This window comes from Dipodomys ordii, unplaced genomic scaffold (assembly GCF_000151885.1).
Source record: "Dipodomys ordii isolate 6190 unplaced genomic scaffold, Dord_2.0 Scaffold94, whole genome shotgun sequence".
NCBI lineage: Eukaryota > Metazoa > Chordata > Mammalia > Rodentia > Heteromyidae > Dipodomys > Dipodomys ordii.
The window spans coordinates 9,188,509-9,252,762 of NW_012267310.1; the positions used below are offsets into that span (position 1 = coordinate 9,188,509).

Here is a 64,254-nt window from a genome sequence, read left to right on the forward strand (position 1 = left end):
CATGATTTCTGATAGCCATTACCCATCTAGACACTTTTAGAATTGCCCCCAAATCCAAGCCATGATTACTCCTTGTTTTCCAGTTCCCAGAATGGTTCAGTATAAAGACATGCCCTCTCAAGATGGTGTCTTGCTACAGCTATCCAAGACAAGGGCAGGGACAAAGTCTTAATAAAAATTGATGCTAGCCTTCTACACTGGAGCAGTCTAACTAAGCCATTCACTGGATTTTTAAGGCATGCTGGGAGTGATCAAGTTCCTAGAGGCATCTGGAAAAACCTTGTATTTGCATTTTGTCTCTTCCACTCTGTCCCCAGGAGCTGTGAATGGAACTTGAGACTGCGTTGCTTTTTCTCTTTCACTTTTCTGACTTGGTTTTCAGCTGTCCTGCTATCTCTCTGGTGATTCCCAATTCACTCTTTGGTTACCTGACTCTTCCTATTGACCCAATTAAAAGGCGTATGTGTGGGCAGGTGTCTTTAATCTGCCATCATAGTTTTCCCCTTTCATAAATTTCTTCTATTAAATTGTTTCTGGGATATGTTCTTACTATGTAGCCTAGGCTGGCTTCATACTTTTCCTGTCTCAGCTCCTGTGTTGGGGTTACATGTCTGCATCACATGAACAGCCTGTTTACTCTTCCTTCGTTCACTCTAAAATGGGGAGGAGGGTAACAATGGTTGATTATTTCCTTGTGAAGACATTTCAGAGAGGGGGAGTATTGTACATGTCTATATAAAATTTTAAGACAATAAATCTCAGATATTCTACTTACATCCTAATTTGGAAAGCTTTATTTTTAAAAAGCCTGAGACTTATTGGGGAAATGATACTGGATTTTCAATATATAAAGTTTTAAATATTCAGTATTTCAATTATTTTAAAAGTTTTATACAGTGTGATGTGTATATGATAGGCATAAATGTTAAATTTTATTTATAAGTGAATTGATATAGCTGGGGCTTATTTCAAATAATTATGGAATGGGAATAAGAATGCTTATGTATATTGATTTTGGAAGTTGGATAGTAACTAGGTATCAATATGCAACTATCCTGTACATCTCTATGTCTGAAATTATTAGTATCAAAAATGTAGCTGAAGGGGCTGTGAAGGTGGCTCAGTGGTAGAGTGCTTGCCTCGCATGCATGAGGCCCTGGGTTCGATTCCTCAGCACCACATAAACAGAACAAGTTGGAAGAGGAACTGCGGTTCAAGTGGTACAGTGCTAGCCTTGAGCTGAATAGCTGAGGGACAGCGTCCAGGCCCAGAGTTCAAGCCACATGACTGACCAAAAAAAAATGTAGCTGAAATAATATAAATGCAAGTAAGTATCTAAGAAGGTAATCTAATAGTGATTTCTGTTGGGAAGATTCACTAGACCCTAGGAAAGGTGAGGATCAGCGTCACTGAGTATTTGCCTTTGAAATGTTAACTATAAATAGATGAAACTTTTTATGTGCCTGTCCTGGGGCTTGAACTTAAGGCCTCGATACCGTCCCTGTGCATTCTGCTCAAGGCTAGCACTGTACCACTTGAGCCACAGTGCCACTTCCCAGCTTTTTGGTGGTTAAAAAGGCTCATGGACAGCCAGGTGCCAGTGGCTCAAACCTGTCATCCTAGCTACTCAGGAGGCTGAGATCAGAGGGTCAGAGGATCATGGTTTGAAGCTAGCCTGGGAAGGAAAGTCCCCTTGAGACTCTTTATCTCTAATAAACTATTCAGAAAAACCAAATTGGTGCTATAGTGCAAATGGTAGAGCACAAAGAGAATCAGGGACAGAGCTAGTGTCCTGTGTTCAAGCCCCAGGATCAGCAAAAACAAAATCTCACAGACTTTCCTGGCCCAGCAGGTTTCAAACTGTTATTCTTAGAGCTCAGCCTCTTGAGTAGCTAGGATTATAGGCATGAACCATTGGTGCCCTGATGACATTTTTAAAGAGCAAACTGTTCATCCTTTTGTAAATAATGTTAAATGGAATAAGAAAGTTCCTAACATTTTTCCACTTATATAAAATCTGCTTATACACATTTTCACGAAATCGTCCAGAGTAATATGCACTTAATACTTCTCCCAAATCTATCATTACTGCATGTTCTAATAAAGCAAAATGTGCTTAATCCAGAAATACAAATGTCTGAACAAGAACTAGTTTGATTCTATAAATTATATCTACACAGAAAAGATACAGAATGTAGTGCTTTAGTTTATTAATTTATTTTGCAGAAATCTTTGACTTTCTGAATATGTACTGTTTGGAGGTACGATGCATGCATAGCCTTTAAAAATGCCTTTGTACAATTTCATTTCAAAATAACTTCATTCACAGCATACACAGAAATCTAAAAGACACATGGTATTTACAAGATTTAATAAGTTTTTGCTGCTTTAATGAAGAAACTGATCAATTCCTTTACAGTAGGGAAAGAAACATGGACAGTGGGTGTTGTTATTTATAAATAAGAATTCAGAATTGTTCAGTCTCAAAGCAACTTTTCATGGCTTTAGAAATTAAAATTGAGTCATCATTCTAAATCTCTGAATGCCCAAGCCATGCAGAATCTATGTGTATTAAATATTTGGGGATGCAAATAATACAGAAAAACAGTCTAGTGAATGTGAAAACATCAGAATTAACTTTCACAATAGGAAAATACTGTTAATTCTTTCAAAAAGATACAGTAGTGGTGCAACACAGGCAGTGGTGCCCAATTCAGATTTTTAAAAGTAACATTTTAATAGTCATTTTCTTCTTTCTACAGATACACACACACACTGTAACATGGGCTCACTCAAGATCTAACAGTGGTACAATATTAAAATAATTCAATTTATAACTATAAAGGGTCAGCTTCACATTCCAGGATACATCATTGATATTTTTAAAGGACAATTCTTCTATGCCTTATATTCTTGCTTTCTGTTTATACTGTCAGAAAGACATTACAATTACCTTTTAAAAGACTACATAATATGGAGTTGGGACAAAAGTTGGATATGAACCCTAGGTAACTGTGATAAAGCAACTGACAAAATTTAAAGAAACATCGATTTCATTCATAATTCAAAAGTACTAAAGTTGAGACCAGCTCCTTAAAAATTAAACTGCTTATACTTCCCATTTGTTCTGGGAAATAAGCAAATTAGCAACACTTTTCCCCCACCATCATTAATCTGCTCTAAAACTACATTTTTACAATGCATTTCTTTAAAATCCCTTGCCTCTACTTTCTCCCAAACTAGGTCAATATCAAAACAATATACAATGCTTATAAGTTTCTGCTCCTCTATTACCACTTTACACTTTTTAAGAAGTCCCAAATTTAAGGGGCAATGTTCTTTTAACACGATGACAAATGTGTTTTCTAAAAACCCAGTTTATAAAACAGTGAAATGATGTAAAATGTATATAATACCAGATACTCCAAACTAGTGTTTTTAAGAAAGCAAGCCTCTTACAAGAACAGGAGTATACTAACTGATCCAAGAGCAGAGGCAACTCTGTAGCCAGGAATCACCCGATTTTATATCCACCACTTATATGCCAAGTGCTTATGCATACCAATCTGACAAGAGATCCTTCTGAAAAAGCACCTTGAAAATGGGGTGAATTCTTAATCAAACTGGTCTTATGCAAAAAGCATATGGGACACAGTTAAATATATCAAATTTATCAGTGTCAAATTATTTTACTCATTTTTACAAACTGAATGCAGCCAATAGTGGCATATGAAACCTGTGCACAATTAAAAAGTAATGTGTACAAAACTTCCTTAAAGTCAATCTCTGATTTCTCATACCCCACCCTCCACACCTAGCAGATCCACTATTTCCTCATTTTTCCTGGCAGGTGAAAGCAATGGTAGACTATATATGTCATCAAAGGGCTTGAAACCATGCATCTACTGTATGATAACAGTTTATTTACCTTGATGTATTGTCATGCAATAGTTTTAAGTCATCTACATGGTTTTAATAAAGCATCAGACTGTTTTCAGACATGCTACTTTCATTTTCAATTCACAACTGCCAAGATAACTGCTGCCACTTCAGCATATCACTATGAATACTGGTAAACCTTTTCACAAGAATACGGAGCAGTGTACATGTATGTATGAGTGAGTGTGTGTGTGTGTGTGTGTGTGTATAAAATCTCCCCCAAGTTGTCTCATGACACCAAATAGGGCTGACCATCACTAACACAATATGAAACAATACAAACGCATCTTACAGGATAGTAGGACCGCTAGACTGTTATTGGTGATGGACAGAAACCAGTGTTATAAAAGCCTCTGAAGAATACCATTTCCAGGCTGATGCTCTTAAATCTGTCTTTCTCACCATAATTTTCACAGTTTTTCCACAGTTGTTGTATGAAAGATGTTTTATCAGTGTAATTATCTAACCAGGTTTACTTGGGGAAACAAGTGTATATATTTTGGGGAGTTTTCCACACATGAAAAAAATGCTTTCAAAGCTATACTCAGTGTAAAAAGTTATGATTTTGATGGAAAGCTATGATGATGAGTTATACCTTTGGTTTCATTATGCTTATATTAAGTGCAGCTTTTGTTTTTCCAGGTCTGTCAAGGTTTACTGCTAAATTAGAATACAATGACTGCACAAAGAGTGCATGTTTATATATGTGTGTGTACACAGCCAGAAAAGGGGGCAAACCTGGTATTCCTAAGTTTAGAATATTACATAAAATTATACAGAATGGGAAAACCTATCAAATTTATTGCTCTTTATTTATACTCAACAAAATGGAGGGGACTCCATAATCCCATTTTGAGCCAAGAAGGAAATTCAACAATGGCAGAGAACTTAAATGTGCTAGTAGCAATTTTTTCCATTGATCCATCCCGATGAGTCACATAATTCATTTGTTCAGTCCAAAAATTCTTTAAGAAATAATCCTTTACCATTAAGCAAATCCAGTGATTTCTTAAAGTAGTAATGTTAAGGTTAAAAGGTTGCTTGTTTCAAAGTATTCTGTACTCATTATTTTCTTGATATATATTGCAGTGCTTAGGATCAACCTTAGAGCCTTGTACACACTAGGCTATAATCCCAGCCCCATAGGATTTCTTAATTTCATAGCATTCTCTTGCTCAAATAATGCAGTGTGCTACATGATACAGGCCAACTCTAATTTCCCTCACGTTGGCTTATTAACATGTGCAAATAAATCTTTACTGAACAGCTCATGTTGACTTTTTTCAGCTAAATTAGGATTATGGCACAAAGTATTATCTGTGCTGTAAACATCATGAATTCATCATAAAATTGAAAGGAGGGACAAAAGGGCCCTATGGACTGCAAACATTTCTTAAGAACCACATCTGAGCTCAAGATTTCCAAACTAATTTTGGAATGGACTGGTATTTGGCATACATTCACTGTGCTATTGGTCGAGCACAGTTTTATGAAAATGTCACTTATCAAATCATAGTTTGTAAGGGTTTATTTTTAAAACTAAGGGCCTAATAAAAGCATACAGTAACTTAAAAATCTGCCTTTTATGCGGCATAAGTAGGTCTTAGTTACCAGTGTTGATGTAGCTCAGTGAACCATTGTACAAGCCAAGGGAACTTACCCCCTCTGATTGTACTTTCCCCCTATGTGCCTGATAAGCCCAATTCCTGACTGCTACAAATCACATTTTAAAACATCTTATTTATGTATGTACGTGTGTTTGAAATTACCCCTGAAAAAAGCAGCAATTACAAAAAAACCCTCATTATTTTGCCAAAAAAATAAGATAAAATACCCACATTCTAGGTGCTTTTTCCTGTACTTCTCTTTATAGGAAGCAGCTGGGAAGAAGCACAGGGAGCCTTGGTTTCCAAAGAGCGGTGACCATGTTAAGTCTGCTCTGGAATTCACAGTTTGTCTGCATAAACTGTAACATTTCATCCCACAATACAAAGTTCCACTTTAAAAAGTACGGGCCACTCAGCAATAACTTTAACAACTGGGATTCAACAGAAGAGCTCTTGACTCCCCTGTGTACATTCTTTCAGGAGTGAATCCTTTCCCAGTTTCAAGTATCCCCTTCTTTCTCTCACTCTGTAATGAGTTAAGAAAGCCAAAAACAAGAACAGAAAACAAAAAAAACCCTCCCTCTTTTTCCTTTTGTGAGCACATTGACTCCCAGTGCCATTCCTCCTCCTCCTCCCCCCGCATGCAATCGGAAATGAAAAGGCTGGGCAGGTGAACAGACTCCCAAGGTTTCCTTTTCTTCTGGTGGGTGCTCAAAGTATCACTCTCAACCTGGTGCAGACTCTTCTGAATTCAAGTGTACCGTGGCATCTCGCACTGCTCACAGCGATTCAGTGCAGGGTGGTTGAGAAAGGTGCAGCTGTCACAATTCCATGGAGCCCCTTCATAGTCTTCATCTCGGGGTTGTGTCCGAGGACTTTGTTTGGCGCCACTTAGAAGCTCTGAGGGGAATAAGGATTGAAGGAGAAGGGAATATCGATTAAATTTATTCTCAAGTATGATCTAAACTGAAATGAAAAAATGACCACCAGCAAGGGAGAATACTCCTACCTTATTTAAATGGGTAAACCAATTGGCAAAGGCATTGACTGGAATAGCACAAATGAACAGAAACTTTACAATATACAAGATCTACCTTGTTCTAAGCAGTTTGATTTTCTTGGTGTAAGAAGAGGATAGATACAAGTTCAGAAGAAATTGCCTTCCTAATTCAATATTCATAAATACTGAACAGTTATGCTTTATCCTAGACAGCTGTAAGAATGAAAGCTATTTTATAGCATGTTAAATTAATCTCCTCCATAGGATTTCCTTGACAATCTTCAGCCTACCTTGATTTCTCCTTCCTATAGTATTACCCACTCTATAGTTTATCTTTTGCAATGTGTCCTCTACTATGAGACCTTAAAGCTCCAAAATCCAATGATGGCCATTTATACGAATGGTTCATAAATAGCATAGCTTCTAACAGATAAAGACTCTATAGTTATTCATAAAGCTAAAATTCATTCAATATAAGACTTTAATCCTAGACTGTGTATATAACCTTGATGGCACTAAAAATACCCTTCACAGAGTAGTTTTTGAAAAATTGTCTCTAACTGGCAATATCAAATACTGGCAACCTTATATTGATCTCTAGGATTAAAAAAAACACCTTCAAACTTGTGTTCCTATGAAGTCTTCATTCTTTTTGCGGCTCTGCTAGTTAATTTGTAAATCCCGTTCCCTTTTGGGAACAATCCCTACTGAGAAGAGGGCCAGTGACTACAAGGCTAAAGCTCTCCAGATGGAATTCATCCTAGAAAAGTGGGGCAAGGCCAGGAGATTGACAGAATCCCCTGGAAACCCTCACTATGAACTTAAAATGTGATTAAGATCTAAGGTAAGCAAGTTTTCCAAATAGGTAACAAAAGAAACTGAGATCTGAGGAACCTTTGTCAGTTAACTGTTTAGGGCTGAGCATACCTTCCACTGAAAATTAACTAGGTGACTTCTGGCTTATCAATTTGTCTTTTGTGACAAATGGCTAGTGTGAACATTTCCCAAGAGGTAAAGAGAACTGAGGTTTAGACCCTGAACTTTACCCCATGATAAGACTTGGTTCCAATCAGGTAGGTGACCCTAGTTTTACCATATGACAGAAAATTACTGGATTCTCTGGCTTATTCCTATAACTACAAATGAGAGAGATGCTTGTTTCTCTTGCTTTAAATGCCAATTTCAATTGCCATCACCACCTATCTTTTGCTTTATGACTTGAAAACATGTAGATTTAATAGTTTTTTTCTTGTATGGAACAAAGTCTTCTGCTTTAAGGAAAGAATGTTTATAGAAAAGATCTTATATAGTAGTCTGTCTTTTCAAAGCAAAATATACCTTAAAATATATACAAGTCCTAATAACTCAATTTATCCTTTCCTAGATGACATATTTCATGAATATTACAGAGTAAGAAAAATTAAGGCATTAAACTCCTAGCTGTTATACTGTCTTTCTATGTCAATTCTAAATGTAGCCTTCAACATGAAAAGGTTTTTCAAACTGATTTTTTTGTCAGTCATGGGGCTTGAACTCTGAGCCTGGGCACTGTCCCTCAGCTCTTCAGCTCAAGGCTAGTGTTCTACCACGTGAGCCACAGCACCACTTCTGGTTTTCTGGTGGTTTGTTGGAGGTAAGAGTCTCCCGGACTTTCCTGCCTGGGCTGGCTTTGAACTGTGTTCCTCAGATCTCAGCCTCCTTAGTAGCTAGGATTATAGGCATGAGCCACTAGCACCTGGCTCAAACTGAATTATTTTTTAAATTGCATAAATAACTGAAAAAAATCCAAAACCTCTTTTAACCTAACTAATCCAAGACATCTGGGGATTCTTGACTGTTTAGTGCTATGATAATTTAATATGGAATAATAAATTATCCTGGAGTTACTTAGTGAAAGTATACTTTTTTTGGGGGGGGTCCGGTTGTGGGGCCTGAACTCTGGGCTGGGCGCTGTCCCTCAGCTCTTCAGCTCAAGGCTAGTGCTCTACAACATGAGCCACAGCGCCACTTCTGGCTTTTTTCTTTTTGCTGAGGAATCGAACCCAGGGCCTCAGGCATGCAAGGCAAGCACTCTACCACTGAGCCAACTTCCCAGCCCTGAAAGTATACTTTTTTAAGGTACTTTAATTACAATTATTTTTGGACCTAAAACAGACATGATTCATTTTATCATACAGAATTCCTATTTTAAGATGTCTACTCTCATTGCATTTTCAGGTAGTCCATCTTTTCTTTTTTGTGGCGTATCTTAAAACTTAAGCCATTCTTTTTCTTTTCTACAGGGCTCAAAATATGCATATTTATATATAAATGAAGTATGTTTCTCCTTTCATGTTTTGGAATAGATTATAGACTAAGTTTCCATAAAAAGCCCCACAAATAGAAATTAGAATACAGAAGTCAAATTGCTCAAAGTATGTAACTAAAATTTTGAAAAATTCTTAGAAAATTTAATTTAAAAATGACAACTGTGACAATGATAAAGAGAAAGGATTTTGTGCCTTGTTTGTTCTTAGGATGGGCTCTTTGCATATTAGGGGGAATTCAAGAAAGTACAAGTAAAATACTTGCACAAACTCAAGTATATACCTTATTTTTAGAAACATCATTTCAACTGAAGGCCAGGACAAAGCTAAAGAAGATTTATCAATGAGAAGTTTCTCTCTACTCTTACCATAGAGCTAAAAGTTTTCAATATGGCTGCATAGGTCACTTGAAATATGTCCTTATTGATATGTGCTTTAAAATGTATAAATGTAGGGCTGGGAATGTGGCTTTGTAATAGAGTGCTTGCCTAGCCTGCATGAAGCCCTGGGTTTGATTCCTCAGTACCACATAAACAGAAAAAGCCAGAAATGGCATTGTGGATCAAGTGGTACAGTGCAAGCCTTGAGCAAAAGAAACTCAGGGACAGTACCCAGGCCCTGAGTTCAAGCCCTAAGACTGGCAAAAAAAAGTACCAAATGTAGTATTAAGCAGGGCTCCGGTGGCTCATGCTTATTATCCTAGCTACCCTGAGGCTGCGATTTGTAGATCATGGTTCAAAGATAGCTCAGGCAGGAAAGTCCATGAGATTCTTATCTCCAATTAACCACTAAAAAGCCAGAAGTGGAGCTGTGGCCCAAATGGCAGAGTGCTAGCCTTGAGCAAAAAAGCTTAAGCACCCCAGGCCCTGAATTCAAGCCCCAGAACTGGGACCAAAAAAAAGCCAAAAACCAAAACAAAAGAAAATACCAGGTAACACCAGTTTTGAAAACTTATGAAAAATTTTATATATTTTTTCATATTGAAATATTTTATATATATTAGATAAGATACATTATAATGAATTTTATATTTCTTATATTTTTTACTTTAGCTACTAGAATACTGTGAATTATACATGTGGCTCATAATTTTGCAAGCAAAAAGTAAAGATGGGATTTTCATTATGGTAACTCTTCACAGGTTAACACAAACTCTGGACACAGAAGTACAAACCATCTGCAACTGCTGCCTGGGTGTCATGGACATCTGCCTGTACTTTGGAAGTCACACTAATTCTTCGGGCTTTTCTCTCAATGGTACAGGGGTCTGAGGAGTCTGCATAAGAAGAAGCAAAGCCAATTAGGTGCAATCAAGTCATTCTTCGGCTAGACTGTAGATGCTCACAAGGATCGCTGATGTAACCCACAGATGAGTGTGGTTACCTTTTCTTTTGTTCATGTTACCTTAGTTCTCTGAACTGCAAGTACTACATTTCATGTTGCTCTGCAACCTACATAGAGTAATGGCTTTTACAACCTTTTTAATCCTTCCTGATTACTTGGGAAAATGCCCTACTTCACTAGATTTCCACTTTTTAGTGGTTATGGGGAACTAATCCAACAATAGCAATTAAATGTCAATGTAAAAAATCAGTATTTAGGAGGTTACACTTCAATAACTATGAATAACAGTAAATAGAAAATAATGGGCTGAAAATACACTACACAGCCAGGTATCACAGGCTCAAACCTGTAAACATAGCTACCGAGGCAGCCGAGATCTGAGGATTGTAGTTCTAAGCCAGCCCAGGAAGGAAAGTCCATGAGACTCTTAACTACAATTAACCACCAAAAACCTGGAAGTGGATCTGTGGCTCAAGTGGTGGAATGCTTGGCTTGAGCAAAAAAGTTCAAGGACAGTGGCCAGACCCTGAGTTCAAACTCCAGGACCAGCACCAAAAAAAATAAACTCACAAAAAAGATACAGTGCACATACAAATCTAACCAAATTAAGAGCAGAAACAACTCAAAATACAATTACCAACAAACATATATTCTAAATCATTTCATGAATTCCAATTACCTGAATTTGCAGCCGACCAGTAGATACTTTGCAATATAGATAAAAACTGCAGGTATCCCAAAGTCTTGATAGAATATTATTTCTATGACCTAATAGGTTATTGGTAAGCAAATCTTTGTATTAGATAAAATATTTCAGTTTAGATATTATTTGCCTTTATGAAGTAAAGAAAGAAGATTTTCTTTCTTTCTTGCATTTTCTAATCAGTTCTTAGACCATATGTAATTCCCTAATTTAACCCACCTTGGGAAATCACGGTTCCAGAATTCGAAGCATGGTGCTTACAGACTTAAATTTAACTCCTTTATCAGAGTAAGTGACTCTTTAGGTTCAAAAGAATAAGGCAAAGCTCTATTTGTGAAGAACTTGTATAGCATCACGTGCTGACTCTGACAAAAACTTTGTAAGATACACAGGCAAGTGTTTGAACAGATCACCTCTGGGTAGTGCACAGATTAGATATGAGCAGAACTCAGGTCTTGCAACATCAGGTGAGTGCTCTTACTCCTATATAAGTTTCAAGTGAGGGCCTAGAGAGACCTGCTGAGTCACACAGGTACACGGTATTGCTTAACAGCAAAGTCCAATCCAAAGACATTTCTGTGTCCCTATCTAACACCCTTATTACTCTGCTACACTTCCATATTCCATGTGGATTCTAGAGTATATCTATAACTCCAAGATATTTACTCAACAATAAACCAGTCTTAGTAGCAATTTACTGATGTTCAAAGTGAATGATACTGTAAATAAATCTGCATTAAATCAGATATATTTATTTGTTGTTGTTGGTCATGAGGCTTGCGCTCAGGGCCTGGGCGCTGTACCCCAGCTCTTCAGCTCAAGACTAGTGCTCTACCACTTGAGCCACAGTGCCACTTCCTGTTTTCTGAGTGGTTAATTGGAGATAAGAGTCTCACGGACTTTCCTGCCCAGACTGGCTTTGAAGTATGATCCTCAGATCTCAGGCTCCTAAGTAGCTACGATGACAGGCGTGAGCCACAGGCGCCTGGCATTACATGTATTTTTTAAAGGTGATTTAATTTAAGAAACAAAATAAATCTAAACGTAGTGGTTGACTTGCAATCCCAGCACACCAGAGCCTGAGGAAGTAGATTTTCTAGTTTGAGGTCAATCTGGGATATACAGAAAACCTTGCCTCCAAAAATAATATGCTTAGCATAAAACAAGTCTGACTTCATACAATTGAATTAGCTTGACAAAAACTAAGTTTTATTATTTATGAAATAGATGTGATTTTACAAGGCATCCAGTCTTAATGAAAAATTGTGAGCTTCACACCAGTGACTCACATCTGTAATCCTACTACTCAGGAAGTTGAGATCTGAGGATCAAAGATTTGAATCCAGCTTGGAAAGGAAAGTCCATGAGACTTTCATCTCCAATAAGCCAGAAGTTTATCTCCAATAAACTACCAAAAAGCCAGAAGTGGAGCTGTGGATCAAGTGGTAGAGCACTAGCCTTGAGAAAAATAAAATAAAAAGGAAAAACAAAACTCAGGGACAACATATAGGCCAAGTTCAAGCCCCAAGATTGGCACACACAACAAACATTGTGTACATGCATAGTATAAACTCCTTGGGGATAGGAGTCAAGTATTCCCTTTATATGGGAGCTAGCACTATTTATATAGTCTACATATTGAACATCTGATTCATATTTAAGAAATTGGGAGCCATATATTGTGGCTTCCATCTGTAATTCCAACTACTCAGAAGGACCTTGGTTTGAAGTCAGCCTGGGCAAAAAATTGTCCTGAAATCCCATTCAATCCCACTCCAATATGGTGGGCTGTTCTTTGTTTGCTTCTTATAGTGGAATTTTAGATCTTCCCATCCTTTTTTTTTTCCAGTTGTGGGGCTTGAACTCTGGGCCTGGGCGCTGTCCTTCAGCTCTTCAGCTCAAGGCAGCACCCTACCATTTGAGCCACAGTGCTACTTCCGGTTTTCTGGTGGTTAGTTGGAGATAAGAATCTCATGGATTTTCCTGCCCAGGATGGCTTTGAACTGCGCTTCTCAGATCTCAGCCTCCTAAAGTAGCTAGGGTTACAGGCGTGAGCCACTGGCTCCAGGCTAGATCTTCCCATCTTAAATAAGCATTTAAAGCATTCAAAGTCCTACTTATATCTCCTACTACTATGAGATAACTTCTGTAACTTTGCAATTTCCTGAGTAATAACAATGTCTTTTTTTTTTTTTTGTATTGGGCCTGTGACAGATAAATTGTCTACCATTTCTGATTAACTTGGTCCTCCGCTCTCAGTTTCTCAACACAATTCCATAAAAGGACAATTCCTCCATGACTGGTGGTCACCAGTACATCCCACTTACTCAAGTTTAAAAGCTCACATTTTATGAACCCAAAACACTAAAGTGATCAATATGTATACAACCCAGTGGCTTTGAGCATGAAACTCCATAATGTTGCCAAATTTAGCAGTCATCACTAAGACTTTTTTGTAACATTTTTAGAAAACTGATTCTGTGTTAAATTCCATAAACAAAATGTAAAGCACTCTGAAGCAGATCAAGTTACATTATTTAAATACATTTTAAATATTCTGAAATTAAAATCATCATATAGTCGAGTGATTACCTGTGCTTTCTATGCAGATGCTCTATACTTGAGCCATGCTTCTAGACCTTCTCTTGCTTTAGTAATTTTTTGGATAGTGTCTTGTGTATTTGGCTAGACTGGGCCTCAATTCTACCGTATCCTTGTAGCTGGGATTCCAGATGAGCAATACCACATCCAGCTCTCAAGTACTACTTTAAATCTAAGGCATTTTCCACTACTCAATGTCTTCATGATTAAACTATCTTTAAAACACAAAATACGTAACTTTAATTCAGTCTTTAGAATTATGACTATAAAACAATATAGGCTATTAATAAGAAGGGGGCAAAATCTACATTCAATGACTCAACATGTAAATTTAATTGAAATTAAGTTTAAAGATACTGAGATTCTAATTAACCATTTGATGCCTTTATTATAGAATCACTTCTTGATACTGAGTATCTGAAAATAATTCATTCAAACCTTTGTTATGAAGGATTTATTTTACCCTTAATGAAGAAATAGGGAGTTCTATATAATTGTTAAGACTCATCTTTTGAAATGTACCAGGATTCTATTGCCTGAAAATCTGTAGATCTAACTTTTTATTTTGGTATAGCATCTTTACAATTCGGACTGTTTTTGCAAGAATTATCTTTTAGAATTATAGTTCGTACAATGCTGAATAAAACATAATGTAAACTATATGACATACTGCTTTAATTTCTTTTAAAAATATATCCCATCTAAATTGTCATTGTTAATGAGTTATTTTAATGTTTTTAAAAATAAAAATTTGGAAACCATCAGTATGGCCATATTAATATCATCAATATTCTTCAGATAGTTATATGAAATCCCCAAAATTTTGGTTATTTATTTTCTCCAATGTTTGTGCTAGATCCATACTCACCTTTTTTAGATGGTTTTGGTGGTACAACTGGGCCAGGTTCTATGTTATCATAAAAATTATTCATGGCTTTTGGGTCAAAGTTTCCTATAAAGTAAATATAGAGAGTAAGATTCTTTGTCTTATTACTTGAATTTTAAAAAAGAGGATAAATGTAAGAAGAGAAAATATTTTCATTATTACTATCCTCCTTTTCCCACTGAAATTGTTTTATCACTGTAAGAAAAGGTTTTTAAAAATCAAATCTAACCACACTAATATCTGTCTACAATGTCTTACCTGAAGGAGAAATAATCCTAACAGTAAAATTAGTCTCCTTCAGCAGAATTAGGCACATGGGGTATTTGAAGGGAAATGAAAGAATTGCTGACTTATAGTTCTGCTTGTTTTAATTTAATGAACAAGCCATAAGAAAATAGTGACAGCTTACTTTCATAAATTTATTATCATAAATTCATCTTAGAAGCCAAAGATATACATTAGTTATCAAATTATATTTTGAGATATCAAATAGTCTAGATAAATGTGAAATATCAGCAGCTCATAAATTTCAATTTTCAAGAAAAATAAATCTTAAATTTCATGTTAAATGTTATCTACAGGCTTTGACAATGTGCCTATTTTTGAATACATAATACAATCACTGAGAATTGCAACAAAGTTTAACCTCTTAAACTGATCACTCCTTAACCCTACTGTGACTCTTCCAAGGTTAATTTGGATACAGTGCAAATTCTGGGTCCATTTTCACTTCTGTACTAGGCTTATTCTACATAAATCCAAATAGGCTTTACAGTTGTACCCATGCTTTATGCCATATAGTACTCACAGTTTAACTATATCAAATCTCTCGTTTTCTAAACTTGATTGTTTTCCCCAACAAAACTTTTCCTTATTAAAGAAAACACTTCAGCTGTTTTTCAATCCATGCACTGACTTACATGTAATCTACAAGCTGAACCCCAACAAAAATTAGGTAAAAACTCAATATAAGGTTTTCTAAGGTGTGGAATTTAGTAAGTATCTTTGCACTCCTTACGAGATTAAGAAATGCTTACAAAGAGCTCATTGCCAAGTACATTCTAAAAGCCTTGCTTATGAAACATTAATAATGGTTTCCTCTGTAGGTCCTATTACAAATGCTTTATCCTAGTTGGATATGTTCTATTATTTTAAGAGAATTTTCTAAAAAACTATTATAGTTCATGGAAGTCACAATGCTATTTGGTGAATTAATTTGATTTTTTATCTTTAAAATGCTGCTTATCTATTTCAATTATGAAGGTACAAGTGATGTTCTAATTTCTGGATTCTGTAAGACATGCTATACATATCTTAACCAAATGTTTCAGCTAGTGTCTTTTGTTTTGCTTACAGACCACACAAGTAAAAAACCTGATGCAAAAGCTTGTATAAGCTTTACATCCTGCATCCTGATTCCTTTTACTGTTTAAAACTAGTAGGCTATACAGTGACTAGGCATCTAAAAATAACTTCCAAGGGACCTGGACTGCATAGCTCAACTGTTGCATTCAAATTTGCCTGTTTATATTGTTCAGATAATTCCCTATCTTTGGAGTTTACCTACCTCTTTTATCTTGCCTAAAAATGGCAATGCAGAAGCTCTCTTAGGCCATAATTAAGAACAGTAAGTATAGGGATTTGGGGGGAAAGTCGTTTTAAAAAACGGAATGTTTTAAACTACACATCAACTTTAATGTAACAGAATATGAATATAATAGTATTTTTATCCTTATCATGCTGGAGATTGAGCTCAGGGCCTTGTATACTTTAGGCAATCCAATCACACTGCCATTGAGCTACATATTCAACTAATATATCAATATTTTAATATTTGACTATAATTGAAGGTCCACATTATCTTACATAAACTGTATTCATCCATAATTAGCTAAGCAGAGGTCATCAAACTTTATTTCACAGGCCATATAATAAATATTTTAGACTTTGTGGCCTGTAATATAATCCCTGGTCCAAGTACTCAACTGTGTCCTTGAAACACAAAAGTAGCCATGGACAATATGTAAACAAATGGGTGTGTCTACTACTTCACTAAAACTTTTCAAAAACAGAGGTGGGTATGTTTGCAGAACATTGATCAGTAATTTTGTGTCTCATTTCTTTAGAATCTAAAAGCCATTGTTTTTCCCACTTAATCTTATCCATATCTAATTCAAAGTCCTTATACTTTTATAGTGATTTGCCTTGGAATCTTTTTGAGTTTTTTTTTTTTGTTGTTGTTGTTTTGTCGGCAGTGTGGCTTGAATTCTGGGCCTGGGCGCTCTCCTTCAGCTCTTTCAAGGTTAGCATGCTCTGCCACTTGAGTCACAGCGTCCACTTCTGGCTTTTTCTGTTTATGTGGTGCTGAGGAATTGAACCCAGGGCCTCATGCATGCAAGGCAAGCACTCTACCACTAAGCCACCTTCCCAGCCCCTGCCTTGGAAACTTAAAAATAAGTTTCTTATGGAAATGTCATCTACTAGTCAACAGTGTGCAGCAACTTAGGAAACAGTCTATTTTCCAAAAGAAATGAAGGCCGTTGCTAATATGGCATTCTGTGTGAATGAATGAAAATCAGTTAAAACAGCTGCTGCCGTAGCATACTTCTGTAAGAAATCCAAGGAACTACACTATAATTATATTCTTATATTGTTATGCAACAGATAACCCAAAAGTAGCACACTGAATTCTAATTTGGGATCCCTATTATTTTAGATGACTATCACATAATATAAACTCTACTGTCTTGGAATTTAAAACCTATCACTTTATAAAATGTATCCACTAAATGACTAAAACATAAATTTAAAGTAACAACATAGAACAGTCTAAATGCTAAGAACTAAATGATGAAACTGCCAAAGTAAAATTAACTTTTCAAACTCCCTAAATATGATGGATGACCATGGGATTTGGGAATCTCTTAATCTTATAATGGATAAAAACTGTCTTTTAAATCTATAAAAACCAAAATTATTGCTAGTTAAGCAGCTTTAAAAACCACACTATTACTTTATGGTTTACCAAATAATCAAGTCTATACCTCTAGATTGAAGGAGATCAACTTCTTTCAATGTACAGTCAACATTTATCTGGAGTTGTCTGTTCATGCTTCTCAATCTTGTCATTTCCTCAGGCTAGTAAGAAAGGACCCAAAATAGCAATTGTGGGAAAGTTGTTATCAAGCCCAACACTTAAAAACTGTGTTTCATGTTATTTGTTCTGATTGGGTATTACCAAGAATATGGCCTTAGTCCATAAGAGGACATATTTAAGAATTCTTATATGTTATGCTTTTAAAGGAATAATCAAGTCAAATGGGGACCACAACAACAGAGCTTCTAATAAACAAAAGCTGCATATAGTGGCTTGCTATACTTCTGGACTATGTTCTATCAGAAAAGACCATTTAAAACACTGACTATAGAGAATATCTTATGTTTTCATGTAAGGTAAACCATGAGAACCAACATTTCAAACAAGAAATGTCTACGGTTTAAGATTTGTCTAGCCTGGTAAAAATGACAACTCATTTTAGTGATAGTTTCAAGCACATTTTACCAGGATTCTCTTCTTTCTTTAAACAATTCATTGAGGTAGGTAGTAATGTCATACACCACACCGATTTGTTGATGATAAAACTGAGACAAGTTAATTTTCACAGTTATAAATCCAATGACTGGAATAGGCCAAGACTTATATACAAGTCTCACATATTAATTCATTTAGAAATATTTTTCTCTTTTTTCCTAGATTGAAGGCAGTGCTTAATATTGTACATAAACATTTCAGGCACAAATAGAGTTTGTTTTTTTCTCCAGCTTTGCTTATTGCAAGCTTTCAAGCCCACCAAACTTCTTAGCCCTTTCAGGAACACATATGAGTCAGCCAAATGGAGCAAGGAAGTTTTTTGGAAGCCTTTCCTTCTTTATTCCTTACTGTGCATATACATAAATAGTAAAGCCAGTGCATGGATTCTAGAGGAATGGGTACTGAAATTTTAGCACATCCCAGGGATTAACTCCATTAACTAGATTGGTTTCAATTATATGGAGTAAAATGTTAAATACTTTATTATTACATGAAAATATCCTATTCTGTTAATGCTTTTGGGGGCAAAAGTTAAATATGTTAACAGTGAGGAAAATGAACAGGAAGGTTATATTAAGTTATAAAAATACAAGATCTTTAGGAGGTATTGTAAGAGTGAGTTGGAATGCCCATTACATTAGCAGGGGAAGTGGCGTTATGGCTCAAAGTGGTAAAGCGCTAGCCTTGAGCAGTGCCCAGGCCCTGAGTTTAAGCCCCACAACCAGAAAAAAATTAGCAGGAAGTTAGCAGAAGTTCCAAAAATGACAATAAAATGTTTGAGCTAAAATCCCTTGGACTGCCAAGAGAACAACAAAAATCACTTTAAAATATTTTCTCATTCCTATCAGTAAACTAATTATGTGACAATAATGTATAATGTGCTTCCCTTAATTATTAAGCAATACTAAAGTAGTTTAAAACATATACTTGAGAATTTTCAAAGATAAAGCACTCAGGCTGGGAAGGTGTCTCAGTGGTACAGTGCTTGCCTTGCATGCATGAGGCCCTGGGTTTGATTCCTCAGTACCACATAAACAGAAAAAAAAACGGAAGTGGCGCTGTGCCTCAAGTGGTAGAGCACTAGCCTTGAGCGGAAGAGCTGAGGGACAGTGCCCAAGCCCAGAGTTCAGGCCCCACAACCGACAAAAAAGAAAAGATAAAGCACTCAGTTAAAGGTCTGAAGAACGATGTTATACTAATACAAACATGTAAAAAGAACCTATTTTTTGTGATAGTCCAGAAGCAGAAGAGGCTGAGCTTTCCTAGATATTTTGAGCCATTTAAAAAGAGATGCTTCAGCCATGATGGCCCTGAGTAGGGAAGCTCTATAACTCAGTATGAAAATATGCATTACAGTAAACAGGCTACTACATATGTGCTGGCAACAAAAACCACTGGAACACACTGAACGCAGAGTTGATAAGATTTCTTGTTCTTTGTCATTGCTTCTCAGTTAGCTGGGGGCTGGTGCCTCACATCTGTATTCTTAGCTAATCAAAAGGCTGAGATACAAAAGATTATAACTGAAAGCCAGCCAGGGAGAAAAATCCCTGTGTCTCTATCTCCAATTAGCCAGCAAAAAGTGAAGCGAATGGTATAATGCCAGCCACAAGCAAGCAAGCACGCCAAGTATGGAACTCTATGAGTTCAGGCCCTGGTAGCAGCAAAACAAACAAGCAAACATACACACACACACACACACACACACACACACACACACACCACACACACACACACCACACACACACACCACACACACACACACACACACACACACACACACACACACAATTTTAGAAATCTAGGATTTCAAGAGTTACCAAATTTAGGTTTTTAAGGTAACAGATGTTTATATCTAACATTGCAAAATGAAAAATTATTAGTTCTTTTTACAAGGTGGGGAAATACCATAAGTCAACTGTTTTGGCACTCTGAAGACCATTGATATTCTTTGTTGGCCCCCAAATTACATATCTGGGACTCAAAAGCTGGGAGTCGGTGGCTCATACCTGTAATCTTAGCTACTCATGAGGCTGAGGATGGTGGTTTAAAGCCAGCCCTAGCAGGGAAAGTCCGTGAGACTCTTATCTCCAATAACCACTCAGAAAACCGGAAATGGTGGAATGGCTCAAGTAGTAGAGCACTAGCCTTGAGCTGAAGAGCTGAGGCACAGTGCCCAGGCCCAGAGTTCAAGCCCCATGACCACAAAAAAAAAATCCACTAAGAATAAGATGAGAGGGTGGAAGTAACTTCTGGATAGGGACAATGGCAGCTTTCTTATTAAAATCTTACCCTTCAAGGTAAGATTAAAAATATTCCCCTCCTCCATGAAATTATATTGTCTTTGTATCTTATTAGCAAAAGGCTAACATTTTTATCTCCAAACTCTGAAAATACTTGTATCATTACCATTTAGCTGGTCAACACTTTCACATTTTCTCTAGATTTGTGTATGTATGTGTGTGTGTGTACACACACACACACACACACACACACACACATATATGTCTAAGAGCCATATCTCTTTAATGATGGTATGTTTTATAGTAGTTAATACAATGCTTTGTAAATAGCAAATTGGGGGGGGTGGCACCTATCATATATCTCACACTTGTGCTTATCTTTAAAAGGTTATTTCACTGCTGTGATCACAGATGTGTATTCCACTCTCATTAAGCAATTCCTTTTTTTTTTAGTTTTTTTGTTTGTTTGTTTTTGGGGGGTCCAGTCGTGGGGCCTGAACTCTGGGCCTGAGCGCTGTCCCTCAGCTCTTCAGCTCAAGGCTAGCACTCTACCACTTGAGCCACAGCGCCACTTCTGGCTTTTTTCTTTTTGCTTATGTGGTGCTGAGGAATCGAACCCAGGGCCTCAGGCATGCAAGGCAAGCGCTCTACCACTGAGCCACCTTCCCAGCCCTTTCATTAAGCAATTCTAATAAACATTCTTTTTCTTTTGCTGATACTGGGGCTTGAACTCAGGGCCTCACACTTACTGGGCTTTTTTGCTCACAGCTGGTACTCTCTACCACTTGAACTGTATACACCTCCAGCCTAGCTTTTTGCTGGTTAATCAGAGACATAGTCTTATGGGCTTTACTGCCTAGTCTGGCTTCAAAATGAGATCCTTCAGAGCTTAGCCACCTTAGTAGCTAAGATTACGGGCATGAGCCACTGGTACCCAGCTCACACATACTTTATACATAAAACATAAGCATGAAAAGAATGTTACTTATCCAAGGATCTACCAGTGACACAGCATTGGAAAACTGAGATTCACCACTCATTCAAAAGCCTACTCCAACACTTTGTCTTGATTATCAGCCACATGAACTGTAAATTTTTGAAGCTGGAGGATTGTCTACACCTGGGCTCATTATACTTTTCTATCTACTTTATGTATACCTTTATGTAATCCATGACAGCAGGATTATCAACATTGTTTTCCTAAAAAGGACTCAATAAAAAGTCCAACTTAAGATCTAGATTTTTTTGAGGCAACAACCCACTACTACCTTAAACAGTGTTCTACTTTGAATTTGAGAAAGATCAATAGGATTTTACTTAAGCAGTAATTATCACACAGCAAGTAGTTGCTAAACAAGGTTTACATTAAATAATATGACTTCTAAGGTATAGATTCATTTAATGCTCTATAGTTACCCAAGGGTTCCCTTATGAGTCACAGGCTTCAGCATCTTTCCCCAAATACCATTCAATGAACATCACTTTTCAGTTTGGTTTGTATTTTTCTAAGTGACTATATAATTTAAACTCTCCCTTCTAATGATGACTAAACTAAGGGACAGTCACTAATAAAAAAAAAGCTGACTCACTGAATATGCCTGTTTATCGGGAATCTTTTTCTCAAAAACTTCCACTGGTTCCCAGTTATTAGCAGAGTACTTTTTTTCAAGAGTAGCACACTGAAAAACTGTTCAAAGTCTAAGCCTCTATTCTTCTTCTATGTACATTAACCTCTGTAAACTCATCAGAAATTTCATGCTTAAACCAGGGAACTCTACTCACTGCCTCCTAAATGTAAGACTCTATCTTACCTTCAAGCCTTCATTACTTCATGTTCTTTTTCCTTCAAAAAGGCCTTCCCCTTTGCACTCTGCCTGTAGCAGTACTATCTGTCCTGTAGGGCAGTTGTTTCTCACTCCTTTCAATCTAGTAACCTTAGGAAAACCGAATGAAAGCTACACATTCACATCCTATATAATCTCACAAATGAAACTGCATATAATTTCAAGAAATTCACAGATTCCCCCTTTAAAGTCAGAAAGCTCAGATGAAAACGACTCTGTGAGAAAAGTTAAAGTCATGCTGACTGCAGGGAAACTGATGCATTTGCCTACTTCCTTAAATCAGTAAACTCTCAGTGAGAGATTACCTTGAATTTAAACAAGGGAGGAGAAGCTACATGGAAAAAGTAGAGGGCAAGTAAGCTTGAAGAACGACAGGATGTATAAACACAGGTCTTTAGGAGGGGCATTCCAGGAGGACTGTTAAGAGTATATTCAGAAACAGTTAGTGTATGGATTCTCTCATTGTCCGTGTACATATACAGCACTTAACACACTACAGGATAATATAGTTACCTGCTGGTGTGTCTAATTTTATACTGGCAGGTAGTACTAATTACCTAGCCTAGTATAATACTCATTAACTGTATACAAAAAAAATCTGGAAAAATCAGTGTTGAAACTTGCAATGAGAGGATGGATAATAAAAAGGCTGAAAAAGCCACTAGATTTTAGGAGACATTTTAGAATTTTCAGAGGTGTGTCAGATTATCAGAATTCATAACCATTAAATAATACATCAAAAATAAATTAACCAAATCTCTGTATAGGAGCAATTCCCTGAATGACTATCAGTCAATATTATCATCTTGTTTCTACAATCACATTTAACAAAACTGCCTCAAGATATTGTACAACTTCTTCAAAATTCTTTCATTTTACCTGAAGTACTTAGAAAAATGCATGTGTGAAAAATTATGTATTGTGTGTTTAGAAGAAAGAGTACATGGAGAATAATTTATAAAACTATTGGTAAAAATTCACTTTTCTGTGATAGAAAGCAACTTATAATAAACGAGATACCACTCTCCTGTCAGTCTTTCAAAATATTGATGAGGTTTACTGAAAGTAAGTCTTGTACCCATTGTTGGACAAAAAAAAAATGGCCAGGAACAACCTAACAGAGAAACAAACGGCCTATACAATGTACCCATGTCCTTATCAATACATCCCAGTGGATCACTTACCGTGGGGATGGCAGTAGTACAACTGACCCTTCTGAGTCGTCTCTGCATCAGGTCATGCTCCATACCATTAACTTCAGCCTTCAGTCGCTCTAGTTCCTCTTTTTCAAGTTTCAGTTGCTTTGCTAACCTCTCCATCCTTGCTCGCTGATGTAACAGCAAGGCTAAAGCATTACAGATACAGTCATTGCAAAGAATAACACTGAAAAAACTGACTGGAAATTTTCTACATGCACGGCTATGTATAAAAGATGCCAACTTGGGGGCTGACATTTACTTTAAGGTCTTCCTACGGCTGTTTGGTTTGTTGTTTTATGGTCGGTCATGGGGCTTGAACTCTGGGCCTGAGTGCTGTCCCTCAGCAATTCAGCTCAAGGCTAGTGCTTTACCACTTGAGTCACAGTGCCACTTCAGGTTTTCTTTTTTTTTTTTTTGGTTGCGGGGCTTGAACTCTGGGACTGGGCACTGTCCCTTAGCTCTTCAGCTCAAGGCTAGCACTCTACCACTTGAGCCAAAGTGCCACATCCAGTTTTCTGGTGGTTAATTGGAGATAAGAGTCTTAAGAACTTTTCTGCCTGGGCTGGCTTTGAACCGCGATCCTCAGATCTCAGCCTCCGGAGTAGCTAAGATTATAGGCATGAGCCACCAGCACCTGGCTCCATATCTGTTTTAATTTAGCTTGTAACTACTACCAAAATGACATCACCCATTTGTTTTGTCATCATAGTTTTTTAAGGATATTCTTTGCCTTTCCTAAGACTCTTTTTAACATAATTATCTGTGCTTTAAAGGGCTGATATATGTATAAATTATATATATAATTACAATTTAATCACATTTCTTTTTTTGGGAAAAATCATACTAAGTGAAGTAAGCCACACCCAAAGAAACAGGTCCCATGGTTTCCCTTATTTGCAATAACTCATGTATGTCTAGGATAATCGCAGCAGATGATCAGAATAGCTCAATAGCTATGTACACATGATCACATTTCTTCTTATATATTCAAAGAGTGTCAAAAATCTCAAAAATATCCTGAATAGATTTTTAAAAATCTAGAAGAGGTCTACTATTAGCTATTCTGGCAATACTCATCATTAATAATTTAATTACTTATAAATACTATACCGTTCAGGCCATCCTCTTTGGAAAAGATGAAAATTCTTTTATGTGATGAACTAGTTTATCCTGTATGAATTTTCCCCACTCTATAGTTTCTATTTTTAGCAACAGCCATTTTACATGAGTGTATTTTTCACAGTAGATAGTCTCCCCTCACCAAAAGTCTTACTGGTTCTTAAACATCATGCCTGCACTTTTATATTTTAAAACAAAGTCTATAGATAATTCAGAATCACTACCCCTACTTGTAATAGTAATGTTATGGCATAATATTAATAAAAATGAAACATTTAATTTAAATAACTAACAAACAGTGTTTTAATGTAAGAAACTGTTACTTTGCCACAAACATTGTATTTCATAAAAGGGCTAAAATTTACCTTGTGTATAGGCATAATCATCTGATCCAGAACTAGAACTTCTTTGATATTTATGGCTTCCCTTTTCTCCCCCAGATCCTGGTATCACTGAAATGGGCTGAATAGGTTCTGGTGCTGCAGATCGCTCTTCTTGGTCCACTAAATTTAGAAGATTTTCAGTTGTTGCTCGGCCTACAGTAATTTTGAAAACTGTAGTTGGGTTTGGCATCACCCGAGGAGATGGTGATGGAACACACGAAGGTCCAGTTGGCTGTGTATATGTAATGTACACAGGATTAACACTAAATGGAGGTTTTGGTTGACTAGATATTCCTCTTGAAGGGGAACTTGAAGGTGGTGTGGTGGCTGTATACAAGGAGTGCTGATTCCGTGGAGACGGCTGATTGCTGATGGGTGATGGACTCCTAGTAATTGTTGCTCCAGGTCTCTGAGAAGGTTCAACTGTAATTTCTATCTTCTTCATGGAACCTTTGGGTAAGCTAGATGCTGTGTATGGGAGATAGGCCACTGAATGACTTCCTTGCTTCTGATAGCTAGGAGGTCCTTGTTGATATAGATGGGGTGGAGTAGTTGAAGGACTAGGTGGCATAAACACATGGGAGCTTGGGTGGCCCAACTGGGGAGGTTGCACTTGATGCTGTGGAGAGCTGAAGGGTGAAGGACACTGAGAAGGAGGAGGTGAATGGTAAGCTGACTGAGGGATTTGCTGCTGTTTGGGAGAATACTGAGAAGGTTGATAGTTTTGTTGGTGTGGATAAACAGGCAAAGGACGTTGGCTATAATGAGGGACTGGGCCCTGTGGTGAGGACTGCCATGGAGTACTTTGGGGAGTTTGTCTTCCTGATGAACTCTGAGATGTCTGTCTAATATAAATAGAACCAGGAGAACCATAGAGATTGCTTGGAATTTGTGGAAGAATCTGTAAAGCTCTTGGTACAGTCTGTCCAGAAGGGAGATTCTGAGATACTGTAACAGTAATTGGATTTGTACTATACCGAGGTATGTGCATATATGATGGAGGTGGTGGTGGTGGTGAAGGCCCTTGCATAGCAGATGGATTCATTCCTGTTTGCATGGAAGATGGTTGTTGAGGTGGCTGTGAAGGTGGAGTAGCTGCACTTCTGTTCTGTTCATTCATAAAAAATGGATTGTAGCTGGGAGTAGCAGCCACAACAGCTGGAGCTGAGTGTGGTTCTTGAACTAAACAGATTAGCTGTTTACCTGCTGTATGCTGTGGATCTATATGTCCATCACTTGAGCTATGTACCAGTGTTCGACCACCATTAAGTTGAGCTCCATCTCCTGGGTGGTAGCTACCAGGAGAATGGATACCTAGGTTAATATGTAAAAGGCGATTTCTATTCATTCGGTTGTCATCTGGACTATGATATTCCATATACAAGTATTTGCTACTCTCCTGGGAAAGGGCTCGGCAACAGGCTTCAAGATTGTTATTATTCTATGGGAGAAAAATGGTAAAAGCATCATTGGCAAAATTAACAAAGCCTAATAGCAGAAGACAGGCCCTGCCAGAGAGTTATAAAAATATTACTGTCATAAGATTAGTAGAGAACAATATGGTCTATATTCTGTAAAGGAGATCCCAAACAATTTATATTATCTACCCCCAAGTTTTCTGACTCCAAATCCAGGATTCATTTTATATTTGTTGTATCTCAATAAATTAAAATGTTGGACGAATCTTGGTTTTACCCCAATTACCGTACTATATAACTCATCATTAATTCTTAAGCACCATGACCACAAAAAGAAGAAAAAGGCAAAATTCCTTAAGAGCTAAAACAATAAAATAATAAAGCAGCCTTATCTTTTATTTGACTGTATTCCTATATAATTTCAAACTTTTGTGCAAAACAAGTCAGTAAAATAAACAAATAAAACTCCAATTCCATATTTTGAACTATGGCTCTGTGACTTTGCCATTCAGTGGTAAGTTAATAAACAAAAACCCTCTTATGGACCACCTTAATGAAATTCACTTCCATAATTTAAAAAGTTTTCATTAACTGAGAGGAAATACTCAATTTCATTGAAAAATCTGAATTTTTTTCAAGTTATATACATTCACAAAGACAGTAATTACAAACTGTTATTAAAGAAGTTCCAATTGATTATAAACAAAGGTTTCCTGGTGTTAAACAAAACTTCCCATTAAAATACAGAATTCCTAACTATATAATTAAACATGTATTATTCACTGCCTTTGAAATAATCCAAACAGTTTCTTAATTATCATGATTTTCTTTGTAACTTATAATGTACACAATAACTATTACACACTTATTTCAGGAAAGTACATTTTGTACAAAAATGAAACACTTAAGCTTCTGTTGAGAACTAAATAAAGCTAAACTTAAAATGAGACATAAACGCAATTAATTTCAGAGCTGAGAGAACTCTGTAAGGGTTCAACTACTGTCCAACTTACACTTACACATGAGGAAAGAGAAGCCTAAAAAGTAATATGGTTTGACAATAAGCATGGAACTAGTTAACTGAAGGGCCAGTTCCAAATTTCTCATCTCCTGCATCCAAGTGCTCTTTCCACACAATAATTACAAGGGATAGGCTATTTGGCCAAAGGATATTACCAAACTTAAGTGTCAGGCAGAAATCACATTCAGTCAAGTAAGGCTTTGCAAAATGAAATATACATAATAAAGTGTCTTCTTGAAGTTTTAAAATAAACTCATGGCTTATCCATTTTCTTGTTTCACAATTTTATTAATATTCTTGAAATGTAATGCTTTCTACCACCGAATTAGGGTGTTTAATTAGTATCCTCACAAAAAAGGATAGTAATTCAAAATGAGGAAAGAATGAATTTGGCAACTTATTCAATTGCATGTTTATAGCAACAAGTTGAATAAACCTAAGACAAATATATGAAAAAAAATTCAGATCACAAATACAAGACAGCTAAATAATTCCTCCTTTCCATTTGAGACTAGTTTTCACTAAGTAGCCACGCCTGGCCTTGAACTTTGCTCTTCCTAAATTTCTAGGTGTGTACCACCACACCCCACTTTTGCACAGATTCAAAGAAGAGTATCATCAAAAATAGATTCAATGTTTTCTCTCATATGTAGAAGCTAGATCTAAAACATACTGGGACATAATATATCATATAGGACTCCAGACATTCACACACAGTGAGACCAAAGGAGGATACAGTTAGGGGAGGAACACAAAGGCACAATGTGTCTGTGCTTCTGATCTTATGAAATAATATTTATTGAAATGAACTGCAGTAACTGGAAACAGGAGCTTTTTTGTCTTGTTTTTTTGTTTGCCTGTCTTTGGGAGGGGAAAGGGACACAGAAATGGAGGGACAAAGGGTGAATAAATGCAGCAGTGGCACTGTGTAGATACTATATTGAAAATGAACTATATAACTTGTGGTGAGGATGGGAGGGGAAAACTGGGAAAGAGAAAAGGAAGGGGTGACACTGTCCAGCAACCTTTCTGTACATTACCTTTATAATAACAATAAAAAATTTAATAAAAAAGAAAAAAGGAGGAAAGAATTTACACACACACACACACACACACACATTCCCCAATAATTCTCATTCCACATGCCCAGGCTGAGTTTTGTACTTGCTATATGCTCTATACAGAAGGGGAAGTGTAATTTACAAACCTTTGCCCAGATTTTATAGCATCAATGGGCTTTTTAGAGAGGGAAAAATACTCAAATGTCATGTTTGATTTGCTAAATGTCTTTTAAAATTTGCTAAAAATGTATCAAAAGAGCAAATGGATAAAGAGGTTAGAATTTTTTTTGTTGGTTGTGGGGCTTGAACTCTGGGCCTGAGTACTGTCCCTGAGCTCTTCAGCACAAGGCTAGTGCTCTACCACTTTGAGCCACAGCATCACTTCCAATTTTCTGGTGGTTAATAGGAGCTAAGAGTCACATGAACTTTCCTGCCAGGGATACCTTTGAATCAGGAGCCTGGGATCTAGCTTCCTGAGTAGCTAGTATTACAGGCATGAGCCATCATCACTAGCAAGGTTAGAATTTTTAACAAGGCATATTTGAACACTGTTGAAAGGACTGAAGCGGTGGGGGGAAAGCATCATATTCCTAAAAAGTGATCCTAAATTAAGGGATGATAGTCAAGAGAGAGGTTTTTAAGGCCTGCATTTTAAGCACAAACTACTAAATCTCATTTGTTCTAATGAAAGCAGAGAAAATTTCCAGAGCCAGTAGGGTGGAATATCTCCATAACAATGGATTGTTAATTCTAAAGGAAGAAAAAAGTGAAAGACTCAGCACAAGGTAAATATAAACAAATATTCATTGAGCTGAATTTCAAATTCTATTCTCTCAGTTTGGTTAAATGGCAGGTAATTAGAAGATAAATAAAACAAAACAATGTCAGAACTCATTGTAGACCTAGAATATGTTAGGACAGTGATTGCTAGGAAGTGGTTTCCATTAGGAAGATTTACTCTATTTGGTTTCATTGCAGTAGGGAAATACCTTTGCTCTACCAGAAAAAAACGTGGCTAAAGAGCTAAATGAAAGAATGTGTTAGGAAAAAAAAATCAAACTAACAAAAAAATCTTAATCCCAAAGGCCTAGACCTAATAATGTGTTTACAAACAAGGGAAGCACCTCTGTTACCACTATTGTTATGTGAGTCTATTATAACTACCCTCCCCTGTATAGTTTGTTATACCTTCATATTGCAGTTAGGGTAGTGTGAACACAGGTAAAGTATTGGCTATGTGTGGTGAAGACCAGTGGTCAGGGTTGAATACTGCTCCTAAAAGACAATTTACAAACACTGCTGAAATTTAACTGTTTGGTCACCACACAAAACCAACTCCAACAAGAAAAACTATAACTTAGTAATATCACTGTCTTTGACAGGAAATTTACCTGTAACATGCACTGAGACACCACACCCTCTGGAATTTCAGGGAAACGTTGTCGGAGGTCATGAAGCACCTGAATATCAAGCTGTGGGCTGCTTTGCGCCATGCCAGAGCAAATGGTGGTTGAGTTTCTCTTAGAAAATCAATGTTAACCAGCCTTCCAAAAGAAATGATCTTCCAACATCACAGTCATTTTCTATTAAAAGAAAGTAAAATGTGATTACTCCCAACTATTTACTTCACTATATTCAGACCAATGCCATAAAATACATTAAATTGAAAAACTTAAAGTATGTATATATCTAATTCCAAGGTGAGAAAATAGACCAAGTTGAACTTAGCCAGAGATTTTTCTGATATAATATAGCCAATAAATGGCTTAAAACCAAAACAAGATAAAAAAAAATTAAAAAATCCCAAATCTTGTTTCATCTTAAAACTGAAATAAAAATAGCAGCAGCCAGAGAAAATGTAGAGTATTATTATTTGGCAGCCACATTTTTCTAGCCTTTAGAAATCCTACTTATGTATGTCACTCATGTTTGCCCAAGGGCTCTCACATCACTCTTTTGAAGCACAGTAATCATTTTGATGTCTGGACTAATGAAATAAAGAAAAAAGGACTGGGAACAGCACCAAGCATACTTATATGGTTTGCCTTACATTCTTTTTGTACTCTGAATCCAAAAAAGGTTTGAATTTAAAGTTTAAATAAAGGAAACTCAATTTCTAAATGGTAACAACTTAAAACAGACCCAAATGGAAAGGTGATATTTTTGGGGTTTTTTTGTTTTTAAATTATACTGGTGTCTCATTATTATCCAGACCTGCCTGGGTAGGTTTTCTCCTACTTTTGGTGCCACTGGCACAAGCACTAAATGCAGGCTTTCAGGCCACAACTCAAGTTAAGCACTCTCATAAAGCAACTGCAGAAGCAACAATGCCTCATAAACTGGCAGTATGCAAGGTCAATTAAGCAATCCATTCCTTAATCTGTATTTGCCATTTTTAAAAGTAAAAGGTGCAGTAAATATCATAGAATCTCTTATGTCTGCTGTGTTCAATCACTAAGTGATCAAGTATTTTTTTGTGCTTGTCTGGGGTCTGAACTCAGAACCTGGGCACTGTCCCTGAACTTTTGTGCTCAACATTAGTGCTCTACCATTTGAGTCACAGCTCTTCTTCCCACTTTTTGCTGGTTAATGGGATATTAATGTATCAATTGACAAAACTGAATTGTAAGCAGAACATTAGAAGTATTTAATCAATGTTAGATGTGTTGAGTTTACAAAGATTACTCAAGCAGTAATTGCTGTAGTTGCATGTAAAAATACTTTGTCTTAGGAACTAGACCATGCAGGAGTAAAGGACATTGTGTGGGTGTGCATGTGCATTCACACACATACACATGCACACACACATGCATACACATGTGCATGCATACACACTCCACTCTTTGGGATTTGAATTGGCCAGAGCGCTGTCCCTGAGCTTTATTGTTCAAGGTTAGTTCTCTACCACTTGAGCTATAACTCCACTTCCATCTTTTTGATAGTTAATTGTAGATAGGAGACTCATGGGCTTTCTGGCCCAGGTTGGTTTTGAACTATGATCTCAGATACCAGCCTCCTGAGTAGTGAGGATTACAAGGTGTGAGCCACCTATCTTTTTGATAGTATATAGCTGACTATATAGATATAGATATATAGTATATAGCTGACTATATATATATAAAGCTGACTTTTCCTTTTGATAGTATATAGCTGACTAGACACAGGGCCTCACAGTGACTAGATAATCCAGTAGATATTAGATAAACTGAAAAAAATGAATCAAATTTAAATTTAACAGAAATGTTAACAGCTTTCCTACCGGGAAATGATCAGTACTAGGACCTCCTACCAGGAACTGACCACATTTTGAATAACTCCAAACTTCTATAAAGAGCTTCTGAAGCATCCAAATGCTAGCAATTTCCCGCTGGTATATATCTTTGTTTTTCTTTTCCTTTTGCAGCTTCCTCTCTTTAATTAGAAGTCTTTAAAATACAAGATCAATATAGTTCTCTTGTATGAGAAACAAGAAAAACCAAGAGTCAACAAAGACATACAGGTTTCAGGTGCAAGAAGAGCTTGGGCTCCATGCAGTTCATAGTACTTTGCAGTTGCCAGCTCTCAGATTGTTTTGTCAGCCTCCAGGACAAAATTGCCATTAATCTTTTTCTTTCTTTCTTTCTTTCTTTTTTTTTTTTTGGCTGTGGGGCCTGAACTCTGGGCCTGGGTGTTGAACTCAAGGCTAGTGCTACCACTTGAGCCATGGCACCATTTCCAGCTTTTTCTGTTTATGTGGTGCTGAGGAACCAAACCCAGGGCCTCAAGGCAAGCACTCTACCACTGAGCCACTTTCCAAGCCCCTGCCATTAATCTTATCACTATTATCAGCTACTATTTACTAAACAATTATGTCCACAAAGTTAACTATAATTATTTCCATTTCACAAATAAGAAAGTGAATGCAGAGACTGAGTAGATGGCAGAATTATGAGTTAAACCCAAACAGTTTTCTAAAAAGTCTATAATCTTTCCATCATGCCACCAACAGGAAGGAAGAAATCCCGAGGGCACCTTTCTAATGACAAGCAACATTTAGGTATCATCCAAATAGGGATTTAAAGGTATTCAGGGAGGTAGAAAGCTGTGAGGGAAGGAAACAATTCTTGTACAAATGAACTGGCTGTTTCAGAATGTAAAAAGCAGTGGTACAAGGAAGAAGTTATTTTTTTTTAAGGGTTGCAAATATTTGCCTTGGAAATAGTTTATTAAGGCACTTTCATATCTAAGCAAATGACTTAAACACCCAAAAAGATGCCTGTAACCTGAAAAGATGATTGATAGTAGACCAACATTCTACAACAAAGAAATCTAAACTGATAGAACCATTTTTCTTAAAGGATTATAGCACCGGGTGCAGGCGGGGCACGAAAGTACCTGAGACTCCTATCTCCAATAAATCACTACAAAACTGGAAGTGGTGATGTGACTCAAGTGGTAGAGTGCTCGCTGAAGAGCGCAGGGACAGCGCCCAAACCCAGAGTTCAAGTCCTATGACTGGCAAAAAAAAAGTTAAAGAGAAAGGATTAAAGCATATAATCTTTTTTTAGTAAGTTTTTTATTGAGAAAATACTGTACAGAGGGGTTACAGTTACATGAGCAAGGTAATGAGCACATTTCTTATCAAGCATTGTTGCCCCCTCCTTTGTTTTTCCCCTACCATCCCTTCCCTCCCATCTCCACAACTACACTCCCCTCCTCACTACCACCCTCCCCCTACCCAGGCCAAAGATGTATAGTTCATTTTTGACATAACATCTTGTAAATCTCATTGGTGCAATGGGTCCACCTGTACCCCTATTTAAACAATTTGTTTTTTCCCTTCCTCTTCACAAAGTATACCAACATCAAACACAGTGAAAACAGGGGTTATACAAAGCAACAAAAAAAATCACATGGTACCTTATAAATACATTATAAACAATAGCAAGAAAGATAGCCAGGCACCGGTGGCTCACGCCTGTAATCCTAGCTGCTCAGGAGGCTGAGATATGAGGATCATGGTTCAAAGCCAGCCTGGGCAAGAAAGTCCATGAAACTCTTATCTCCAATAAACCACAAGACAATGGGAAGTGGCGCTGTAGCTCAAGTGGTAGAGTGCTCGCCTTGAGCTTAAGAGCTGAGGGACAGTGCCCAGGCCCAGAGTTCAAGCCCCATGATCGACCAAAACAAAACAAAAGAATAGCAAGAAAGAAAAAAACCACTTGTGTCCCTATCTTCGGGTTCATTTTGCTTAAATTCATCTTATCTGGTCATAGCTTTTGACCTTTTCTACTTGTCTCAGATATATACTAGTTATTGCAAATAAGGCAAACCATGGGACCTGTTTCTTTGGGACTGGCTTACTTCACTTAATATAATTTTTTCCAAGTCTTTCCATTTCCTAACAAATGGAGCGATGTCATTCTTTCTGATGGAGGCATAGAATTCCATAGTAGTTGACATTCTGCCCAGTACATTTATTAACATAAGCTCTAACAGACATGGATAATCACGTAGTGTATCGTGGTGGTATATATCACTTAAGCCACACCTGCACTTCTGGCTAGTTTTGGTGTTTAAAAAGAGGTAAGAGTCTCTTGTGTTTTCCTGCCTAGTCTGGCTTAGAACTACAATCACAGGCTCCTGAATAGCTTTCATAAAATGTTAAAATATGTCTTTTAAAAAGTAATTTCCCTTTTGTTCACTAAGAAGTAGCAAACCATCTTAAAAAAAAGTTTAAAACCAGCTTAAGGGGGCTGGGAAGGTGACTCAGTGGTAGAGTGCTTTGCCTTACATGCATGAGGCCCTGGGTTCGATTCCTCGTAGCATATAAGCAGAAAAAAGCCAGAATTGGAGCTGTGGCTCAAGTGGTAGAGTGCTAGCATTGAGGTAAAGAGCTAAGCGACAGTACCCAGGCCCAGAGTTCAGGCCCCACGACCAGCAAAAAAGAAAAAAACAGTTTAAGGATAAAATATTTCAGGTGATAAGTCAAGTTCCTTTAAAAACACTTAAAAACTTCTGGTGTCAGAGTGAAGTAAGGTCACGAGGAGAAGGGTAGATTAATGGAGAGGAAAAGGATGAGGGAATGAAGTCATAATAGTCAAGGTATATATGTGAAAATGAAACTAGGAAAATTGAGGTAATGTCCGTAGGGTTGGGAGAAAATTTTCAAAGGGCTATCATTAATTGAGATTTTTGTACTCATAAATTGACATACTGAATTGAAGCCTTAAAGATAAGGAAAAAAAAACAAAAGTACTACACTGTATTTTTGTATTTAGTACCATCACAAACAACTAAAATGAAACCTTCAGATAGTGTTGTATTAATCTTAGCTACAATGCAGATTAAACATACAATTTATTGTCCATATATATCAAGGTATGCACTGACTACTATACAGAATACACAGACTTTGTTTATGAACATTAACATGGACTGCTACTTTTGTACAATATCAGAAGTACTCAATGATGATTTTTTCATTTAAAACCACGCAGAGACACATTTGCAAATATTATTTGTTATCCATTGGCAAAATTAATGTATCAGGGAAACAATGTCTCTTTTTACATGTGTCTAAGAAAATGATTAGTTTGTACCATGCTCCAAAGCTGATCTTTTTGTTCTTTGCAGTGCTGTCCTGAAATCATGAATTTGAATATATTTGATATTATTACTCTGATGCTCAAATTTTTCCAGTTTTGACCAGCAGATTTCTCTAAGCTGGCTCTATGTCAATTTGACATGATATTAAGGTATATTGTATAACTTCCTTGCTACTCTGCATACCAAGAATTTCAAGATGCTCCACAATCTTAGACTGAAGTTATACCTCTAAGAAGTCCTATATTTATAAATATAAAAAGGTAATGTACTTATTTTTGTGATTGTAAAGGATATTTTTTGGAAGTTATTTCACTTTACCAAGATAAAAATGATAGAATGTTGCTTTTTTACAGCCCTGATTGAAAATGTATATAGGTATTAAATATTAATGCCTACTAATGTTATAGAAGAGAGAAAAGCAGACATGTGATTCCTATATAGTTCCCCTAGAGTTTGCTGATGGGTTAAAATGTGTATCTGAACAACCTTTGGATCTAGATGTCCACATACAGAAATTCAGAGCACAGAGGGTCATGATACGCTGCTCCCTGTATGCCTAATAAGCAAAATCTAGACTCTGGGAAACTTGACAGATGTAAAGGACCCAGTTCTTCAAATTGTAGGGATTCAGAGAGATGTAAAAGATACATCACATTTTTGAGAAGTAGATGAGACTAAATGGGTTTAGTTTAGGATATACCTTTGGCTCCAGATAGTATTTTTTTTGTCAGTTGTGGGGCATGGGCGCTGTCCCTCAGCTCTTCAGCTCAAGGTGAGCATTCTACCACTTGAGCCACAGCGCCACTAGGATATACCTTTGGTGAAAAGCTGTAGATATGGTTACTATAAAATTTCTTTTTAATGGTAGAACACGAGTATGCTCAAAATGGGACAAGGTACTTCTAAGGTGGCTGGCACATTTCTATTTTGGGAACTTATAAGAGTATTTACTTTAGAATAATTATACCAACCATAGTTAATATTACATGACTTTATGTTTTTAAATTTTTAAATAAAAACTATTTCAAAATTATTTAAAGATTTTAAAAATAAAACATTTTTTTTTAAAAATGACACAAAGAAGAACCTGAGCTGTATGCGCTATGCTCAGAACTGACCAAACTCCCAGGACACCCATGAAACAGCTAACACTGAGGCCCAGATAGCCATAGCTGTAGCTTATGAAGTTGTGCAGACAGTCATCCTAAATCTTGATCATCACATAGCTTATGGGCCACATGAACCAGGAGCTTCTGCAGAGGTGACATTTACTGCCTGTCAGCTCTGGGGGAGGGGGAACTTCTGAATTTTGCAGGCAAAACAAAGACTGGGGCTCCTGATGCTGTGCTTAGAAATGGCATCACGGAGGCTGTCTTTAGTTTTATAGCCATCTCCCTAATTCAGGAGACTTGGCACTGTAAGTACAGTGGGTTCTGTTCCCAAAAAAGTAGTTGCTAGGACTTCTCCCAAAAGAATTCCTCTTCCTAATTGAAGAGGAAGCCCCCCCCCTCCAGAGCTTTGCTCTGATAGCACAATTCCCCACACTCCAGAAAATGATATGAACATTTAAGTGGTTTGTTTCCACAGCCTTCTCTGAGCTCAGCAAATACATAGAATGGTGCCATTATGGCTCAGAGAATTTTACCTCTGCCAGAATTTTAGCTTACTTCCTAAAATAAGTATATCAGAGGTTGCAAACCAATGGTCTGTGGGCTGAAATCTAGCCCACAGATCTTTTGGATTTTGAAACAAATTGCACTACATTTTAAAACAGGAAGACTTTCCATAAAAATTAAACATCTAGCTTTCCTCTAAAAAATTCCCTATAAAATAAAGGCAACAATTAACTGAAGCTGAGGTGCCACCTGCTCCTTTGCCTAGATCCTACAGTGCCTCGAAATCCTAAATAATAAGGCTTGCCTTGCTTTAGTTGTTTACATACTGGCTAAATTAATGGTACCTGTAATGTGTTCTACAGTGAGATTTAAAGGTGTTACTGGCTGAGCACTGGTGGCTCACTCTTGTAATCCTAGCTACTCAAGAAACTGAGATCCAAAGGATCCAAGGTCAGGCCAGGGAGGCCACAAGCCTCCACATCTCCATAATAATCAGCAGAAAGCTAGGCTGAAAGCACAACCTAAAGTGGGAGAGCACCAGCTAGCAAGTGATCCATGTGAGTGCAAGACCATGAGTTCAAACCCTAGTATAGCCAAAAAACTATTAATTTAATTAAAGATACTATTATGCTAGTTTAGTGTGCCTTAATAGCATATTGTTGATGCACTTATACGGGGCACAATAATTTATCATTATGTAACACTGCCCCAGGAAAGGGAAGTTATTCAGTATCCTGATCCTTCCCATAAATCTCAACATCAGCAAACAGCTTCTAAAGAGGTAATAACATTTTGGCTGATGACCCTTGTTAACATGATCAGTGGCGTGAGCAGTCTCCCAGGTCTCAAGGAGTCTTTCTGTGTGGAAACATTCAAGATTAAAAATATGAATAAAAGGGCTGGGAAGGTGGCTCAGTGGTAGAGTGCTTGCCTTGTAAGCATGAGGCCCTGGGTTTGAATCTTCAGCATAACATAAGCAGAAAAAAATGGAAGTGGTACTTTGGCTTAAGTGGTAGAGTGCTAGCCTTGAGCTGAAGAGCTGAGGGACAGTGCCCAGGCTCAGAGTGCAGGCCCCAAGACTGACAAAAAAAGAAAAAAAATCACCTATTTTTCTTATTGGCCTGTTCTATTAATAACAGTTGAGCAAAGCTAAGTATGTATATGATTATAAAGCTTTTATAAACTTTCTTCCATTTGGTTGATGCTTTAGAGGTTGTGAGTTTAAGTATTTCCTGATATATATCTATGGACTAGGCACTGTGCTAAAAACTTTACCTAATTTAATTAAAAAAATAACCCCGTGTGAGAGGTAATAATATTTGTATTTTATAAATGAGGAAATGAGGCTCAGAGAAGGCAAATAATTTGCCTCAACAGTGTTAGTAAGCAACAAGGAATACAAACTTGAAGTTTTCACCATTATTTTCCTGTATCACTGGCTACATGATGACACTGATGGTGTCATAATTCTTAAACGCAGCTTTAAGAAGCAGAATAGTGTTTGTATTGGACTGAATTTTCCAAGATAAACAGCAACAAGTGGCTGATATTGGAGCATAATAATCTTTTACTGACAAAGGTAACAGCTCCAATTTCAAGTTCTGTGTATGTATGTAAAAGTGGTACAAAATAACGAGAGAGATAGGAAAACAGTAATTATTTTCCCCAAATAGACCCTCCAAATAATATCTAAAGCAAGCATCCTGTTAGATTTTTATTATAGTAGAAACCATTTTGAACTAGTTACAGATTTATTGCATCTATTTCACATTGTTATAGTCTCAAAAGAGATATAATGCAAAGTCAAAATTATATTTATATTAAAATTTTCACCAAAAACTTTTTCAAGGGCTCTGGGAATGGATCTAGTGGCACAGTGCTTGTCTACCATGTGTGAGGCTCTGGGTTCAATCCCCAGTATTGAAAAGAAAACCAATCAAATTAAATAATGCCCCCCCAAACAAACAGAAGCATATTCAGATTTAACAGCCCCCAAATTAATAAGTTTGTCATAAGTAACCTATACATAGAAATATTTATAAGTATACATATATAGATACTATATACATAGAATTTCAGCCAACAGAGCTCACAAGAAACAACTCCCAAGCATCAATGAACAACATCTAGCACTGAGATCATGATTTCTAACGCCATTCTTTTTTTTGGTGTGGGGGGGCAGGTCCAGTCGTGGGGCCTGAACTCTGGGCCTGGGCGCTGTCTCTCAGCAGTTCAGCTCAATCAATTTAATTAAGAGAGTATTAGAATACAACTCCAAATAAAAATAAATATCCATTAGCCTCTACTGATACAAAGAAATAATTAGTCAAGTGGGGAGAGAAAACTTCCAAAAACTCCAAATAATTTGTACATATAACAGGTCCTCACTGAGCCATTATCATGAACTGAAGTCCATATTTTATTCAGATTTCCTCTGTTTTTAACTTAATGTTAAGGAGATGGATGGAGCATAACTTTCTAGTCCTTTAGAAGGGACTGCACACTGTAACTTCTTTCCAAAGAACACAATATAGAAAGGAATGAGGTTTTACCAGAAGACTGCCTTACAGTGAAGAAGCCTGGCAAACGTTTCCCAACATAAATGGTGATAAATCATATTCATAGTATGTACTGTGAATATAATATAATTAGAACGTCAAATGGCACTTTATCTTTATCATCTTCCTTTAAAAATGTTTATAACCACAATCTAACCATCTGACAATCTCCCACTGAAGGATATTCTACAAAATATCTGATCATTATTTCTCAAAACTGTCAAGGTCTTCAAAATCAAGGAAAGTCTGAAAAACCATATAACCAAGAGGAGCATAAAGAGACATGACCACCAAATATATGGTTTCCTGAATAGAATTCTGAAAGAAAAAATATACATTAAAATGTTATAAACTAAAGAAATGTGAATAAATATGGATTTCAATTAATAACAATGGCTCAATACTGATTAACTGTAACAAATGCATCATGTAAACTATTAATAGGAGAAACTGGATCTCATGTATATACTATCTTCTCAACTTTCTGTAAAACTGAAACTGTTATAAAGTCTATTTAAATTACAGAAAATACCTCAATATGGTTTATGAACCCTGGCACAGGAATTTTGAATTCACATCTCCAGCTCTGAAAGCACCTTCTTTTCAGTAGTCTAGAAATCCGACAAAATAAAAAAATTTATCCTTTTGCTAAATTCTTAACTCAATATGGAAAATGACAAAAAACGGCAGATAAGCTGCTAGACCACACTTTGACAGCAAGTGGCTCTTTTCCCAAACACCATCACAAGTTGAATCATCTTTTCTTTTAGATCAGAAATACCTTTTATAGTAATTAAACTCTACATTATTCCACAGAAGAAAGCCACAGTTCAAAAAGACAAAACATAGTCCAGTGCTTATTAAGACTTTTGTGGTACACATATTTGTAAGTAACCATCCTGAACCTCTCATTTTATTTAGAAAAGATTAATCTTGAGTCTGTGGTGCAGATATTTAATTTTAAATTATACAGCTACAACAGTATATAACTTTTTTAAAATTCTGACTATTGCACAACTGTTTCTGTTCCTCGAAGAGCAATGTATATAGAGACTAATAATCATTATTTTACAGATGAGTTTACTCTTTCCATCATAAGAGATTCAGGCATTTTCAGTAAACCTAGTTAAGTCAATATTAACATCATTTTTTATTTGTTGTCGGTCACGGGGCTTGAACTCTGGGCCTGGGCACTGTACTTCATCTCTTCAGCTCAAGGCTAATGCTCTAACACTTGAGCCACAGAGCCACTTCTGATTTTCTGGTGGTTTACTGGAGATAGGAGTTGCACAGACTTTCCTGCCCAGGCTGGTTTTGAACCACAATCCTCAGATCTCAGCCTCCTGAGTAGCTAGGATTACAGGCATGAGCCACCATCGCCCAGCTTAACATCATTTTATACCAAGTGTTGGGTTATAACAGAGCTATCATTCATACAAGGTTCTAATTAACCTCCTGAGTAAACTTCAGTTTACAACAACAGTAGAGCTAAAATAACATACCCTATTTATGTTTTCAGCACTTTACCATACTTATTTGTTAAGTTCTCATTTTATCTTGAATATTATCTAAAATTGAACTTCAAGTATGAGCAAGAAGTAGTATCCACCATGCATAATAGCTTTTTCTATAATGTTAACTGTCTGCTCTTCTTAAATGTGTGTCTATTACTACCTTCACCACTTGAAATGAAAAAAATCTGACATTTTTATTCTCTAGGTTTTTATCAATATAAATCTTGAGTGACTTTAAAACATGTTCCTTTGACTAAATGCTTCATAATGCTAAATACTCAGAATAAATGACCAACTATAGGACCCTAAGATAAATGGATATGTAATTTTTCCTGGTTAAGTTGTCCTAATGCCTTTGTTGGATCAATTGTAAATGAGATTATTAAAAAGAAAGATAGGACAACCTACTAGTGGCTTATGTCAGAGGCAGATCATTTCCACATTACACACACACACACACACACACACACACACACACACACACACACACACACACACACACACACACACACACACACCACGTCAATCCTGGGGCTTCAACTCAGGGCCTGGGTGCTGTCCCTTGGCCTTTTTGTGCTCAATGCTATCACTCTACCACTTGAGACAAGCGTCACTTCTTGCTTTTTCTGAGTAGTATATTGGAGATAAGAGTATCACAGACTTTTTTTTTACTCAGGCTGGCTTCAAACTGTGATCTTCAGATCTCACCCTCCTGATTGGTAGCGTGAGCCACCAGTGCCAGACTCCACATCATATTATTTAATGGTGATTTTTAATTGCTAGGCTGTAACTGATTACTGAATTATATTATTTATTGGATCATTTGAAAAACACACAATTCAGGTCAATAAGCACTAGATTGTGAATAGATATATTTCTTACTGTGGGCTGCTTTGAGAAATATTAGCTTAGAATATAGTGAAGTGTTCTAGCTTATGTAAGAAAACACTTCTTACATTTCCTGCTTACTTCTGTTTTGTTTTGTTTTTGTCAGTCATAGGGCTTAAACTCAGGGCCTGAGTGATGTCCCTGAGCTCTTTTGCTAAAGGCTAGCACTCTACCACTTGAGCCACAGCACCACTTCTGGCTTTTTCTGCTTATCTGGTACTGAGGCATCCAACCCAGAGCTTCATGCGTGCTAGGCAAACATTCTACCACTAAACCACATTCCCAGCTCCTACTGCTTACTTTTTTCCCAAATAGATGGAAGCTTTTTGATCAATTGATAAAGTGGAGTTACTTGAGAAATCTTTGAGTATAAAAATTTTAAAGGGGGCTGGGAAGGTGGCTCAGTAGTAGAGTGCTTGCCTTGTACGCATGAGGCCTTGGGTTTGATTCCTCAGCACCATATAAGCAGAAAAAGCCAGAAGTGGTGCTGTGGCTCAAGATAGAGCACTAGCCTTGAGCTGAAGAGCTGAGGCTAACTCTATGAATTTCTATGTGACTTCTTGACTTTCTTTCTCTTAAGTAGAGCCTACATGCATCATGTAATTCTCACACATACATATAGAAATTTCCCAATATTTCTAAAAGATTTTTAAAAAAACGGTGCTCAGTCTAATCCTAAAAATTCAAGTTCTGTAAGAATATCGTAGTGGAAACGTTTGGTAAAGCTCACAAAACACTATTTAAAATGATTTATTTAACAACTTCTAACCAGGCCATATTTCTGAATCCACTGGACATTCATCTAACAAAATCTGAGCTTAGAGATAAAGAAGATGCATGCCCTTAAAAAGTGAGAGAAACACAGAGGCAGTTTGAATAGAATAGGGTTACGTTTTCATAAAAATAGTTAAGATAAAGACAAAAAGAAGAGCTGAGGAAAGCTTCATGGAAGGGATGGTGGTAAAGCTGGATTGCAAGAGTGCATTTTGCTTTTCAGGTGTGAGAAATGTCTATCTCAAGGGCTTGAAATTATATGGTATATGACAGGACGTGCTGTTTTTTGTGCTTCTCCTCTGCTGCCTACAGCCATCTGCCTATACTGATAATTTTGTGTGACCTAAGAAGGGTTTGTTTTAATATGCAAAAGGCCCTTGGCAGAAAAAAAGGCTTCCTACCTCATACTAGCAAAGAATACGCATTACTTAGGGAAGCTCTTCCAAAGTTAAGTTCTAACCAGTGGGTCCTAGACAGAATTAATCCCTTTTATTTGGAATCATTTGCTGGTGAATTATCTAAGACCAATTATTCAAAGAATTTGTACCCCTCAATACTACACAGCTAATAGTAACTGCTTAGGGCCTTGATTTAAGACCTAAATCTAAATACATGAAATCACACGGACATCTTTTATATTTAATCACTGCTGTTCAATTTTTTTTATAAAATTTTGTTTTGTGATAATATTTCAACTTGCAGCCTGAAGTGACCCTCCCAATTCAGTTTCCCAAACAATTATAAGTAATTAGGCACTCAGCTATCCCTACTTTGGAATTCACAAAGGGGAAGAGATTATACAGAGGGAGGTATGTAAACACAAACATATTAGTAACAATAAAGATGCATTTTCAAAAGAGATACACACTACTTACCTCCAATGTTTTCAACTGGTAATATTTCAATTAAGATGCCTTATACAATTCGACATCATTCACGATGGAAAACTTGAAGAAAAAGCAGAAAACACTGTCCTAAAAAATGAAAGATCAGAGAGGCAAGATTAAACAGTGAAAGTTTTTTTAAATTAAAATGAGTTAGTAAGTGATCTAAGTTTATAAATAAAATGTCACGATGAACTGGAAGCTGCTGGTTCATTCCTGCAATCCTAGGTACTCAGGAGGCTGAGATTTGAGGATGGTGGTTTGAAGCCAGCCCCAGCAGGAAGCCTGTGAGACTGTTATCTCCAATTAAACACCAAAAAATGCTGGAAGTAGAGCTGTGGTTCAAGTGGTTGAGCATTGCCCTTGAATAAAAAAGCTTAAGGACAGTGCCCAGGCCCTGAATTCAAGCCCCAGGATCCACAAAAAATGTCATGAAAATGTAAGCAGTCATTTATCTGATATTTCAGTGAATTAAATTTGTTTAATCAATGGAAAAAGAAAGTACCTGAACCATACCATACTCCTCCCTCCCCTTAGTCACCTCTAGTGCCTAGGGGAAGAGCTTCCATCTGGCAGAGGTACTAGCTTTGCTGGAATTAGGGCTTCAGAGAAAGCAAGCAAGAAACAAATCATCAGGGGTCCCAGCAGCTTCCCAAGATAAAGTAGTCATTAAAAATTAATTTGGTTACAAAACTGTTCTGGAGCCCTTTTAGAGCTGGAGGTCTTTAAATTTAAATGATTCCATACAGTGACTGATTTAGTCTCTGGTGAAGTACAGGACTTTGTAAGCACCACACCTTAACAGCAAAAGTCTTTTCTTCATGGCTTTTTTCTCAGTTACATTATGTCTCCTCAGTAGAATAAGAACTACTCACTCAAGACTGGAGATATTTCCTACACCCTAACCCATGAAACTCTAATCCACCATTTGGGAATGACTTTAACTTGCCCAAGAAGAAAGAAAATTACTTTAGTATAAGTCTTAGAGACAGAATACAAAGAATCTTGAAGAAGTAAACAGTCTTCAGTTTCCCAATTAAGGACTTCAATAACTCAAGAACTGACAAAGATAGCTAAGGTTAAGCAGACACTAGTAAATGAGGAAAAGATTTTTCGTAGAGACAAATTTTAACTAAGAATGACAGAAGTGACAACTTTTTAACAATTGCAATTTTGAAACTTTTAATCAAATAACTAATTTACATACTGAAAGCAATTTATAGTAGAAAGCACTAGGTAAAAGTCTGGGTTGTCCAACTGAATTGTCTAAGTATGTGCTTCCAGATGTGATGTGAAATAAAGTGACAGCATGTACACTTTTGTCTACTACTCCAAAACAAGCACGCAGATCTAATTAAAATGCAAAGAATGAAACAATAACACTATATCATGAAATGAGAGAGAGGGTCATTACAGAGACACGGGAAATCTGTGTAGATTAACTACAGCATCAGAAATCTTTAGAACTTTTTGTGTACTTAATGACAGTACATTTAAAAAATCAGATGAAACAAACTTTTTCAAGAAATATAATTTACCAAAATAGTAGTAAGTACAAATAAGCCTGGTAAATACTATTATTCACTTAAAAGACTGATTTTGTAAGTTTCCCACAAAGAAAACTGTAGGCCTACATGCCTGCATGGCTTTACTACAAAATTCTATCATATATGAAATGGAATAAAACCAATTTTAACATGAACTCTCTCAAAGAGTAAAAAACAAAAATACTCCTTAACTCATTTTATAAGGTACCCTGACAAAGATACAAAATTAGAGACCAATTTCACTCATGAACAAAGATCCAAAATTCCTAAGAAGTAAAATGATAGAAAAATGTAGTATTTACTAACCTGACTTACAAAGCTCACTTAACAAAAGGAAATTAATCAATATATTTTGATTAGAGGACAAAACTACGGGTGTAGGTGTACATGTGTGCACACATGCACATGCGTGTGTGTGTCCGTCGGTCATGGGGCTTGAACTCAGGGCCTGAGCTCTCTCCCTGAGCTTTTTTTTTTTTTGCTCAAGGATGGCACATTATTTCTTGAGCCACAGATCCACTTCTGGCATTTTAAACATAATTTCATTGTTACTATTAACGTATTGTACAGAGGAGTTACCATTTCATTAGTCAGGTAATGAGTGCATTTCTCTTTCTGAACAATGTCAATCCTTCCTTTACTTTCCCCTAGTTTCCTCCTCCTAACCCTGCCCACAAGTTACTTAGGTCATTTTCCACACAGATTATTCCACACAGCATGATTGCAATTGTTCATTCTCCCGCTACACACACACACTTTTGGTGTTCTCCTTTTACAGCCTCCCCCCCAAGAAGAGGAAGGAAAAAAACCAAAACAAAAACACCATCATCATCAACAACAACAACAGAAAAAAATGTTTCTATTTCCTGAGTTTGTTTCAATAGATACTATTTTAAGTATTCAGAGGAGTTACATCTTTGTGTTCTTTCCCTGAAGGTATACCCCTTTAGTCTGACTGTGTATGAATGTCAAAAGTCATTTCTGGGTTTTTTGACAGTGAAGTGGAGATAAGACTCTCATGAACTTTCCTGCTTGGGCTGGCTTCAAACCTTGATCCTCAGAATTCAGCCTCTTGAGTAGCTAAGATTATGGGTATGAGCCATCGGTGCCTGGAGTACCATATTGTTATTTTAACGTTAGGAAATGCATCTGATAGAGTCTAATATCCACTCACAATATAAGTTTTTAGAAAAATAAAAACAGAATGAAACCTCCTTAATTGCATACTAAATATTAAAACAAACATCATGTTTAATGCAGAAATGCTGAACATTTTCCTTTGAGAAAGGAACAATGGTGTCCACTAATATCACTTCCATTAAGATTATATCAAAGTACTAAGCACAGTGAAACAAGAATTAAATGAAAGTATATCAACTTGAAAAGAAAAATGTTCTTTATTTCTAGTTAAGAAGATGAACACCAGTAAGAAATTGTAAAAATAAATACCAAGAGTCATCAGACTCTTATCTCCAATCAAACACCCAAAAATCCAGAAGTGGAGCTATAGCTCAAGTGGTAGAGTACTAGCCTTGAGCAAAATAATAATAATAATAACAAAAAGCTCAAGGGCAATGCCCAGGCCCCAAGTTCAAGTCCCAGGACCAGCACACACACACACATACACACAAAAAGAAATAGAAAATAATATTACAAAGATGTCAATTCTCCCTAAATTTTTCTAGATTCCATACAATTCCAATCAAATCAACAGATTTTTTTGTGAATGTGAATATGGAAAATGATATGATACTGAAGTTCATATAAATGTGTAAAGGACTGAGGATAGCCAAGATGTTCTCAAAGAACAATAAAGTAGAAGAACTTGTTCTACTAACTATTGAGACTTATTACAAAGGTATGATAAACAAGACAAAGTGGTATCAGGAAAAGAGACAAATAGGCCACTGGAAGAAAACAGCATGTAGGGAAACACAACCATAACACATACGAACATTTGATCCTTCACAATAGCGGAGACACATGCTGGGACCATTAGCTATCCATATGGAGAAAAAAACAGAGCATTGTCCTCTACCTCATGAGCCACACACATGCACGCGCGCGCGCACACACACACACACACACACACACACACCAGTTTCAGCTCAATGTTGTATCTATGTGAAAGCCAAAATCATATAGCTTCTAGATGAGCAAAAATATACGTAAAACCATGGGACAGAAAAAGTATTAACTGTGTCTGATGTCTAGTTTAAGCATAAAATATCAAGCCTAGGAATATGACTTAGTGATAGCGTGATTGTCTGGCATGCATGAAGCCCTGAGTTCAATTTCTCAGTACCACATAAACAGAAAAAGTCGGAAGTGGCACTGTGGCTCAAGTGGTAGAAAGCTAGCCTTCAGATAAAAGCAGCTCAGAGACAGTGCCCAGGCCCTTAGTTCAAGTGCCAGGACTATCAACAAATAAAAAAAAATAACAACTGCATTAAAATGTGTGTTTATAAAACAAATAAAAATGTAAAACCATACCACCCAATGAGAGAATATATTTGCAACTAACAGACTCATTTCCAGCATATAGTAAAAAAAAAAAACCCTGTAAATTCGCAATTCAAAAAAGACAAGGATTTATATGATTTCTGTCCAAAATCATTTTAAAAACACAAGCCTCTACCTAGATTTAGTTACAAATACACACACTCTGAGATATATACAATTAATGTTTTGTTTATATATTAACATTTGAGAAACTTAAAATGTATTAAATGCTAACATTTCAACAAACCAGTTGTTATTCCTCCTCTGAATACTAGAAGAATCACTGAAAAGTCTTGAATTGCACAAAGATTTCCTAGACAAATCCACAAAGATGTTTTCCAAACATTGAGAGCTACTTCAATAATATTAACAATGCATGCGCGCGCACACACACACAGGGTGATATATTCACGTAATGGAATAGTAGACAATAATGATAATGAATAGTCTCCAGCAAGACATAAATCAGATACATCTCATGTTTAAATTTGCTCAAAAGAGCCCAAAAAATAGGATTCCACTTACATAAACTACAAAAGACACACTTTGTAATCTGCGGTGTTAAAAAGTCAGAAAAATGGTTGAAGGTAGAATGTGATAAGCAGCACTTCAAAGTTGCAAATGATGTTTTAATTTCTTGGTCTGGGAGCTGGTACACAAATGTGTTTACTTGATGAAAATTCATTTGAGTTGGGGCTGGGAATGTGGCTTAGTGTTAGAGTGCTTGCCTAGCATGCATGAAGCCCTGGGTTTGATTCCACAGAACCACAGAAAAAGCCAGAAGTGGTGCTGTGACTAGCTTTGAGCAAAATTGAGTAAAAATATTCATTTGAGTTATTCACTATTAAAATGGGTACCTTCTGCATGTTAAGGTTCAGTAAAGGTTTTTTTGTTCTTTGTATGTAAAGGAGTACATCTTTCAAAATTGTTTAGGGAATATGAGAGCAAAACCTTTAATATCCACTACCTCAGGTCAAAACACAAAAATTAAACAGCCAATAGTTTAAAAGCAATATGCTAATTACCAAAAATTCATAGAAATGTCAAAATAGCCAAACTAAATTACAGCAGTTTTGGTTTGAAATTATTTGACTCAAGTCTAGACTTAGAGACAGGTATTGACTCATAAAGATGTAAGACAAGAAATTTCACCTTGTAGGTTTTTGTTAGACAGGAAAGATTTTAAAGCCAAGTGCTGGTGGGTCATACCGGTAATCTAGCTACTCAGGAGGCTGAGATCTGAGGATCACAGTTCAAAGTCAGCCCAGCAGGAAAGTCCATGAGACACCTCCAATTAAATCACAGAAAAAGCTGGAAGTAGTGCTGTAACTCAAATGGTAGAGTGCTAGCAAAAGGAGCAAAAGGAGCTTAGAGACAGTGCCCAGACCCAGAGTGCAAGGCCCAGGAATGGCAAAAAAAATAAAAAAGGATTTTAAATCTTAGCCATTACTAATCATTTGATTGATGTACCTAGTTAAACTTCTTAATTTGACAATTAAACCAAGATGTTTTGACATTGAATAATTTGTCCAAGTTAATAGTTTTATTCTAAGTATAAACAATTTAAGTTATTTAATTATGTTTACCTGTCCCAATTTTCTTTTTTTTTTATTGTGAAAATACTGTACAGAGGGGTTACAATTACATGGGCAAGATAATGAGTACATTTCTAATCAAGTATTGTAGCCTCCTCCTTTATTTCCCCTTCCCATCCCATCCTCCCCCTACCCTCCACCTAACCCTCCTCTCCCCCCTCCCCCACCAAAATTGTAAAGTTTGTTTTCGCCTTTCCCAATTTTCTAAGTTCTAGATTTCCACCTACCAAGAGATTTTGTTCTCCAGCAGGGTCCACCAATATATACCATATTAAACTGAAACATTTTTATCCAAACAACTCAAAAGTAATTTCTTTGGCATCTATGACTAATAGCCAAGTTATTTCTGTGGCAGAAAAGATAAGACTTTCTAAAAGTAAAGTTCATGATGTGCAGCCTAGCAGATAACTCTCTGTTCACAGTAAATGATGACTTTGACATGTATGGTAATTTGCAATAACAGCAGTACCTGCACATATGGCATATGGTATTCCAGAAAATAGACTTTGGAAATCAATCATGAACTCAAATTGAAACCAAGAATTTTCTAGATGCTCATGTTAACAAATACATGTTCTAATGTACATTAAATTATTATAGTAGCTTAAAACTTATTTATTAATTTGGTCATAATTATAAATCCAAAACAATTAAATTCTCCAATTTACTTTTTTTTGATGGCTATTCCAGGGCTTGAATTCAGGGCCCTGAAGTACTGTCCTTGAATTGTTTTTTGTTTGTATTTTTGTTTCTGTGTTTTGCTCAAGGCTAGTGCTCTACCACTTGGGTCATGGCTCCATTTCCAACTTTTCTGGTAGTTAATTTGAGAGCAGAGTCTCAAAAGACTTTCCTGCCAGGGCAGGTTTTGAACCACAGTCCTCAGGTTTCAGCCTCCTGAGTAGCTAAGATTATGGGTATGAGCCACCTGCACCTGGCCCAATTTACTTTTATATCCAAGAATAAGAAATCTGCTTAATTTTTTTAAGAGAATGACATTATTTTGGAGCCAGATGCACTAAAAGTGAACAGTATATAAAATAAGTCCCCCCAAAAGACTCTCCCTTCATTTTTTTAAATTGCTATTTTCCTCTCCCTTTATTTTAGACTATAAAAAAATGAATCTTTGCCCTTGCCAGCTGTACAGAAAATACCTTTGAGGACCTGTATAAAATTGAAAATAAATCAGAAAATTGCTTTCGAACCATGGAAATTTGCTCAGTGAAGAACTGAAGGTCTCAATAATATAAATACAAACACTTAAAAGTTATTCAACACCTGGGCTGCAGGCATGGCTCAAGTAATTGAATGTCAGCCAGGAGTAAGCAAGACAAGCAAGCGGAGGCTCTGAGTTCTAGTGTCTGTAGTGGTAAAAGAGAGAGAAAGAGTAGGGAGAGGGGAGAAGGAGAGAGAAAAGGAAGAACGGAAAAAGACAGATATACTCAGGACCAAAATACAACATTGTATCTTGAAACAGAAAAAAAGGACTAAGTGAGAAAAGCAATAAAACTGCAGTTCAGATAGCACTAACAATAGTCTTAGTTTTTATATATGTACCAGATTGGGGGTGAGGAGTACATGGAATATTTGTACTATCTTTGCAACTTTATTGTGAGTCTAAAATGATCACTAAGTAAAAAGCTTATCTGGAAGGAGAGGTGTGGCTCAAGTGTTACAATAGCAGCTTTAAATGAAAAAGCCAAGCAAGAGCTGAAGGCCTTGAGTTCAAGCTCTCTCTAGTACCTGCACCAAAAATGGAAGGTGGTAGCCAGGCACGGGTAGCTCACACCTGTAATCCTAGCTACTCAGGAGGCGGTTCAAAGTCAGCCCAAACAGGAATGTCCATGAGACTCTTATCTCCAATTAACCAGCAGAAAACCAGAAGTGGCACTGTGGTTCAAGTGGTAGAGGAGAACTGGCCTTGAGCTGAAGAGCTCAGGGACTGCTAGCACCCAGGTCCAGAGTTCAAGCCTGATAACCAACCAAAAAAAAAAAAAAAAAAGGAAAGAAGGAAGGGAGGGAGGGAGGGAGAGGGATTTTATTCCAAAAGGCAAAAACTGCCCAAAGTTGGGAAATTTATAACTCAAGATAGCTGAAAAAAGTCTAATCAGTATTTACTTTCAAGTAACAATGTATCTCTCTCTTTTTTTGTGTGTTGTTGGTTGTGGGGCCTGAATTCTGGGGCTGGGTGCTGTCCCTCAGCTCTTCAGCTCAAGGCTAACCATTTGAGCCACAGGGCAACTTCCTGTTTTCTGGTGGTTAACTGGAGATAAGAGTCTCAGGGACTTTCCTTGCCCAGGCTGGCTTTGAACCATGATCCTCAGATCTCAGGCCCCTGAGTAGCTAGCAGGAGTGAGTGAGCCACCAGCAGCCAGCCAAGCCAACGTATCTCTTTTTTTTTTTTTTTGGGTCCGGTCGTGGGGCCTGAACTCTGGGCCTGGGCACTGTCCCTCAGCTCTTCAGCTCAAGGCTAGTGCTCTACCACTTGAGCCACAGCACCACTTCCGGCCTTTTTCTTTTTGCTTATGTGGTGCTGAGGAATCGAACCCAGGGCCTCATGCATGCAAGGCAAGCACTCTACCACTGAGCCACCTTCCCAGCCCCCAATGTATCTCTTAAAAATATATCTTTTTGCCTAAGGCCTCAAGGGAGGGTACAACAAGAAGGGACTAATTAAATGCTACTAGTCCAACCTTGTAAAAAAATCAAGCTCAAAATTAGAAGAATGAAATGAAAGTCAGACACTATCCCTCAACGGAAAGTGAAGAGAAGAATCCTCTCAAAGGTGTAACAAATTTTTGCATGTAAGGTTCAACCTATATAAGGTAGAACAGAGGTAGATGGCCAAGTAGAGAAGGGTATTCTTGAGGTTCAAAAATAGTAAAGGGCCATGTACCAGAGGCTCACACCTGTAATCCTATATACTCAGTAGTTTGTGATCGCCAATTCACCATCAAAAAGCCAGAAGTGGAGCTATGGTTCAAAGTGGTAGAGCACTAGTCTTGAACCAAAAAAAGCTCAAGGATAGCATCCAGGTTCTGAGTTCAAGCCCTAGGACAAACACAAAAACAAAGAAAAATAGTAAAGATTAAAAAGCATAAATATATAGTATTTCCTGTGTACTCACAGATCAAAAGTATTAATCTGGGGCTGGGGAAGTGGCTCAGTGGTAGAGTGCTTGCCTTGCATGCATGAGGCCCTGGATTTGATTCCTTAGCACCACATAAGCAGAAAAAGCCAGAAGTGGTGCTGTGGCTCAAGTGGTAGAGTGCTAGCCTTGAGCTGAAGAGCTGAGGGATAGTGCCCAGGCCCAGAGTTCAGGCCCCAGGACTGGCAAAAAAAAAAAAGAAGAAAGTATTAATCCTTCCAAGTACCCTGTACAGAGAGTAATACATTTACAGATGAGAAGTTTCATACATAATGGAACAGAGATATGAAGGCGGGCACCCTGGGTGCAGTAGATACAGGAAGGAAATACTGCATTTTAGAGACCATACCAGGCTATTTATCCTATCCTTAGCCTCCTCCAAATAGCAAAGTGCTCTTCCCAACGTATAAGGAGTTCTTACTTGGGCCAGAAAGAGAATCCACTGGGTCATAAAGTCTACAAGACTGCATTCATATCTGATGTGCTTGGTACATGTTCTTGCTGAGACACTGTTATACATAAAAGTTAGTTTTTATAGTGTTATCAGTATTCAAATTCAGATACGTTGGGCTGGTCTGGGAATGTGAACACCATATACAGCATTTTTTTTCTGTGGGAAAAATGGTGCTGATTTCAAAAGAAAACAAAAAAAATCTTTATAGAGCATTTAAAAATTGTGCCTCCTTCTACATAGACTTTAGCCTTATGGATGCCAAGATCATTAAATTTTAATAAAGGCACTGCAGTTACTCAATCCAGTTTTCCTCATACATCAAAGAGCCATAATTCTTTATACTTAACATGATAGAAATGATGCTACCAGAAAAAAATAGCTTAATATTCTATGGATTCCCTGTACTGTGGCCAATTGTGGATGGATCTAGCAGTCAATATACCATTTTCCCTATCCCTCTCAAGAAGATTTACTTTAAAAAAATTATTACCAAATGAGCAAATATATCTTTCACAGTTACCCCACTCCCAGACCAGAAAAGGCTAGCAGCTCAGGAGGTAAAAAGCAGAAACAGCAGTAATTAGCAAGACAATGTCAATAATAATATCAAGAAGTACTTTTTACAACTGCTATGCAAGTTTTAAATACAAATCATCTTCTGGTTCATTTAATCCTCACATGAGGTAAATACCACATTATCCCCATTTCAAAAATGAGGAAATAGGTCAGAGATTAAGCAATTTGCCCAAGAATGCGGAGTTAGTGTCAGAAGATCAGACCATCTGAACATTTTACCCCCGAAGATCATGTTTTTAACCACCATATTCGGTATAAAGAAGTCATAATCTTAAAATAAATATAGGATGCATACTCAAACTCATTTCTTAATTAGAGTGGTTTGGAGCCCCCCAAAAGACTCATCTGGCTTTTATAAGGAATATTTCTAAGCTAAGATTAAATACATTTATGAAGAACACATTTAAGTGTACTTAGCTTTGCTTTTATCACTCTGAAATCTCTCAACTGTTTGAGCACCACAAACAATGGTTAACAATGTTACTGAGCAGACTAATAAAACTTTATTTTAAAAATTTCAGGTAAAACACATTGTCCATCTTTACCACCAAGTAAACTAGGGTAAAATAACTACAAGAGGGCCAACCCTTTGAAAAATTTCAAAACATCAGGAAACAGTGGGAACTAGATATTCCTTTTAGGACAAATTAAAATTTTGTTCTTTCAATAGCACTGTAAGATCTTCTTTAACAACGAAGATTAAGTTGAGGTGAAGTAAACATTAATTTTTATTTCAAAACATCTGCTTAAATTTTTAAAATTCCTCATTGACAATCCAAAAAGCCTACTGCTTATTTCCTAGAAGAGCCACATGATCAACATGGCAAACTTAATTTCATTAGCTAAAGCTATGCTACTTGTTATGAAAAGCAGGCAACCTCCAATCACTTCAAGAGCACAAGTTGATTTTTTAAATCATCTATTTGAACTTCAGATCTTGGTTTCTGCAAGCCAGCCCACAAAAGCCTAAACATAAGGGTATAGAAGTATAACAAAATGCCAAACCTTGTGTGGGCAATATTTCTGTGCAAAAACACATTTAGCATTCCAACTTAGGATAAAAACACCTACCTTGCTCCACTGTGTCCTGGGAGTAGAATAAAGAAATCTTCCTTCCTAACTGGAAGTTTGAGCTTCCTTAGGATCCTCAGCCTTCCAGATTATGGCACAGCAGAAGGAAAGGTATGAATGGGGGGAAAGGCAGAACTTGGGTGGGAAAAGATCTGGAGCAGGAAGGCAAGACCTACTTTGGAGAGTAAGATGGAAGATGGGATAACAGCCATAAGGAGAGGTGGGGTATGAGGGATTGGTAGAGGGCCTGTTAAGAGGATAAGGAAAAGGGCCTGCTCCAACAACACCAGCTTCTACAACAGTTCCTCTTTCATACTTAAAAAGAGGGAAAAGGTCAGGGTGCAGTTGGCTCATGTCTGTAATTCCATCTATTCAGGAGGCTGAGATATGAGGATTGTGGTTCCAAGCCAGCCTGGGCAGGAAATCCCATGAGACTTATCTCCAATTAAGCACCAAAAAAGCCAGAAGTGGAGCAGTGGCTCAAGTGGTAGAGCCCCAGCCTTGAGCAAAAACCATCAGGGACCTCACTCAGTCATTGAGTTCAAGCCCCAGGACTGGCACACACACAAAAATGTGATGAGTAGAAATTGAACACTGGGTATGAGGGATTGGTGACTCACACCAGCTACTTGGGAGGCTGAGATCTGAAGATGTTGGATCAAAAGCCAGCATGGATAGGAAATGTTGTGATACTCTTGTCTCAAAACAAAACAAAAACCTACCAAAAAGTCCTAAGTAGAGCTGTGGCTCAAGTGGAAACGTTCTAGCCTTGAGTGAAACAAAAGCTCAGGGACAGTTCCCAGGCCCTTTGTTCAAGCCCCAGAAAGACACCAAAAATAAAAAAAAAGGGGGGAAGAAGAGGAGTCCTCCCTTAGGTTATGCTCATTCCCCTTCACAAGAAAGAATGAGGCCTATACTCTTCCCCACTGACTTGCTAGAGCACAGGAATTTAAAGGGGGAATGAACTTAGGGAAGTGTTGGAGGTCTTTTTGTCACAATTCACCCAGTAAAGACTTCAGTGTCAACTGAGAATTGGGTGGGGGGGGGTCCAGGTCATCGCATGAACAGCTACAGGGAGGAAGGAAAACAGGCATACAGATTTTGAAGCAAGGAAGGAAGTGCGATATTAGAGAGGGGAGCAAATCACAGATCTGTAAATGAACTGAACTATAATAAATGTCAAATATTTAAGATTCCATTTGACAGTTCCAAGTAGTTCATCAAGTCCACTTTACGTTTAGACAAATGTCTGTGGCCAAAGTAATAATCTAAGATTTATTTTGCACACTATACGAAAATAAACTTCTAACTACATCCAAGATAATTTCCTGGTGTCTTTTATATAGTGACAATAAAAATCAATTCAGAAAAGCTTCTTCATTTACTTGGTAGACACTCAGTTACATTATCATTTGTCCAAGTTTTTCGCCCTAATAGCCCAAATATTATGAATAATTACCTTCACAAGTAAAGTATATTTAACCCTTTCTTGAGAGTATAACTATAATTAAGAACTTGCTATTCAGCCCAAAGATTGCCAGGTCTCCAAGTTATTACTTAAAACAGCCTCATATTCCACACTACACACAGACACACATGTTAATGACGTATGTACTGAGTAACATAAGAATTCTTTTTTCCTTTTCTATAAGACATAGCTATTTCACCAAAAGCTCAAACAATTTACTTCTTCAAAAATGGGGCAACAAACTCCAAATTGCACAATAACCATTTTTTTCTAGAATTTCTGGTCAAAGATAGTTTCATAAGTAAACTCGACCAAATGGAGCATAAACACCACTTAGGTATCATGGGTTTTCCCCTCTGATCTCTATGGGGTTCTTCCAATTGAACTCTACTCAGATGTGAGGTCTCTCTCTTTAACCAGAGATAAGGGTCAGTATGGCAGGCGCAATAGCACATCAGAAAGGCAACAGCAGACACCACTGAGAGACAAGGTGACACTCCACCCTCACTCTGAAAAACATTCCTGGCTACTTCACCAACAATTCCGATGCTGCCTTAGAATCTCTGAAGTCTGGCAATTCCTAGCCCTGTTAAGAGATTCTGCTGATTCTCATAGCAGCTGCTGTATTTTCTGAAAACCATGACCTAAGCCCCAAACCTTTGTACTGAATTAAAGAGGAGAAAAACAGGGTGAGCTATCCAGTACTGGAGAAGGCAGGGATGTATGTGTTCGTGTATAATAACTCCCAGCTCCCATTAAGCAAAGTCAAATTCCTATATAGCTCATATTTTACTTTGGCAATGTAATTTTAAATACTATTAAAATGAGGCAACGTTTTTAGTTACTGAAACAGTTACAGACTATTAAGAATCTTTAAACAGAGATTAGAAATCTGCTCAAATGATACCCCTGGCTAGAAAATGGACACATCTAAAAAGAAAAAAAAAAGCCTTGAGATTATCTTGAGGCAAGGATGCTGAAAACTTTCAAGATCAACAGAACTATAAAGTTTCCTTATCACACAAATTCTCATTTTCATAAAATTTGTGACAGTCAGCATATAAAAGTATGCAAAATGTGGAAAAAGAACACATGCTTTAGAACTAGACAACACGTGTTTAAATTCTAGATCTGCAATGTACCAGGTATATGACCTCCCCAACTATGTCAACTACAGAGGAATACCAGAGGTTATTGTCATTATCTCTGCAACAGGGACATTATCTTTAGCACAGGGTAACTATAAGGATTAAATTGAAATATACATTGCCTACAACCCCAGTGTCTGGATATATTCAATGGTAGCTCAATTCAGTCCAACACAAACTGTACAGTGTGGTTTATAATTAAGGAGAAGAATGTGTCAAATAAACATAAAAAAAATTTCAGGGTAATTGAACATAGATTACTTTCCACCAGATGTAAAGATGGAACTCACATATTTAATATTTACCTTTGCTGAAGTCTAAGTCTCTTGAGTTTTAAGCCAATGGGGGTGGGGGAGGGAGAATCTAAAGCTCTAAAAGTTCCTATCACACACTGATTTAAAATCATCTATATGTAGATGCTTGCATTGTTCCAGTGCTCATAAAAAACACCAGGAGAAAACTTACCATGGGGGATGAGATGTTTTCTAATTTAACACTGAATTAATTAAAGTCTCATCACAAAACCCTTTCTTGATCAAACTATTTCTTACACGGTCTTGTGTACCACTGCAGATCATTCCTAAGGGAAAGCAAAAAGTTAGCCTTCCAAAATGAATAAGCCTGCAACAGAACCTCTTTGGTCAAATTGTTCTTTTATCCTTTTCATTCCTGTTCTATAAACCATAAGGAGAGTTATGCCAAGATTATTGTGTGATAAATATCACTGAAGAACAAACCAAACCGAAAAGTCCTGTCTAGACCCAAAGTAGCGAATTTTCTTAAAGAGATGAAATATTTGTTTCAGTAATTACAGAAATGCTTTATATTTTAACATATCAAACAGTACAACTTATGGCTTTTTAAAAACGCACCTTACTTGTATAAAGTGAGCTTTATTCAAGCTTTTTACACCTTGTTCTCCAACACACAGCCCACGCCCCAAATCCCGCTTTTATACACTCTAGGAACAGAACCACAAGGTATTAAACTTACAGAACTTCAACGGGAACTAAGTCTAAATTCTCCTTCCCGGACATTATAGCTCCTTTAATGGAATCTCCTTTAAATGAATGTAGACATTGTTTGTTTCTTTTTTCTCCTCGTTACTCAACACCTGCCAAGAATTATTTGTAAACCTCATCTACAACCAGTATTACTATTATTACTACTACCCTTCCCCAAGTGTGAACATCCTCAACCCAGTCAACCTTAGCGCTGCTAGTCATCCCAAAACACCTTGCTGAGGCGTGAAGTCTGTCCACAGGTACACTCTTCTCAATGTCTCAGAACCCGCAAAGAAGGGCACCATCGCCTCTGCCCTGGAAGCGAACGTCAATCAAACCACCGCGCCCCTCTACTCACACACCCCGCACCCCACACCCCGCACCCCGCACCCCGCACCCAGACAGCGCGCCGCGGCCACTCCCTCACCCCTCGGCCTCCCGGTGCCGTTCGGGGCGTCCGGGACGCGCGCGGACGCGTCAGGCCCTGCGCAGACCTCCTGCAGCCCCGCAGTTCCTGGTGGAGGCTACAGTTCGAGGCCCAGCCAAGCCCCCCCTCCCCAGGACACCTGCAGTTGCACACGCCCACCGTCCTGGGCATAGGATGACTAGAACGACCCCTGGGCACACCCGACGCCCTGGCCCGGGCAGGTGCCGGGCCTCCTCCCAGACACTCACCCGGCGGTCGCGGCTCCCCTGGCCGCCGCCTCGCCCTCACGCCCGCCGTCTGCTCCCGCGGGGGGGTCCGGGCCGGTGTAGCTTCCCCGCCCGACCCCCCTCGGGTGCACGCCGCGCGAAGCCCAGATCCGGTGTAAGCCGCCGTCGCCGCCGCCACCGCCGCCGCCGCCGCCCCCTTCACTTCACTTCACTCCCTCCTCCCTCGATGCGTCCCTCCCACCGAGGCCCGCCTCGTATTTCCTGGATCCGGTCTCGGTGAGAGCTTGGCAAGTGAACCTCCAGCTTCAGGGCTTCCGTCGGACGCCGTCGCTCGCCAGGCACAAATATGGCGCCGCTGGGGACGGCTGTAGGCAATCTCGCGAGGCTTCCCCCACAGGAACAGAAGGGCGCCTCTCCCCCCCCCCGCCCCCCCCCACACACAGAGAAAAGGTGATAAATTATCCTGAACGGACGCTCCCTCATATCGGAAATGGGCAGTACCAGTTACCAGGGAAGATTATTGCGCCTGCGCAAGAGCGCGGGACTTGACGCAAGCCCAGAACAGCTCCTGAATTGGGACGTAGTTCTCTGGTGTTTTACCTGTTTACTCCATAGAGGCGCCAGGCAGAGAAACCGGGAATGAAACCTGGAGAAGGGTTTGACAGGATAAGTGCCAAAGTGTAAGGTGTCTCTTAAAACCCTCAGAATGTCAAACACTCTACACACTTTTGCATCCACCAACACTCCTCCAGCACTCTTGTCCTCTCTGTTCCCATTGGGACAGTGCTCCTTCTCCATCCTGTTGGTTGGTTCAGGTTACCAAGAGTTTACTGCACACTTACAGAAGTGCTTTACATGTGGGAGCCATAGACGTTCTGTTGTTCACGTCACCATCTAATTTTGTCTTTCACTGTGGTGCTACGTGAGCCTTCTAGACCTCATACAAGTAACTCCTTTTCCACTTGTATTTTTCCTTGTTCATTCATTTCTTCAAACGTGTGTTCAGTTTCTTGTGTGCTCAGTACTGAGGAAACACACATGCTCTTACCACTGGAAGCTATTAGCCTGAGAAGGAAATGTAAGGGAAGAATTGTTTTTAATTATCACAATTTAACACAGTAAGTTCTGTGATAGAAATGAGTAGAGAGCGCAGTGACAGATATGGAAAAGACCTTATGATAATTCCTTTCCAAGGAAATTCTTCAGGAGTGTCACCCAAGCTTTAGTCCAGCCAATCAAAGTGATTTCAAGAAACAAACCACCCTAATTACTTTTAACACAAGTTAATCGAAAGATCTCATTATTAGGCAAATGAAAAATGCCAAAGGATTCTACATATCACTCAGGTAGGAACTGTAACTATTCTATCTGGAGTGAGACAAACAAAGAGAAATGAAGGGGATGGTTGTAGTTTAGACATTTAAAGGGGGCCCTTGTGAAAGCAAATTCAGGCCTGCAAAAGCAGCACTCATTGGTACTAATATTTCTGACAGGACTCACAACACTGGATTTGAATGGAATAGTATAGAAATAGGAAATCTACAAACCAAATCCAATTGCTGCTATGGAAAGGATTTGAGCTTCTCCCTCAATAGTTTCTAGGATCCCTTCATTCTAGGTTTAAGAATGAAACATGGAAACTGGAGCTGAATTTTACCTATTCATTAAAGCAGAAGTAACCATTCATTTTGGAAACCATTCATTTGGGAAGCTGTATATGATAAGAAGGAAAAGCCACGAACTCTTATCACACACCCTACATATTGAAGACTATCTTGTACAAATATGCTTCAAGATCAGAGTTTCAGGCCAAGCAAAGTAGCCTCCAGGCAATTTAAATGATCCATGAATGCTTAATGTAGAAGAGCATGGAGAATTTTCCTTATTTTATAACAAATTCAGACTAATGCAGCAGCTCTGTTCTACAAAGTAAGCCAAAGTTAATGTGTCTCTGTCTTCTTGCTCCATCACACTAAGAACTCATCCTAACTCGGAAAAGTAAGGGGATGGGTGGAGTTTGGAGAGATGGGGGAGAATAATGAAAGTGGTGACATTAATCAAGATGCATTGTACTTATAAATTGAGATGTTCAATTGAAACCTTCTTATACAGCTACTTAATGGTAGCAACAACAACAATAATAGAGTCATCCTAGTCTACATGGTCCAACATGGCTCAGCCACTACATCATATTCCAGCAACCAGGAAGGAAAAAGCTACTCAGTTCTTTTAAGCTCATGACCTGGAAGTTATAAAGAACCCATTGGCCAGAATTTAATCATACTATTGCATCTATTTACAAGGCAAGGCTATATAGTTAATAATTCTATGAGTTTGTGGGGGAAAAAACCTGCAAAGAGGATAATGACAATCAGCAGCCCCCTAAAATGATTTAAAAAACCCTCAAACTGTATCTAAAGTTAGAGCTTATTGTCACTCCTTCTACCAGCAAGAAGCGTAGAATTAGGAGAAAGTGACCTTTTCTATCTCTCTGTGGACATACTTCACAAACCCCTTCTCTACCCCCACCATCTTAGCAATAGCTTCTTCTCCAGGAGTGAAAAGGGTAGGAATGGAGCTGGCCAAGTTATTGCCTTACATGATTCTATCATAAGATGTCTTTGTCCTCTGTGGACATGGCAGATACCTCAAACAGTTCCTCCTCCTTCCCTCCCTCCCTCTCTCCCTTTCTTCTCATTCTTTGTTTTTAGAGTTTTGATATATAGGTCAGATTGGCACTGAACTCTCCATCCTCCTTCCTCTTCCTCCTCCTGATTGCTGGGATTACAGGTGTGTGTGCTACTACCACACCTAACTAGTTCTTTCCTCCTTGATTTATTTTTTTTGTTTATTTTCAGGCTCCTACTGGGAAGGTTTGATAGTACATTCCAACACATAAGTGATACTCTTTCCTATGGCCACTCTTTCCTTAGCTCCTTCTTTCTTTCTTTCCTTCCTTCCTTCCTTTCTTCCTTCCTCCCTCCCTCCTTTCTTTCTCTCTCTCTCTTTCTTTCTTTCTTCCTCCTTTCTTCTTTTCAGAGACATTCATCTGATCCATGAAAACCTCATATATCCTTTCTTTGGTGAGCAAGCATGCTGTTCTGTCATTGGTGTTACAACAAGCTTGCTATAATCAGAATTCTGATTAAGAGACAAACAGCAGTGTCTACATTGACACAGGTCTCCAATTTCCAAGAATATGTGACAGGCTCTTGGGATAACTATCTGGGTATGATGTATAGATATCTACAGTTGAATAATCAAGCAGCTGGCAGTTGCTACTTCTTGAAGACACCTCTAACTCAGCTCCAACAGGGCCCCGTTTCCCACTGGAGAAAAAAATCTGCAGTAGTTCTTCAAAGTCAATAGCTAATAAACATCTCCCTTGTAGTCTTCTTTTATTTGAGCTGGAGGAAGTGTTCCAGTGATAGTCATAGAACCGGTTTTGCCACCTCCTGGTATGCCCTATTGAGAAGAGCCTGGAATCTCTCTTTAGAATGGAATAGAATTTGGAACTAACCCTTTCAAAATATAATAGTCTAAAATAGTAATCATTGTATTTGTTCATTATGCAGTGAGTCAGCAATTTGGGCTCAATTTAGCATTCCTTCTAGTCTCACTTAGGGGCATTCATAGTGATAAGAATATGTAATGTCATCCCTACCTCCATAGAGTATAATCTAAAAGTAAAAAAGTTAGCTAGGGTGTCTAGTAGGCCATTTCATTTGGCTGCCTGATTTTTTAGTGATGAGGTGCTAAGGAGAGCTATGGTTTTCATTGTACAAATTTTACTTTGTAGTGAAATGGCCTCTTGGTTTTAGGCCAACGCTGTATGAGATGACCATTTTGTAAACTTTTTAAGAGTGGTGCTAGTGGAGCAACTGTAGATAGATAGGGAAGGAAAACTCTTATTAACATTATGAATCAGTTCTGGAAAGAATGAATTGCTGCCTCACAGTCACACACACATACACACATCCTGTGGAAAAGATCCAAAGTAATCCATCTGCCAAAGTAGCTAACTGGTCTCTTTGAGAAATGGTGCCATACTGTGGGCTAAATTGGTCTCTATTGCTAGTAAATTAATTGAATCTTGGTGAACTAGAGCCCTTACTGGACTTTAAGGGTGACTCTAGGTTCTATTACAAGAGTCCCTTAGTCCCTGTTCTCCCTTCTTATGACATAAATCTAAAAGAAAGCTTGTCAGCAATGGATTTTTCTGGCTGTTTGATACCAGACAATGTAAGTTTGGGATGCTAGCTACTTATATACCTTATCTGGAATGTTGGAATAAATGGATTATTGCAATCCTATTGTGAGGGAAAGATGTCCCATAGGAAGTTGAGCTTGAGTGTACTCTTCTCTGGAACGGGGCAAACCCATGTTTCAGTTAGCTTCTTGCTTACAAACCCAGCATGCGTCCCAAGTATTATAACTGACAGATTTACTCCTTCTGCTAAAATGCCCTTATATGTTAATTTTCACACTCAAGTGCTAGTATTGCCTAGTTACAAACAAAATTTTTAACAAAAACTTTTCTCTAATGGGCCAGCAAGGTAGACTTGCTACAGATTCAGTGGGTGAAGGGGAAGACCAGTGAGGAAAACACTATTTTGGGTGAGGCATGAAGAAGCTAACACATAGATAGATGCATTAGGAAACATTCCTATGGAGTAACCTCAAGATTTTTTAATTTATATTTTTTAATTTATTGTAAAGGAGATGAATTGGGGGGGTGTTACAGCTATAAAAGTAAGGTAATGATTATATTTCTTTCTTTTTTTTGTGTGGGTTGTGGGGCTTGAACTCTGGGCCTGGGCACTGTCCTTCAGCTCTTCAGCTCAAGGCTAGTGCTCTACCACTTGAGCTACAGAGCCACCTCTGGCTTTTTTTGCTTATGTGGTGCTGAGGAATTGAACCCAGGGCCTCATGCATGTGAGGCAAGCACTCTACCACTGAGCCACCTTCCCAGCCCCAAGTACATTTCTTTTTAAACACTGTTACCCCCATCACCAAAATTATAGTAATGGTAGGGCACATGTGTAGTGGATGCTGTGGTGCTCAACCAGGTGCTCTGTTCTAGGATCCTGGTCCAGTTTGGTAGGACTGGATAGAGACTTGCCCATGATGCAGTCTCAACCAAGCCTTCAGACTATTTCACATGGATCACTAAAGCTGAATGGCACTTCAGCAAAAGTGATTGGCTTTTATATCTCAACATCATCCACTCTTTGGCTATGGACCACCTACTGTGACAGTGTATATTTTTATGGAGGACTTGCTTACTGGCAAAGATAATTATTGATGAGAGACATATATGTTAACTGTCAGGAATTAATGGTTATGGATACCACTTTTTTTTTGCCAGTCCTGGGGCTTGAACTCAGGGCCTGGGCACTTTCCCCAAGCTTCTTTTGCTCAAGACTAGGGCTCTACCACTTGAGCCACAGTGCCAGTTCTGGCTTTTTTTGTTTATGTGGTACTGAGGAATCAAACCCAGGGCTTCATGTATGCTAGGCAAGCACTCCACCACTAAACCACATTCCCAGTCCCTGGATCCCACTTCTTTAAAACTGAACCCTGTGCACTCAGTTATCTCAAAGTCTGCTTCTCCAGAATTTAACCTAAGACTTAAGGATAATGAATGGATAATGAATGATTGAATGTCCCCTGCAAACTCCTGTTGAATATATAGTTATCATTGCTGGGTGCCAGTGGTTCATGCCTGTAATCCTAGCTACTCAGAAGGCTGAGATATGAGGATCTCAATTCAAAATTAGCCTTGGCAGGAAAGTCCATGAGACTCTTATCTCCAATTAACCATCAGAAAAACAGAAGTGGTGCTGTGACTCAATTGGTAGAGCGCTTGCCTTGAGCTGAAGAGCTGAGGGACACTGTCCAGGACCGAAAGAAAGAAAGAAAGAAAGAAAGAAAGAAAGAAAGAAAGAAAGAAAGAAAGAAAGAAAGAAAGAAAGAAAGAAAGAAAGAAAGAAAGAAGAAAG

The 64,254-nt window shown here is 37.8% G+C and overlaps 2 protein-coding genes across 2 annotated transcripts; one reads left to right on the top strand and one right to left on the bottom strand.

Moving 5' to 3' along the window:
- Positions 1–2,198: 2,198 nt before the first annotated feature.
- On the bottom strand, positions 2,199–58,345 carry Tab3 (TGF-beta activated kinase 1/MAP3K7 binding protein 3). The gene is made up of 9 exons (XM_013026526.1): positions 58,274–58,345; positions 43,080–43,178; positions 29,658–29,849; positions 24,749–26,207; positions 23,250–23,410; positions 17,431–17,524; positions 14,369–14,452; positions 10,027–10,128; positions 2,199–6,446 (listed from the first exon to the last, which is right to left on the bottom strand). Exons 3-9 carry the CDS (start codon positions 29,757–29,759, stop codon positions 6,298–6,300), a joined length of 2,151 nt encoding a protein of 716 aa, XP_012881980.1. The 5' UTR covers positions 29,760–29,849; positions 43,080–43,178; positions 58,274–58,345; the 3' UTR covers positions 2,199–6,297.
- On the top strand, positions 57,873–58,532 carry LOC105993285 (vegetative cell wall protein gp1-like). Its single transcript, XM_013026487.1, has one exon. The coding sequence runs from the start codon at positions 57,873–57,875 to the stop codon at positions 58,530–58,532; it is 660 nt and encodes a 219-aa protein (XP_012881941.1).
- Positions 58,533–64,254: the final 5,722 nt, after the last annotated feature.

Coding starts and splice junctions, on each gene's coding strand:
- Tab3 (XM_013026526.1), bottom strand. CDS start 29,759: ATGGCGCAAAGCAGCCCACAGCTTGATATTCAGGTGCTTCATGACCTC. Junction 17,525..23,249: donor GTACTACTGCCATCCCCACG/GTAAGTGATCCA, acceptor CTTTCTTACTAG/CCTGAGGAAATGACAAGATT. Junction 10,129..14,368: donor ACCAAAACCATCTAAAAAAG/GTGAGTATGGAT, acceptor CTTCTTATGCAG/ACTCCTCAGACCCCTGTACC.
- LOC105993285 (XM_013026487.1), top strand. CDS start 57,873: ATGTCTCAGAACCCGCAAAGAAGGGCACCATCGCCTCTGCCCTGGAAG.